At 27.2% G+C, this 72,089-nt stretch overlaps 3 protein-coding genes across 3 annotated transcripts; 2 read left to right on the forward strand and 1 right to left on the reverse strand.

Annotated features, from left to right (window-relative positions):
• Window positions 1-5,224: 5,224 nt before the first annotated feature.
• LOC114126222 (uncharacterized) lies at window positions 5,225-43,017 on the reverse strand. Its single transcript, XM_027990117.2, has 17 exons — window positions 42,602-43,017; window positions 14,565-16,607; window positions 13,604-13,709; window positions 13,205-13,293; window positions 9,421-9,714; window positions 9,229-9,346; window positions 9,004-9,131; window positions 8,131-8,232; window positions 7,875-7,954; window positions 7,587-7,764; window positions 7,335-7,517; window positions 7,092-7,263; window positions 6,808-7,015; window positions 6,465-6,730; window positions 6,215-6,359; window positions 5,936-6,140; window positions 5,225-5,853 (listed from the first exon to the last, which is right to left on the reverse strand). The coding sequence occupies exons 2-17, from the start codon at window positions 16,552-16,554 to the stop codon at window positions 5,660-5,662; spliced, it is 4,458 nt and encodes a 1,485-aa protein (XP_027845918.2). The 5' UTR covers window positions 16,555-16,607; window positions 42,602-43,017; the 3' UTR covers window positions 5,225-5,659.
• Window positions 43,018-58,058: 15,041 nt separating this feature from the next.
• LOC114126225 (acyl-CoA-binding protein homolog) lies at window positions 58,059-62,573 on the forward strand. Its single transcript, XM_027990121.2, has 3 exons — window positions 58,059-58,255; window positions 60,793-60,907; window positions 62,318-62,573. Exons 1-3 carry the CDS (start codon window positions 58,238-58,240, stop codon window positions 62,452-62,454), a joined length of 270 nt encoding a protein of 89 aa, XP_027845922.1. The 5' UTR covers window positions 58,059-58,237; the 3' UTR covers window positions 62,455-62,573.
• Window positions 62,574-70,261: 7,688 nt separating this feature from the next.
• On the forward strand, window positions 70,262-71,768 carry LOC114126226 (enoyl-CoA delta isomerase 2; the record flags this gene model as incomplete). Its single annotated transcript, XM_027990122.2, has 3 exons — window positions 70,262-70,543; window positions 70,961-71,075; window positions 71,160-71,768. Coding segments are annotated over 3 exons (540 nt in total), but the record flags the coding sequence as incomplete, so codon positions are not given.
• Window positions 71,769-72,089: the final 321 nt, after the last annotated feature.

Below are 72,089 nucleotides of genomic sequence, written 5' to 3' on the forward strand. Positions count from 1 at the left end.
ACATACCTTTAACACCGAAATAAAGTTTCATATGACGTATAATGTAATAAAGAGAAACCATAATATAAGAATCATATAATATGTTGTCGAGTTAGTAAATACTAATATAAGATAAAAGTACCTACTTACTTTCTTACTTTGATATTTATTAAAATAATTTTACATCGTATACTTAAATATTATTTAATTTTAATAAAATTATGTTTTTTTTAGATATTCCTATTTAAATATTGTATTATTGTCAAATTTCCAATGGCCTATAATGCTGAGTAAATTTTATTAAAAATAATAAAAAAAGATACTGTTGTTAAAATAATTTAATTTAAACAAAAATAAAAAAATCTTAAAAGAGTAGTTAGAAAAAGCTATAGAAAGTATGGATTTTTAGTTGTTAAGGTTATACAGAGCAGAAAAGGGTGTATTAATTTGGGACGATAAAGAAGGGCAATCAATGAGGAGATAGAGAATTACATGTTTACATATTGATTCAGTGCTTTAAAGCGTACTTAGTCAATAGTCATTTATGTGTATTTTGAAGAAGTAAAGAGAAGCATAACTGATTCAAAGACTTGAAGAATAAATTGCTGTTTTCACACAAAGTTTTAAGTTTCTAAACAAAATTTAAGTTGGTTTGACTAATGTTTAATCGGTCAATAAGTGGCTTAGATAGGAACTTTAGGATAGTTGTGAATTTTTTTAATAAAAATATTGGATTATTTTTTTTTTTTAAATATTTTACTCTTAATATAAGTGGCCATTGAGAGTGATTTCCAGACTATTTTATTATTTTAGCTTACAGAAAAATATAGAAATTGGAACACCCTAATGGCTTAATGTAATCTATAAGTAAACAATCAGATCAACAACATTTTAATGACTTATTTACTTTATACTATTGTGGGTAAATAATTGATTTAATTATGGTATATACCAATTTTATGCTTATTATATTTATACATCATAATATTATAAAAGAAATAGGTTCAACTGTTTCAAGTCATAATAAATTATAAGAATATAATTAGTTATTTCTTACTAACAAATTTGATAATTAAATTAATGTATAAATATTCATAAAAAAAATAATGTCATACAATTATAATATTAAAACGATTTAAAAATTTAAATTTTAGTAAGTACCTAATTTATTCACAAAATATAATAAGTAAATTAAATGTTTAATTATATTATAAATGTTAATAAGTTTCACACAAAAACACCATATATTTATTATTTATGACTAGCTATTTAAAATTTAAATAATATTAGATAATAATTATATACTTATACTCTTGAATCATGCGACAAAACTTAGTTTTGATATGTAAATTCGATATTTATTTAAAAAAAAAATAGACTACCTACACAAATTAAAAAAGTTACCTATATAAAGAGTTTACAAGGTATTAATTTTTAATTAGAAAGTGATGTGTTTATTGAAATATAATATCATAATAATATTTTATGGGGTATCTATTGGCTATGAATAATAAATGTCGTCAAATGAAAAAATCTTAGTATTGTTGGGATAACTATAAGTAAAAATTAAAATATTTATATAAATTAAAAGGTTTATTTTATTATACATAGTTATATGAAGGTATAAATTTACGATTTATTTTTTCTGAATTCAAAGGTGAAGTTTTAATATAATTAATTATGCTTAGCGTTAAGGGGTTAACTAATTATCGAGATGATACCTAATTACTGATTAAGATTAAATTTAAATTAATCATGAACCTGCATTATTCCATTTTTAATTTAACGTTTTTTTTTTTTTTTTTAAATAAGGGTGACTTTAATAAGTTTGAATTAACTTTTTATTTACGACGAATAAATGTGAATTTTAACAATAAAATATTGAGTAGCTTTCCAATTATTTTACCAATTTGATATTTTGATGGTGTAAAACTAAATAACTTATAAATAACTGTATTTTAAGTAAGTAATTCGCATGTTTATAGAATTACACCTTGCGCTCCTTCGGTATTGTCGTCACGATAATCGAAAATATCAAGCACTCGAATATCTTATGAGCTCGAAATACAATTTCCATTATAGATTAATAATGCTAACTTAGTATCTTCAAATATATTATATCTTGAAAAAAAATGAAAAATAATTGAAAACAGATCATTTTAAACATTTAAATTTCATTAACAACAACAAAAATTATATACGAGTATAAACTTCAACTATTGATTTTATTTTAGTCTGTTGACTGTTTGAGTTATAAAAGCAAAAAGTGTATATAAAAATAGCAGAAAACTTGGATTGTTTATGATTATGACGTACAATTTTTATGTTGATATGTACAATAATTCTAATTTTCTAGTATTTATATTTTAAGCAGCCATGCAAGTAGGTGGTACCTATAGTGGATACTTTCGCATTTTATGAATAAAAACTATTAGAAAGTATATTATTTTATATTAGATATAAATTTATTTTACAAAAAATAATGATATAATATGTATTATACATCATTTGTTTTTTTTATATTCTTAGCGGGTCGATGAATCTATTGATTTTACAATGATGGGTGTTTTTATTCAGACAAATCACCCTTTAGAAATATTTTTTTTACTTTGATAGTTTGCAAGAAAACGGAGAATTAGCTTTAAAATATTTCACTGAATTTGTGTAAAAAAGAGAAATAATTTATGTACAATGTACATATCAGTGGTTGCATAATTATTATGATCGAAATACACTTAATAGTATTTGAATAAATACTACACGATGACAAGTGACAACTTTGATTGTATTACATAACGGCAGTCTATGCGTAATTGAATTTATTTTGTATTTATAATTTAAGTACCTACCTAACAAACTGAAAGTAAAGTTGCACATGTGTGTACAGTAGGTATATAACCACCATTAGAAAAACATATTGGTAATACAAATTCTTGACAAAACTACAGAGGGTATAGGTATTATTAACGCTTTACTTATTTGTATTTTGTTACCTATATGGCAATATCAATATTTTAGTTAACCCGACAAACGTCTTTAGTGTAATAGGGGAATAATATACATACATATATTAGGTAAGTAGGTATAATATGAATCGAGCACGTTTCCGACGAATATCTTTACCATGATTAGGTAACTAAAGGAATTTATTACAGTAAAATAATATTATATGTCACGTGGAATATTCTTGTACCACAATAAACTAACGATAATATTATATTCTATAGCTTTTGACGAGAGAGTCCACAGATATGGATTCAAGGAAGCGCAATAATTTAAATAGCTGAATAAAACTGAGATTTCAATGCACTTTGTATTATTTCAACGATTCAACTATAAGACGCTCATTTCAGAAACTACACATTTGTTTCATGGCTTGAACAGTTAAAGAGGACGTCGTCTCGCATGTGTTGTCTCCGTCTTACACACTATGACATAGCAAATTTTCGTTCACTAGTTTCAAAAGTAAGCTGTTAGTTTTGATATTACAGTTAATATTGACCTATTATATAATTTAAAGGTAAGATTATTACATCTAGGACCCCAAGTAGCCTTTTATTGATATTATTATTTTTAAGTAAGTTATGATCATTTTGAAATATAGAATTTCAAAAAGGCCATAACTTAAGTCAAGTTCAACGATTATGATTTGCACAATTTTGATTGAATATTTTATAATAATATAGGTACTGACATCATAAACATATTAAATGTACCTACGAGGCACGCGGGTGCATTTTGAATAGGTAGGTTAAATTAATATTTTAATCGATAGTAATATTACTATCGAAATTCGTACAATTGCGAAGAAGGTATAACAATATCTATAAATTAAAAGTACATAAGTTATAATTTAGTTTTTAAGTTGATTATACGCGTATAAGTAAAATATTTGTTTACCACACTAATTAAAACCAGTAATTAGTAATTATGTTTGACATGGAGTCACTGAATATTGAGTTATTAATTAATAATCTACAACGATTCACGTTGTAACTACCTACCTGACTTATAAATGTTATCATCATTCGTGTTACTACATAATATCAATTATTTAAGTTTTTAAGAATTTACAATGTAGTTTACCTACCAATCGTATTGATGTCCATATATATATAAAAATAATAATAAAATAAATTAAAATGATATACGAATTAGTTGTAATTATTATTCTTAAGAAATATGTAGGGAATTTATTGACAATAAAAAATCATTATGCTGAACCTATCATTTATATATTAATTGTAATATTGTTGACTTTCTGTCATCTAGAAATCCTTTCAAAGATACAATCATAATTATTAATTATTCCCATGAAAAAAAAACAACCACTTAGGCGATCGTCATCTTTAACATTTACAATTACAATTTACTCTTTCATTAGGTACATACAAAACCATTTGCATGTATGAAACTATTAATCAAGAATGCGTACTCCGGTACTTGTGATATACGCTATAATAAACTTCACATTCGAACTATTCCGCAGAAATATTATTTAATTTTAATTTATCAAAACTATAAAACATTCAGTTTATTTGAATGAAAAATTAAACTTACAACGAGTGCCAGTAAGTTGTAATACTATTACTATTACTTAAGTTATTATCAATAATAAATAACTTACCTAATAATATTAAACTACATAAGCTACATAAACTACATAAACTACATAGAAAAAATATGGTTAATATGTGGGCGAAGCTAATAGGTTTTGGTAGACCAATGCTTTTATTTTGGAGCCGCTAAATCATTTTATTCTAATTGTACCCTTAAATAATATAAATAAATTATGAAACAATGTGAGAGATAGATCCATTGTCTCCACATTGAAGTCTGAACTCCTCAAAATCGTTGATATTTTAATTGATATGATGATTAGGTATTAGTGTATTACACATGATACCTACCTATTTTTTTTTTTTTATATATAATGTTTTCATAGGTAATATTGTTAATTTTGAATCTCTGTAGTCATGGCTTTGTGAGCATCAAACTATATTTCATTGATTACCTATTGAACAAATTTCCTGAAATAATAGTTTAATGGAGTGTTATAGCGGAATGTTTTATGATAATTACTTATAGGAATATTATCTTAAAATCAAAAATTTTAAATAAACATTTCAAAATTTAATATTTTAAGCAAAATATTTTCTATACTTTATTTTTTTGAGTAAAAACCATAAAAAGTATAATAATTATTAATTGTAAATAACAGTAACAATAATACATTATAAAATCATAAACAATAATTATTTACATTTATTTAATTAAAATTAAATGAGCGAGGTTAAGTATTTAACCTTGTCTAGGTAAGTACAAAAAGGATAAATAGTTTTACATAAAATAAAATAAATTAATCGGTAAATAAACATTACATAGTATAATAACTCAAGTCTAAGGTGCCTTCCTATATTTTTGTTTTCAACAAGCATTGATCAACATTTTGTCTTAATAGGTTTTAATACATTTTTCTAATTCTTTTTAAATATATATCTATATAATATGTTGGAATAAATTTTGATGTTTATTAAATACTAATAGTACATTATTACTAGTTAAAGTCAAAAGCAGAACAAATTATTAACAACAAACAACTGTTTTATAATAATGTATTTACTTTTTAAGGGAGGGGGTTATTTTTAAAATGTAGAATTTTTTTTAATAATAATTCAATTTAAATAATTTGACTATTTTTTTTTTTTTTAATTTTTTCTTGACGAGACTGCAGGTAACTTCCAGACATGGCTAATAAACGATAGCGTTGTTTAAGATTTTTAGCTCTAGCATGTTGTGATGCTATTTCTGTTGTGTAATTACCAGGAAACCATCCCTTCTCACCATCACGAATTCGCTCACCATGGTACCATCCTATAATAAATTAATAGTTTTAAAAATATATTATTAATGTCCACATTTAAAAATTGTTTTAAGTTTGCAATAAAAATATTACCATCGTTCATTTTAGTCAAAACTTTTACAATGTCTCCACTTTGTAATGACAATTCATCAGGTTGTATAGCAGTGTATGGATGTTCCGAAAACACTTGAGGACAGTCCCATTCATTGTATAGTGTTTCGTCAGGATTGGAACTGATGGGAGGTGACATTGCTTCAATCCAGCGTTTTTTTGAAGATTCAGAATCACAACTCAATAACTATAAAATTATTTAAATATTTAAAATAAATATGTCTTAAATCTAGATTTAAAAAAAAACAGAATCTTAAATACCATTTCAACAGTCTTTCCTTCGTGATTTTCTAAAATAGTTAGCTTCAAAAGGTTCTTATATGATGAAGGAATAATTAATTCAGTTGCATGTCCCATTTCTACAAAATTTCTTGCACAGTAATCTATCACTGTATAGTTTCCATCACTGTAAAAATAAAGAAGTAAAAATGTTTATGATCATAATTTATAATATTAATATTAACATTTTTATTACTATGATTATATAATAATTATATATATATTGAAGTACCTTTTACGTTTTGCTATGAAAAACATGTCATTGAATAGGAAGAAGTAAAGTTTAGTTGGTCGTATCAATTTTCTGCTAAAGGTTAACTTTGCATCAGGACCAGTCAAATGTAACATAGAACCAGAACGAACTAACCAGCGTGAACTAGAAGCTACTGACATAGCTTTCATTTCTTTTTTACTAGAAAATTCTAATTGTTGACTAAGTAACAACATTTCTTCATAACGTTCTAATTTTCTAGTACTTTCATTGCAGTTTTGAACAATCTAATACAAAATAAAAATATAAAAAGTAAAATTGATGTAAATTAATGATTTTTAAAACAAAACTATACTATACATACTGCGTTTAAAGAAGCTAAAGTTAATTCACACATTTGATACTCCAAAGAATTTTCTTTTGAATCCATTTGTGACAAAATAGCATCAACAAGTAGAGGTAATCTAGTTATTCTTTGCATAGGTAACATTAGGAACGAATGAAGAGAGAGCGATTGGCACTTTGGATCTGATTCCAGTCTTTGTAAAGCTTCATTGAATTTTTGATTTTCTCTAAAATTAAATTAAACATTTTTAAAGTTTATGTTAATGCTTAATTAATATTATATTATGATATAAAATATTTTACCTCAATGACTTTAAAGTACGGTCTATATAAATTTGATTTGAGCAATATTTTACAAAAATATCAAAGTTTTCTTTAGAATGTTTGTATAAAATTTCACTAAGTCCACTAAGTAGTATGTTGTCTTGCCAACATTTTTCTAATGCCGCCAGTAATTTTTCAGAACATTTACGTACTAAACCAAAAAAAATTTATTACAACCTGCAATCATTTTCATATTTAATAAGTTTACTATGATGTACTCACCTGGATTAACATTTCCAAACAAAATCTTTTGATCTTTTTTACTTAAAATAGTATCATCATTCATTGAATGACTATTTATGAAATGTTTCTCAAGTACAGTTAAAGATTTAAAATAAGATGCTTCAGAAGTTATTAATTCAAATTTTGCTTCTTGTAACTTTCGTTCTCTTGGTGTTAACGAATCTATTAAAATCAATAACATAAGTAAAATTATTAGGTGTGCCTAATTTTTAAAAACTATTAATACTTTACCTATAATGCCACTATGTTTTACTTCTGGAACTTCACACCATAAAGATCTGTGTTGCCCGTGACCAGATGTACAAGGTGTTATAAGCTCTAGAGCTGACGGTCTACTTGAGATTGAACTAATTTCTTCATAACCATCACAATCTTTCATAATGTCACCAGCAAAAACACTTTTTGTCCGCTGTGAAAAAAAAGAATAAAAACTCAAAATTAATATTATAAAATTTGATTTATTTATAAAATAAATATCTACAATAAATATATTCATAATAATTTTAAAATAAAACATACTTCAGATATATCAGCTGCATAAAACTGATACAACGGTTCATCAGCAAATCGTATACACAAATCTGAACCATGATTTGAACCTGTAAAATAAAATGTGTTATTAATCTAGTAATTCAACGAATTGTTCTGGAATTAAATCTGAAAGTTTTAAAACTTTGCAGAAAATTTGGTTTTGGGTTCCTTATAAATCAAAAAAAAATCGCATATTAATGCTATCTTAAATATAAAATTACTGTTATAAATTGATTAAAAATACCATTTTCAGACGCTGACTCAGTGCTACTTTTATCCAATGAAATAACTGGCCTTCCTTTAGAATTGTAAATTGAACGAGGTAATGAACTATAAGTGGTATTTCCTAAAATAGTACACACAAGTTACTTACACATAATATTAAAAAGTGATATAATGCATAGAAATGAAATTTTTTAGGAAAGATGAAAAAACTTTTATTAAAGATGATTTACAATTTTTTTTAAGGAATATTAAATTGTTGGTTCAAATGTTCAACTAAAATTTGAGGATGTTGTACCCGCATGTGATGTCTACGGCTTACACACGTGCGACATACCAAATTTTCGTTCATCAGTTTCAAAAGTATGCTAAATAATTATGACCTTTTTGAAATGATCATAACTTACTTAAAAATAATAATATCAATAACATACTACGCGGAGCCCTAGGTAATGATTTTACCTTTAAATGTTATAATAGGTCAATTCACTTTAATATTAAAATTATTAGCATACTTAATATTTTTGAAACTAGTGAACGAAAATTTACTGTCGTACACGTATAAGACGGGACAACACGTGCGGGTACAACGTCCTCTTAAGGATTACATAACTGAAGAAAAGTACGTATTTATTTTTTGATTATGGAAAAGCCATTGATATGATCAGGAAAAATTAAAATTTTCTACAGGAGCGACTAAATTATTTATAGTTTTAAAAAAACGATTTAAGAATTACATTATTTAGGCAAACTCGCAAACTACCTATATATTTAGTATTTCTTTATTATTATCGATTAAAATCACTGGTTTGTAGATGATACGAGTTATATCACTTGTTCTTTTCACTATCAAACTATAATATTAATGTTCAATATATTCATAATAAAGTTTTACCAGTTGAATGTCGTTTTACTGGTGGAGGGGGTGGTGGTGAACTAGGTCTTGCTACACTTAGACGTCTCGAATCAATAGACGATGGTGGTTTGTTTCTGTTTCGTACAGGTCGAATTTCACCATTTCCACTATAAACAAATATTTTATTTCAATTGTTTTACAATGGATATAAAAATATAATAGGTGAATCATACATAATATCTGATTTAAAATTTAAATACTTACATAATATGTTTATATATAGGAATATAGAAAACAGATGAAGACGGACTATTACTATTCGCCAATGAATTAAAACTTTTGTCAACACTTTTATCTGATGTGCTTTCATAAGTTCTATTGTCTAAAAGTCATCAAATTATCCATTTATTTACTTAATAACATATTATTTATTTGAGTTTTAAAATGTTCACTCACCAAAGTCGGTTGTTAGATTTCCTTGACTTAATTTTCCTACTCGTTTTATGCCAAGTGATGAAAGTGATCCAAATGACCATCCCTTTTTAAATCGTTTCCTAGCTTTATTGACTAATGGTCCAATTCCATAGTTTCGTTCATAGCTTGGTGGAGGTGGCAAAACTCGATCTTTGCATGGATATTCGGGTATCTGTTTGACATTTTCCCCGTCATCATCAGAGGAATTATCAGAGCTAAATGAATCGAAAACATAGATGTTCTCCGGTATTTCTTGGTTAATAGTGTTCCCGGTATCTACAAAAACAATATTTATTCTTATAAAATAAGTACATGTTATTAATAAAATGGTAGGTTCATACCAGGTTTTAACTAAGAAAATCATTACAATATCATATTGTAAAATTATTAAAATGCATCTTACGAATTATACAAATTTAAAAACATAATATAGTAAGTACCTATACAACTTACCATTATCAAAAAATAAAGATAGCTCTTGCGACTCAAATTTCCCTTCGAGGAAAACTGTCTTCAAGACTACACTTAACAATTGTTCGTTTAGAAAATCACATGGATTTTTTTTGTAATTAAGCTGTTCAGGGACATCCTTAATGAAACTTATTACGGATTGTGACGATATAGAAACTAAAGAAAGCATTGGTATATTGAATGTGTTAAAAAGGCGTATCTTCAGAAATACAAAATTGTACGGTTAGTTAAAGCACACGCTCGATTATTTACAGTTGGCTAATTGTTTCGGTAAGATTACGGCACTTGATTAAATTTTCATCTAGATAAATATATATTTATGTAGCTAATGATTATGTTCTTTCCTTTCACAAAAAAAAAAAAAAAATAAAGATCCCATTTTATTTGTGTTTTAATTCAGTATACCTATAAATGGTTTAAACACAAACTATTAGTAATTAATTTAATTCAGTTATAACTATTTAAAGTATTATTTATAACAGTAAATAATATTATTGTAGTCAAACAATCAAAAAATGTTAATAGGTTATTATAATTTGTAATTCTTCCCACGAAATGACCTTCAAGTGTGTATATAATCATATGTCATCAGGTCATCCTCAAAAATATTTAAAAATTATGATTAATCATTCGTGATCCTCAAAGTATAACTCACTAAGCAATGATAATTTTAAACAATAATTAATAATTTACAGTTCCCTTAGCTTTAATTTAGTACTTGTATTCCTAATTAAAGCATTATGATGCATTATCGTTTATTTTGAGTCATTAATAAAAATAAAAAATAAAATTTTAATAATTTATTTATCTCCTGTAAGCTTGTGATTGTGATGGAGATATAAAGTTATACAATGATAATTTTTTAAATAAATTATTACCAATATATTATTGTCTAATAATTTAAAATAAAACAGTGATATGTCGTTTAGTTGAAATGATTACATATTTGTGATGTCAGAATAAATAAACAAAACCAAAAACATTAACAAATGAAAACGATATGTTATCACGAAACGATGAAAGGTCGACTTAAAAATTCAATAGTACCTATTGAAATACTGAAATAATAATGATTTGTTATTCTACAATAATTTTTTGTGAGTGGCTTTTATTTAGTTTAAGATTTCATTAACGTATTCGATCCGTGTGCTTTTATAACCATAGGGTGTGAATGTGTGATCAAACCTTTATCAACAAATAGTGACTTCCTGCGCCTTAGAGTTCTGGCTGGCGGTAAAGGCGGTGGCGTTTGAGAGTTACAATAATAGGAAGATGGCATGACAGATGGTTGCTCTGCAAATCGTTACCCTATCGTATAAATCACTCATTTTTGTCACTGATTAAAATTAAATTGTTATTTCTATAACAAACGCGACGGTGGTTTCGTATACTTTGGTAACGACGTTACATCAAACACTGCTGTCGTTGGTGATTACACACGTCTAGTACACCGCACTTTCACTTTTCGATTACCCGTGTCTTACGACGGGGCCGACGAAGAGACGGATAAGACGGTACAGGCCTTGGACTGTTATGGAAGTGGGAGTGTTGTCCGAGTAGGAGAAATACACGGTGTTATTCTCGTGCAGAAAAAGGGAATACTTTACATGGTTGGGAGGGTAAACAGGTTTTTTATTTCACCTTTTAATTTGTTCGTTTTTTTTCATCTTATTTTTATCTCGTCACAACCCACGCACACGCGGGCACACAACAATCAACATAATCTTCCGGGCAACGAATTACATAAACATTTGTCCAAACCCGTGCGCTGTTTAACGAATTACTAACGTGGGCATGTTTCCTAGGCAGTGGCAACGGAGTAGCTAGACTATTACAGAGCAACATCGTTATAACACACGTGCTAGTTCAATTATTATAGCGAACAATAAAAAAAAAATCCGAATGAACCATTTATGCCATGTGAATCGAATTACAACATTCTATCATACTCGCTCCTAACGAAAAGAAATTAGTTGGTCGCAAGGCTGAAGCTTAAAAGTAGGTACCTACCTATTTAATAATTATAATGGTCTTCTCTTTAACCTCGCATAGTCGCATTGTTTTGTCAACTATGTATTTGATTATAGATCGATTCTACCGCCTTTTCCCATTATTGCAATACTACGTTTATGTATTGCATAATATTATTCTGATGTACAATCGAAATTTTATAAAATTTTGTTTATTACAAGTTATTCTAAATTAATTCGGTTTTAACGATCAGTGAATTTAAAAGTTGTTAAAAAAAATACTATTACGTTACAACAGAAACAAGTTCATTTGGATTATACCACCTGATCACCTGATCTTGGCCTTGGAAATAAAACTATGCAATAATATAAAACCGGTTTTTTTTTTGTTTGAAAAAATTGTGTTCAAATTTACCAACCTAGTTTGGTCAAAATATTTCAATGAGAATTAGGTATATTATCTTTAATTTATAATAATACAATTTTTATTTTTATGTTTGTTATTATGTTTTTTAAAAGAAAACAAGCTTTAATTTCAATTTTAAGAATAGTTTCTGATAGAAAATTGGATAAATTTAGTACTTAAGATATAATGAGTAAGTATTATTTTAAGTAATCTCGAAAAAATTACGATAAAACGGAAATATTTATGCAACACTAGTTTTCAACAAAATCGATTTTTTTTTTGAAATTCAAAACCGAATAACGTAGATACTAAAAATGTGTGCCAAATATTTATATCAGTTTTTTCTAGGGTTGATATAATATCAAAAATACCTTAAGCCTTTTTTTAGATTAGATATTTGAAATATTAGATATTTTAGTTTTATATTAACTGGAGTTTTTTCACTAGAATTTAAAAAAAAAGTTAAGCGTAGGGTTTATCATTTTTTTTATATACGTTTACAGATCAAATTTCAACAAATAGTATACTCATTTATTATAAAGGTTTTTATTATTTTATTGTAATACCAAATATTTTAATTATAGAAATTTAAAACATTTTATATTTAGATAAATTATAACTTTTTACACGCAATAAAAATGTTCAAAATGTTCAAACAAATTTTAAATGTTACAATTTTATTGTGATATTTTTGGTAAAAAAATATAAATACTTTTTTTGTAGGTAAATTATTTACTATAAATACTAGAATTTATAATCAATGATACTACGTAAGTAGGACTATAAAATTATTACTATAAACTTATTAATAATATACACTTAAAAGTATAATATATTGCCAGTATTAAAATTTTAAGGAGTTTAAAGATATATTTTTTTTACGAGTACTTTCAATAGTATAATAATATGATTGACTTACTGTGATCTTTATTTAAAAGTCCATGTATTAGTTTTGAAAATGGTTTCTTTGGCTTCTTAACCTTTGGCTTTTGACGAAATCTATTGGAACTGATAAATCATACGATTAATAAATTTAATTATACAAATATTTTATTTTTATTATAATAATAGCTAGTTTTTAAGGTAGCTATTACTTATATGAAATTAATTTTGTGATGTACTAAAAATAATATTTAGTTGAAATTTAATTTCATAGACTTTTATTGTAATTTAAAATAAAATATATGATATTTAACATTAAAGTGTAATCGAATCTATTGGTTAAAAAAATATTTGATATTTCGTACACACAATTAAATATACCGACCAAAATATAGTCATATAATTTAAATAATTGTAACGTATTTAGTATACTCACGGATACGGTATTAAAATAATTTCTTCAGACGAGGGAACATCCACCCAACCATCATCTTCGTCAAATTTACTATTTCTGTCAACACTAACACTATCCGATGTGACACCTTTGAAAAAAAATTATTTCATATTAAAAAAAAGTGGGCAAGTAGGTAATAACTCAACTGGACAATAGGTTCAGCCTATATTACTATAAATACCTGTATTTTATTAAATTACTATTATTGGGATTTTATTTTACTATTAATGTATAACTAGATAAATTGAATTATTTTTTCCCAAAAACATAATAATTATTATAATAATATATACATTTTTTATCATATATTTTTAAAAATTTCATTGTGTATAGTAAAATTAATACTTTAAATTACGAAAAAATGAGAGTAACTAAAATCATTAATACTTCGCTTAAATGTCTAACTTCATTTATTTTAAACTTCAAAGAGAACTACAAAAGAAATTGTGCTTATACATTTTTAGAATTTTTTAAGTTCAGTAAAAATTTCTTATAATGGATCTTGTATTCAAGTTTAATTTTTTTTTTTTAATCCTAATTCAAAAATCGTATAATAAACAATTGAAAAAAAATAATGCAAATATTAAAAATTTCAATTATCTATATTCTATAGCACAAAAAGAGACGAAATATTTTGAAAATTATTTCATGTTTACTGTTTAGTAAACATCAGTATAAATATTTTATAAAAATAAAACTAATTTTTTCGAAAACTTCACCCAAACCCTTTTTTCACATTTCAAATTACGAGTGGGTAGTTTAATCATTATTGTTAATTAGGTATGTTAATACAACAATTGGCATTGGATTCGCGTAGATAATCCAAATATTCATATAATAAGCGAGTAAGTTGGATAATTGGATTCGATAAAATATATTTAAGTTACGGTACATATTTTGAAGTTGTGTAGATATGAAGAATAATTATTATTGTTCTAATTACCAGACGAAGTGGATTCTGATGGTGGATTTATTCCATAAATACTGTTATCGATTTCCACCGAATTATCGGACATCTCTCTTTTCTCTTGCATGCCGTTTTCGTCACTATCGCCGTTTACAGGAAGTTGCTGCGATGATAAGTCAGTGACTGTAACGGAGACGACTGGTGGTGGTGGTGGGGGCAACGGGGGCAACGGCGGTTGAACCGTCTCGTAGCTGTTATCTTCGTAGGCATTGGTAGCGGTCGTAACGACATCGTATATGTTTTGTTCGCCACAATCGATTGTGGTATAGTGATCATAGTTAGAGCAATCTACAGTGTATGGATTTTCCGCCATGGCGTTGGACACTGGCACTTCCGTGGTCCCGGTGACGACATCGGTAGGTGTTGGTCGTATGTAGCGCAGCTCCTCGTAGATGGATTCATCACCAACGATGTAGTTGTAGTCGTGTGCACCGATTTCAGCTGTGTTGTCGGCAGTAGTATCGACAGTGATGGCAGTGTTGTTGGCACCAACGGTAGTAGTGTCAATGGAAAAAGAATTCGTGGTGAGGGTATCTTCGGCTAACGAAGTAAGCACGCAGGTAGTAGGAGTCGCGACGATGAGGGACGATAAGAGTTGCGTTGAACATTCCTTGTCGACACTATGTCGTCTACCTTTATGGTTAGTAATGGTGGTTGCGACTGAGGTAACAATAGTTGACGTGGTGTTTATAACGGGGGTTGTGGTGATGGAGATGTTGACAACAGGGGTAGTGGTAACGGGTGTGGTGGAGACTGGGGTAGTTATATCGAGAGTAGTTGTAGCAAGTGTAGTTGTTACGGCGATAGCACTTGCGGTAGTGGTTAAAGTCGTAGTCAATGGCCGTTTCCAACCATGCAGAAAGGAACAGTTTGGTTTTAACGGCAGCGGTGGTGGAGACCTAGTCGTAGTTGTTTCAGTTGGCTGCTGTAAGACCGCTCGTGTAGGCGATCGATCTGTTTCTATTGATTGTTGCTGATTTAGGTCTTTCTGTAGTGTCGATCGATCAGTTTCTATTGACCACTGCTGCTCCAAGTCTTCTTGTGGTGGCGATTGCTCCCTTTCTATCGGTTGTAGTACGTTTTTTGGCGAAGGTGTTACGTTTAAAACGCTCTCCAACTGAGCGTCTGGATCTCTGGCGATCGATAACCGTTTGTCTTTATTTAACAGATGTCTGTCCACTGCGCTAATTGTGTCTTTTTGCAGCAGTGGCCTCCGTTCATTTCGTCTAACGCTGGGAGTTGCGATGTTCGGTTTCGGTCCCAGGACACTAGGTTTTGTCGGTTTTTTACCGTTTTCGAACTGCACCATCAACTTCTTCACTATGGACGACGGCGTGCGCTGATCGATAGTATTTCGCTGTTCGATGGTGCGATTTTTAGTGGCAATGGGATGTATCATGGTGGTTTGTTGTTCCACGGCGGTTAGATTATCTGTGATCTTCCGCTGTTCAGCGTCTGACGATAATTCTACAGCAATGGGATGTTCCACGGTAGTCCGATGATCTTCGGCCACCCTCTGTTTCACAACAGACGGCCTTTCCTCAACCGCCCTCTGATTTGAGTTGGTTCTCACTACTACCATCTGGTTGACGCAACGCTTCTTATGCGAGGTCGACTCGAACTTTTCCACCGTGGCCCGTACCACGACGCCCTTTTCCCGGACAGTAGTCACCTTAGTCCGGACCGTAGTGCCTTTAGCCAGTGTTTTGCTCAGCTTTTTCATGATGTCCTGCATCGAGTCCCCCTGATTGGCGTCCACCACTACCGCGTTGAACTTTGACGCTATCTCAGCAACCATCGAGGACGGCACCGACACCCGGATTGTCTGGTAGCCTCTGAAGCTTCCCGTCCGGTTAACGTGTGACCCGGCACTGCCCCTGGATTTAAAACTTGGGCGTTTTATTTTGACACCCCCGGTAGCCAGTACGGGGCCAGTCGTAGTTTCTGTGATCATCGTGATGGACATACAAAATCACGCGTAGATTCTGTTTCTGCAGTTTACGTGATCAGGAATCATTCCTGCGCAACAAAATAATATCAAATATATTACAATTCATAAACTATAGCTTTTATATTATAATTTACAATATCTCAACTTAACCTTTCTAAGAGAGGGTGGGAATTACGAACTCTTAAATAATTGTTTTTATTTTAAAAAACAAATAATATAATTTATGATATTTGATTTTAAAACGCGTATTAAGCATACATTTTATTTCTCATAATATTTGTATTGTTTTATAATGATGCAATACTTTTTAAACTTAAACAAGTTTATTGTATAAGTTTAACTGAAGTAAACAACCTAATTAAATTAATTACATTCGAAGATATTGTGGTTTCCAAAATTATAAATAACTAATATACTTAAATCGAAATGTGCTAACATAATTTAGTCTCGTGTACAATAAAAAAAAAAAATAACATAGAAGATGGTTTAGCCTAAATTATTTCAAGGACAAATCCAAACAGTTACTCGTTATACATATAATATACTATATACATGTAGAATATATTAATATGTTCTATGTAATATACCTATATTATAATGTCGCATTATATTTTGTGTGAGAACCGCTGAACAGTGTATTTATAAAATATTATACATTATATATTCAGTATTCTGGAAAAATGCAGTTATTCACTCGTATATTACACAACACATTATAATTATTACACATGTATTAAGGTCGATGAAAGGCTTCTTAGTTTTCGAAATAGTGGTTTAAGACATGTTTATGTAGACATCCAACATAATATCTTACCATCGATGAACTTAAATAAACTATTTTAAATTTCTAAATGCGTTAATGTATGGCATTTTGAATTGAAACATTGTATTAATATACCAGAATGTTTTGATATAAATAAATCAAATTGTAGGTATACATTAAATTAACCTAGTTATTTGTAAAAATTCATGATTCAGAGTATTACATTAAAACAAAATATTAAAAAATATTCGTAGAAATATCTTAATGATCCGAGAAAATTAAAAAAAAAGTTTTTTTTTGATCATGTAGAATAGTTTAAGAAGTACCGTTTAAGCTTTAATATTTATAAACTCGTACGCGTATCACGAGGTCGTCTATTTTCGAACCGGACCTTAAAAATTGTGTTACTGCACGTTGTAGTACACAAGTCATGTAGTATGTCCGTGCACAATGATAAGGCAATATTTATATTGTCGACACACCTTGGTGAGAGAACCAACTCTCAATGTTGTCGTCGTCGTCGTCATCGTTAACGGTTTGGTGATAAAAGCATATAATACCTACCTATAGTGATTAAACACTGTATTCGAATACCACTTATACGATAATACACTAAGTAATGGAGTAAACCTAATATTATGTAAAGGAATTCAACTTTACTAATCCGTAATATCACGTTATAGATGATTTATTAGTCTACGACGGTTAATAACACTTATAACTAATAACATTTTTTAAAAATCAAATATTTATAATTATTTGGTGATTTGTTATCGTTACCGATTTTTATAATTAAATATCGTACATATTTATATACATATATATGTGTGTGTGTCTATGAATTTATGTTGAGCATTTAATTTCAGTGCCAGAAATTCTCATAAGCAAATAATATGTTAGTGATACTATACAGAGTACGCACTTGTTTTTAACACTATCTTGGGAATCAATTTTCAACATAATTTCGTACACTTTAAAATAGGCAAATAAAATCAATGGAATCTATCGAATTAATAACGGATTTCAAACGTAGGTAATTTAAGAGAAATACATTTTTTTATACAATTCCCAAATTTTATCTATTATTATTATATCGTAAGAGACGCCTGCATGTGATTCAATTATTTACGTATTTAACGCTAGTTTAAATTAATTTTACATATATATATATAACGCCACTGGCAGCGGCGACACCACGAATCGGGTTGTGTGTATATATTGCCCACATGAATAATAATTAATATGTAAACACACCAGTGACGTAACCAAGAGTTGTGTGTACATTACAGTCGAAGGGGTGTGGTAATCAAGAAGTATAATATTTCCATAATATTGGTTTATACAATTTACTTGTATTTAATATCATAATATAACAAACTATAATAACAAATATCGATTATTGTTTAAACGTTATAAATTATAGGTTAGTAAAATAAAAAAAAAAAAGATTAATTAGAATTATTTAATTAACAAAGTAAGTATACCTACTATGCTGCAACATAAAGAAATGGGGATTGCATCTTAAGTACAACACCCCTTCGGTGTGTGCCACTGACACACACATGTACAAGGTTTACATTATTTATATGGTGATCATTGAACCATACTATCGTCTACATAACATTTACACACGTGTTCGTCAGGCGTAGGAGTGATGAGGGCGGTGCCGGTGAGATAACCTTTCGAAGGCCTCGCGCCGTGCGGCAAAGACCTCAGAGCTAATATTTTCGTATAATATTATGATGAAGGAGGCGACCGAGTCATCGAACTCTACGTGCGCGAATATCAACTCCTTATTACATTCGGTCTCCCTCCGAAAAAATAATAACATACAACTCCGTTTCAGAACGCGCAGATGCAGCATCCGAACCAGTAGACGCGAAATATTATATATTTTCTAGGTTGTTTTTTTCGTATGTTTATGTCGTATTACGGCGTGATAATAGTCTTAAACTTAAAATTGGCCTACGACAATGACAACGAACTACGACGAGAAATCATATCAATCATAATAACACCTAAATCGTACTAAACATACATTTCCGATCTTTTTCGTGAGATGCGTCGGTTTTACCTTTACTTAATATATCTACCACAAGTATGTATGGTTTATTTTTGTCTACTATATTTTTTAGAACTCGAGTTTTATTAATTTGAGCCATATAACACGTTTTTTTCAAATTAAAAAACAATCGGTTTCTTTCATCCTACGCCTTTATATAGAAACAAGAACTACTATGATACAGTATGTACAAATGTATTGTGCAGTTAAAAATTAAATGAATATTCTACAAATCAGAGAGTAACTGTGCGTGTTAGTTAACTATTATAAATTATAATTAATCTCTAAATAACCCCTACTTACTAAAGTTTAATTATTTAATGCGTCTATTGTATTAATTTCTATAAGTAAAAAGATTAATAATCATAAATCATAATATTATACAAAATATCTAAAGGTACACAGATTTTCGAGTAATTCACATTGTTTTATTTTTGTAAGCTGAATAGCTTCATCCGCAAATGTTTTAATGCCTATACTAAATTCGGGTTCAAATGATTTTGATTTTTAATTATTGTAAATATATATGTAGAATAAATGAATAATTGAATAAAATGTAATACTAATATTTTAAAATATTATGGTACTTATTTTATGATAACATATTATTGATTTAATTTAAAATTATTATTCATCTTGTATATTCAACATTGGTATTCATTGTAATTGGTTGCGTGTTTTGTATACTTATTGACACATGTTTCGACGCATCCAATATGCATTGTATAAAATATAAATAATTGTCTAGACTTAACATTTTATAATACTTAAAAGTTATAATTATTACAGCTTCCTAATTTTTGTGTGTATACACACAAACATATGTATTTATTACCCATACGTAATTTTTAACCCAAATATGTAGTAAAATATAACATGACCAAAAACTACATACGTATTAAGGCGTTTTATAATAAATTTATAACATTATTGTTTAATCGAACGTCAGAAAACGTGGATATCTTAAAACATTTTTTCATCTAAAATTGATGGTATTATATTAATTAAACTATTTAAAAAACAACTTTCAGTCTATTGCAAGTCAATTACACTAGATACTATAAATTCATTCAATCGTATACACTTTGAATACAATTATTTTAGTTAAATTTTTAATTTAAAAACTGCATTATAAAATAATAATAATCTTGTGTACAGTACTTACACAGAATTTATATATTAAGTGTTGCAGTCAATAAGAATGTTTCAAATTATTCAATAAGAAAAAACTGTTTACAATTTAAGGAGAGGCTAATTATTTGCAGTAGATGAATAATAAACGAGTTTTTAAAGTATAAAAAGAAGTGATTTTAACTACATTAAATTATATAGTGATCAAAACTTAATATTGAGTATAAATTCGTGCAGATTTTATAACGTTTTAATCTTTTTCATATTTTTTACACTTTTGTCTGGTAATTCTGTAAAGTAATGTTTATAATGAAAAAATTAAATACATTTTTGAGAAGAATTATAAAAATACCGTTGTACCAAATATACATTTTGAATTATAAAATATTTTTTTATTTTTTATTAAAATAAACTATTTAGTAATGAAGTTCTTAAGAAAAACTTAAAACAAAGTTATCAGATAAAAAATATAGTCATACTACATTTAGACTCGACCATAATAAAATATTAAACTTTTTAACAATAATTTTATTATTTGTCACTTATTTTAAATCATTAATAATATAGCATCAATCAATCAAATTCGGAAAAGAAGTTTACAAATTTGATAGGTATTATTATTTTATTATACTTAACATTGAATAGGATCTATATAACGTACCTATCATATTGTTGTGAAATAAATTTTAACCTTGAACACTGAACAGTATTCTTTGTTTGTTCATTTTGTTAATAATATTATGTTCATTTTCTATAAAACATTTTTTTATAAAAGAATACCCGAAATAAAATATCAATGTAAAACAGATATTTATAATCTGCAGTCTCTCCTAATACAAAAACATCTTGGAAAAAAATCTGATTACAAAGTTAAAAAAGAATATCACTTAGATTCATAAGTAATAACTAATAATTTAATTTAAATATATATATATACATAAATGTATTATTTAATTTTTTTAAGAATTAAAATCAAATTTAATAATTAACTAAATAGGTAACTTAGATAAAATCATTGTAACAGTCAAATAGCCAGGACTTTTTTTGGGGGGGGGGGAGAGATCTAAATAACTTTGAATACCTATAATTTTTATTTTTTAAATAATTCGAAAGAGGACCATATGGACCCCATGTTCACGTATCTGCGTACTAACATACAAGTGTATATATTAATCTAAAATGAAAGAGACTATGATTTTATTCATCGTCATATATTAATATTAATTATATGATTGATTTAGAACTATGATTTTTATGCATTTTAAAATACATTTATAATCCTTATAATGTACTTTAAATTCTAATTATACTAGATTCATATATAACTAGATATATAATTTAAAATATATATAAAATATGAAAATATCTAATTTATTTCCAATTATACCTACATCATTACTAAAGGTTATTATCAGAGTTATTGCGCGTCAGTACTTATAAGTAATTATAATATTATTATCATATATGCCTACTAGCCTATAATATTAGTCTTTTCCTATTATACGTTACCGTTATAATTACTACGCATAGGTACTCGTGTACATTTTTCGTGTGCATGTTTGTAAGTATTTTGCATTAACCTACTATTTTTACTTTTTAATTAATATATTTTAATTTTTAACTTATTGACTAGTAAATTAAAAATCCACTTAATCGTATTTTCTGATTAAACGTAAAGAAAATTCGAATAAAAACATATGCGCAAACTTTATATAAAGTTCAATAAAAAATGGTATTTAATATTAATTATACGGTATTTAAACATACAAAAAGAAATTTGTCCAACATTATTGCAACATACGGTCACTTACATCGATCGTAAGTTTATATTGAATATTTAATATTACTTTTAATACTGATAATTAATAATATTATGTTATTCTATTCCCATATTCAAAATTCTTTTGTATTTGTTTTCTTGTTGTTATATTGTGCGATAAAATAATAACATCTTTGGACGGTACTACGTAAACTCTGTAGTTATAACTGCAATTTTAATTTTTTATTAATAAGAAAAGTCTCAACATTATGGTCATTGGCTGACAATTGTTTACTTATATAGATATATATTTTTATAGTTTTCTGTTACATATAATAAAAATATTAATATTACAAATATAGTAATGTTTGTTGTATTGGTTTTAAATTTAACGTGTTAAACTTACATTATAAATTATATTACAATAAGTTGTCTATTCTAATTTCTTTTTTATGATTTTTCAACTATTTTCAAATATTTATGTATGATTTTTGTTTCGTTCACAGTGACCACGTTTCTATGTATAAGTTGTACAACCATTGTATTTTATCCTCGTCGGTTATATATCAATAATTGTATTATGCAAGCAATTCAATATAATGCCATAGAACGAGGCAGAAAGTAAGCAGGAAATTTTGGACGAACAAATCAATAATCATTTAAAATATTCCATTCAAGCAATTTGTTAGAAATAAACATTAGTTAAGCAACATGCGGTGATGAGTATGTGTTATTATCAAATGTTTTTTTTTCTTTCTTTTATTCTGTTTAGACAACGAATTTTGTATATTATGTGTCCATAATATTCTCGCGATACCTACCTACCATTAATTCTTACGTCGTGAGTATTGTTATATTCATTCATCGTTACCAGACTAATCTTAAGTAGAGAAAGCTTTCTGATATTATAGACAAGTACCTACAATATTTTGTTTAATACCATCCTGCGGTTATTTCAATAATATTAACATTATCATCACCGTCACTTTTATCTCGACGGAACCTTTCTCTGGACTGTTGTCATTCGGATATTATAGGTACCTAATTCGATCATACTACGTTATAACATAATAATATTATCATTCCAAGCGCGTGCCACGTCACGTCCGATTATAAAACAATATTTTCACATATCATTACCCATCCTTGATGGTTTTGTGTCAGTATGATAGCATATGCCTTGAGATCTTTCCGTACGCGTAAACACCGGAAAAACCGCCGAAGCCTTCTTCGTGTGGGTTAAATTTCATTGCTAAACAGCCTGTGTCGTTTAAGGTATGCACCAGTAGTTCTTTAGTTATCGTGTTACAGGTGTATATCCTTAAAAAAAAAAAAAATACTACTGCTACAATTTTTATGGTTTCTACGCGACACTGCTCTTTATCGGTTCTATTTTCTTTTCCGTTTTGAGTGATCACGGTGATTCAATAACATTACTTCAAATGTTATCTTCTGCTTATGGTGGTAAATTAATTTAATACTATCAATCGTATTTTAAATTTATTTCTATAATAAATAACAGTACCTATACCTACTTATTACCGAAACAAATTAAATGTTTTCAACAATGAACAATTCATACTTTATCGTATTTACCTTTGAACTTATTTTAAATACGTATATATATATATCTAAACATGAAACAATCAATATTGTAAAAAAATATGATAAATTAATTTTATAATAATATGGTACATGCAAATTGGTTTGATAAATATTTTAAACTAAATTAATTAACGTCCAAAACTTGACTTAAAAATCTAACCTACCCAACCTCTCTTACAGTTAGCTTGAGAATGTGTGTATTTTGAAATTATTTTACACGCATAAAATATTACATTATTTCTAATATAGTTCAGAACATTATTAAAACTTCATTTTTCGTAAACAGTGCCATACTCCAGAGAGTAATTGCTTATTCAGTTTAAAATAATAACTTTTAAAAATATGATTTAGGTAAAACGTTTATAATAAAATAACCACTATTTGACATTTATTTAGAGTACCTTCAACCTACTAACACACAGACAGAGATTAAACTCTTAACATACTTTATGCAGCACAGAATGATAAGTGTGCAGTACAAAATTAAAAATTAGGTAGGCAGGTACATATTTTTATTGTTTTAATTGATTAGAAAGTTTTTATTATGCTGTAAATTAGTTACCCATTTCTAACAATGTAATGTAATTTAAATAATAATATTATGATATTGTTTTTATATTGAATAACATTTTATGCTTTAATCATAATTATTAATAATAGTTATCAAATATACTAATATTTCTGCAGTTTTGAAAGAGAGCAGTATATTATTGTACGTTTAACATAGAAAAACAGATTAATTATAATGTGATAAACCATTCCGTGATTTTATAATGACACCCCTAGATCATATACATTCGTAAATGATCTAAGATGTTAAATGATACCGTTGCACGATAATAATAATAGAGATTTAAATATTTGAAACCCATAAACAAAAATAGTAGGATCTCGTCGATTATAACTATAATCATCAGAACCGGGACTGTGAATGCTAATCGAAAAAACAGAAGTAGAACTATCAAGATGTTAATACGTGGGTACAGTTTTTATGCATTATATCTCACGATAAAAATACAGTAGAATTTTTATTTCACCGAGGAATAAGCAATTTATTTAAAATTATAAAATTATTATTAGAGAAATGACATTTTATAATATTTATTGAATTGGCTAAAAAAATATGCAATAAAAATATAGTACAACAATCTTAAATTATTTATATAATTTTACATTTAGAAACTTTGATAGGCTATAAAAAATAACATAATTAATCTATCAAAACGACAGTGTAATAATTTTAATTCTGTAGAAAAAACTTAAATCAAATTATTAATTTGCGTTGACAATAATTTAAAAATACGTTTATAATAAAATATGATAATTTTAATTAAAAAACAAAAAAAATCATCAAAATATATCAAAAAGTACAGGAATCTAAAAAAACTTCTACTTTTATATGTATCAGTATCACGAAACAAACTTTATAAGCTTACTCTGATAACTTAATTTTTAACAATATAAAAACAAATAATCTAATTCTATTAAATTAATTTCCTCTTTATTATCGTAACTCATGACTTGGTGGTGATCAGTGGTGTAGCAACAATAATTTGGGGGTGTATTTGATCCACTATTTGAATTTTCTAAAATACTTCGTTCACAGTTGAACGAACCTCTCAAATGACTTCAAGACAAATGTTTTATTAATAGGAAGTGAGATATGATCCTAATGGTAGCTCAACGTCATATTTAATATCGAATAGTTCCAACTTAGGTCTAAGGTATAGTACATTATAGTATTGTTATTTTCTTGTCTACTGAATTCATTATTAATACATTAAGCGATAATAGAATATAGAATTACATAAATGGAAATAGCAAAATAGTCCAAAAGTGTGCATACATAGATTATATTATATAGGTATTATATTATACATACAGCAAGTGTTATTGTATTATTTATTACTTTGCTAATGTGAGTTATTATTTAGTAGTACAAACATTGAAATTGGAAACAATGGCTATTTTATTTCAACGTTTTTAAAACGATACAATAATAAAAAATAATTTATCATGTCACGTTAAAACTATGTTATTCTTAAAATATTATGTATATAACAGTAAGTAAAAAATATAACTAAATAAGTATCACAGAAAAAAACATGTTTTCTCACAAGAAATCTTTAGTACGATAAATATATATTTTTATATGAGTTTTTATAACTACTGCAATACTAAAAAATTAGTTACCACTTTAAAATATCATAAGCATCAGAGATTAAAATCTATCTTGTTACTATAAATATTGTACCTGAGCATGTTAAAATTCAATATAAGTAGGTAATATCACTGGGTACCCATATATTATAGTGTAATGTAGACTTTTTATGAATATTAACGAATGCAATGTCCACTTTACATCATACTTAATATCTTATTGCTGTAGTAATGGTATAGGTACCAGTCAAGACTCATTATTTTATAAGTGTAATTCTGAATTCAATGCGTTTTAGAAACTCAATTTAAAATTAATAAACTAGACATTAGTGTTAGTAGTGCATGAATATATTATAATATGAATGCTATGTTTGGTTCTTGGCCCTCGTATTAGAATTTTTATATATATTACGCTTTTTATACATAAATGAATTATTAATTACCTATATGATTCTGTTAGATAATATAATACGCACAAAAATATTTTTAATCCGCAGTTAAAACAACATACTAAAAAAAATTATTTAATTTAGATACTCTCGTAATCTTTCCAAGTTTGTTGTTCGTCTAAAATATATATTATACTATACTATACGTTTAATTAAATAAAACCTATTAAAGTAAAAGAAATATATCTTTATACGCTTGATTTATATATAAAAAAAATAATAATAAAATCCATTGTTAAAACTGTTTTCTAACAGCAATAAGAATTTAATTATATAAATTAATTGAAATAAATATTCTCATGTTACCACTTACCTATTATTTTAATAACATTTATCTAAACAGTAAACGGATGTGTTTCCTCTTACTATTTATTTTCGTACATCTCTTTTTACTTCCTTATTTCTAAGTCTACCGTAATACTATACATATATATCCACTTAATATGTTATATAATTGAATTCTATTAATTTTTTATTATTATTATTATATCTATTTTAACATAGAAATTAATATAAAAAACTATTGATCTCATATCTCTGAAAAATATCACAATTGGTGCAAATTAGGTGCATACAGATATTATAGTAGATACTTAAAATACTTGAAAATTTCACCAGTTACTAAGATTCACATTTTTTTTTAAAATAATTTAATTTTCAAAATATTTCGCTTATTTTAAGGCTATTTATAGGTATTTGAAATATTCATTTTTGTTTAGTTGTTTTTTTTTATAAATATCGATAAAAAATTTTGGCGAAGTCTCGTTCAAAATCGTTTTTCGTATACAATGATACTTATCATTAGATTCAAATTTAACACTCTTATAATGATAAAATATAGTGATCCACACAGCATCTAATGTACAGTAGAGCGGTTAATCACTTGTTTTCTATCAATTTTCTTTTGTCTGTAGTCTTCATAATTTTTTTTTTAGATTAGATTAATCTAAATTTTTTATATGTCGGTATTATCGTATAGCTGATACGATATTAGTAAATTTATCAGATGATAAATTCCAATAAGTTAACAGTTTGTTGCAAATTACATATTCCATTTCATTTTCTGCAGTGCCGTAAATTACCAAAATTAATATTAAGATATGGCGAAAATGCATGTTATATTTGTACAACTAGGCGCAAATTATTTACGTACTAAAATGTATTTATTGGTGGCGCAAATTACAAGTAATAAAATTAGAGCGCAAAATACCATCTTCCATTACAGTTTACACTTAATAATTTATACAATAATAGGTTTTCAATTATTGACCTCTACTTCTAACATTGGTCAATTATCATACTTTATTTTAAAATTATAATAAAGATACATAAATGCCATAATTAAGTAATTCTTTTGCAGCCATAATAATAATGATGATGAATACTTAACAATTTAAAAAAAATCTATTAAACTATGAGAATGAATTATTGTTTATACTATACATTATTAGTATCATCGTCATATTTTATTTTCCAAGAAATTGTTATACATTTTTTATTTGACGGTTCTGGAAACAAACTATTTATATTATAATTTAATTTCAACGAATCAATGTTTGATAATTGAACTGAACTACAAACTATATTTTTTTTTCGTTATTCTTTTTTTCTCTCCAACAATAGGTCCCCAGACTTTTAGGCTATAGGTCACATACATTATTAGTATTAGAATTAGGCATTGTAATAGATATTTCGTTACATATTATTGTGATTCTATATTGTGTATTCAGGTATGTCAAAGTTTCACTAATTCGAGAAGAAATTTCGTTATACAGGTACGTAGGCACATTTATATAGCACTAATCTTGCAATAATGACAGTTGCAGTTTTCAATGAACACTGATTATATATTATATATTTAGGATAATCATAAATCATAAACCACTAGGTGCATGTATATTACGTATATATATATTATATCGGACACTGATTCTGCCGTGGAAGCAATTTTTGAAGCATGTATAGTAGGAGGAAATTCGAAAGAGGAGAAACAAACATAATATACCTATATGCAGTCTCGTTGTCCTAGACCTTTCTCTTCAGGGTCTAATGTATTTTTACTTCACTTTACTTCACTGTATGCGGCGAAAAACGATAAGGCGTGCCTTACATTTCTCACGAAGTGGTTTATTTTTCACTCTTTTATTATTATACTTATTTGATTATCGAGATAATAGGTTCGATGAGATATTTCAGATTGTAAAAGTGAAAATTAAATTGCACCGTAGTAAAATTATTGTAGCCTCAGGTATTGTGTGATACAATAGACTAGTATACTATATTGTTATTTTCAAAATAAATGTAAGAGAATAATATAATAGGAAGTATGTATGTTGCGAAGAACTTGCTAAAATGTATTGAAAAAAAAACAATAAGAAGAAGTAGAAGAAGTTAGGTGTATAGTATAGGTAGTAAGGACTGGCTTATGGAAAAAAAATAGTTTGACTAGGTATAAAACATTGTGATCTTTCATTAGTCTTAACCAACCAGTGATGCAGAGCAAAATGTTATGGTTAACTTATTTCAATAAACACTGCCAAGTTAACTCGTGCCAAACGTATTGTTAAAAGAAGCAATGGGTATCGGTATTAATAACTAGTTTTACATTCTTCTACGAAACCATTATACATATATAGGTACGTCATATAATGTTAATTTAGTATCGCTAATAAAAAAACTTTTTCCAATACAAATAAAAATATTACCATTGATTAAATATATTTACAATATACAATGTATATTTAATAAATGGTAATAAGTATTAATTATGAACTATTATTTTAAATGTAAGTTAATTCTATGATTTCCTTGTATTCAAATAAATATGACATAATATTGTGGTCACGAATGTGAATATCGAATATCCAAACAAAATTATACACCAAATTCAATAACCTTAAAAAAGTTAGTGATGGGATAAAAAAAAAAATACTATGAAAATAAGATATACATTGTTATAATATATTCCAGTGCACTATAAATTGATCTAACAATAATTTATTGAGTTCATTAAAATGTTTGATTAATTTAAAATTTCAATAGTTTTTTAGTTTATAAAGATACATTTCAATAATAATCTTCATGTACTAAATGTTAATAGGTACAGTATGTTTCACGAAATATATTATGCTCACTCATTTTTTTATCAATAAATCAGTTATTCAAAACCTTATTTAGTAAATCATATTTTAGAAGGGATAACAATGTTTGATGAATCAGCCTGTACAGTGTTAAGTTACATAATGTTCAAATGTATGTAAACATTTAACTGAAATAGCAATTAATATAGTACGTAATAATAATTATTACTGTTTTTAATTATTGAAATAATCTGTTTAACAGACCTATAGTTAAAATTTTTGTACATATTATTTCTATTATTTTTCAAACGACAAATATAAGCTAAATAAATTTTTGTTGTGTCTAAAATGACATCACTTAAACTGTTATAATTCGTAATCAACTATAAATTATAATACAGTCGTTTGTATATAGTTTTATTTTTCCGTTTGAATTTGATACCGACGAAAACATTCTTTATAATATTTTTTAACCTCAATGATTAAATATCTGGATATTTCTAAATCATTCAAATACTACCTAATTCAAATCTAAAATGTTTGCGATTTCCAAGAAAAACAAAAATCTTCCATCGATATATTATTTTTAGGAATTCATGTATAGTGATGACAACCAACTGACCTTGTACTTTCTCTCCTCCCGTCTCATAGCATTCGATAATACCACGTGATCCCGTTATACATACTACATAGGTACAACAGGTATTTAGGACCACTGCAGTGATCCTAGTTTAAGACCCGACAGGACGACTCACATATAGGCCTCGTAGGTATGCATTATAATAATATAACCGCATAATAAGATTCTACGCACGATTCGCACCCGGCATTTCCCCGCCCTAGGCCAGAGGCGATTAATGCCAAACGAGAGTTAAACTCGATACCGTATCATCGTGATTATGTATCTACCGAGCGGTTTAATGATTCAATTTTTTTTCAAAAAAAATTTAAACGTTCATTACGCCAATACCCGTCGTCGTCGATGATTCGGAAACAATTATTGCTCGTAATGGTAATAATCGTACACGCGGTTAAGTAGGAGGTATTATGAGAGACAGCAGCAAAACTAGAGACGGAAAAATAACCGGAACGTGAGTCACGACTGATGAGCGCGAGGAGAACGTCCCGAGGCGGTGACGTTGAACTTGAATCGCGGGGACCGATAATGAAAACTTTTGTTTGAGCTATTATATACACATAATAATATTATGTGTACCGAAAAAAAAATCCAACCGGTCGAGCAAGAAGACATTTGTCCGATGTCTAATATGACTGAATAACATTCGTTTTACTCATTGAACTAGTTTTATAATATAATAACTACACACATATTATGGCATAGTGTGTGTACTTCTTTTTGCCCGCGACATGACTCATTTACCGATAAGGATTTTGCAATGAACTTATAGTTACGTTTCGCCACTAGGAAATCCGGTTGTCCGATCGGACGAACGACGGTGTAAATCGCGTAATTTTGAATTTACTTAACTTTAAGAAAGTTCCCTATGGCATTTTAAACATTTTTCTTACTTGTAACAACATATACTTATAAGTTTAAGTTACAATAACGTTTGTTACGTGTGCTTTATAATTCGTACCTGCGAATATATAGCTCGGATTCAAAAGAAAAGAAACTCTATTATTCGCATACTTTTAAATTTATACATACCTAATAATATGTTCATGAATATTACACAATAATCAATAACAATAATAATAATAGTATTTTTTTTTTTTTATATTTTCACTTGTAACGGTACGTATACACAGTACACGTGTTTCGACTGTATTAAATGTGAATTGTGAATGTGCGATACACTAATTGAATTTATTTTATACACAACGATGTGGAGAATAAAAATATTTTTAATAAAGCTGATCAGTAAACAAATAATATGTACTCGCATAACATCCAGTTTGAATATTATTAAACACTATGAGTTATTGTAATAGATAAAATGCACCAGAAAAAAAATTATTAAAAACAATTACAACTGTAATATAAACTCAATGACTTTATTTTAACTGTTAAAAATTTACTAACCTTATAATATTATATCAATATTTGTACATATTTGTGAAAAAAAAAATATTTTATAATACTGCTGTGTAATCTATATTATAAACGTAATTAAAACTTCTATATTATTAATATAAAATAAAAATATCAGTTAATTATAATATTTACACCAAAAACTATAAAAAGTACTGTTAAAATAATAAAAAATAATAATAATTAACCAACGTAAATAAATTAAGTAAAAATATAACTTAAAACAAATTCAATAACTAAACAATTCTATGTAAGTATAAAAACTGGCTAAATCTTTCTACGTGCAAAATAATATGCTACATTTTATAAAAAGTATTTGATTTTTGATTCTTTTCCCATCACTTATTTTTAAGCTATAATATTAATTTGAAATGTCACTTGTTATTATTATACCTATTACTTGTGAATGAGCTGATATCTACTTAAAAAAATTGGAGGGAAAAATATCCACTCTACCAAAAATAGGCGGGAACTAGTGTGCAGGGAAACTCATCGTTGTGCAACAGCCAAAATATAATTTATTACCGTTTACCAATTAGAAGATACCAGTTATGCACTTATGCGTCGTTGTTATTATACGAGAGAGTCTTCAAAAGTACCGTAACTATACTTTACTTGTGGTATATCGTATATTATATTATGTGAGAACCCACCGCTGAATGTCATTGAAAATCCAATCTCATATTAATTTAATATTCTGCTGGCCAATGTATTGCACCGTCGAAACATAAATTAAAATCCAATGATCGAATTTTCTCTTTCACTTGGCGTATACTATAACATTATGTAGCTTTACATTTTATAGTGGTCAAATAGTATTTGTATTGGCCGATGTTCGAATAAAAGATAATATGATTTAGGAGAACGGTCGCGGGTCAATTGATAAGCAGGCATTAACTAGACTTATTCAATTCAATGGTTTTAGAAACACAGGGGAAAACAAGTTTTTTCTTTCATTTTAATACTCGTAGGCATATAATATTGGATTGTCGATTTTTATAAAACACATATCGATATTGAATGGAACATAATATTATGGTATACAACGCAAATAGTGCATGTAAAATATGTATGTAAATATATTATATCGGTTATTCATATATGAAAGAATGCAACATACTTGGAGTAAATGTCAATTTAAGTATATATTTGTACTTTTACTTATCGGTTTTACGAATGAAAAAACTGTACGATGAGTCCTAAGTATTTCAACCCTTATTATTTATTTTGAATCAAAAAACAATTGTTATACTATTTTAGTATGGGTACATAATATATTATTCATACGATACATGTATCAACCATCTATATTTTTCATAACTTTGTCTAGTAATGTTTGATTTATAAAATCATCTCGAAAATAAAAATGGACTAAAAAATTTAAAGTATGTCACTAACGTCAGGTACAACATCTAGTAGATACATTATAAAGGGTGCCTCCTATTACATAACACAATTATTTCAAATTTAATATACAAAATGTTATAATTTATAATTGCATTATATTTAACTGAATTGGCGTATTCGTTTTGCCTTTCAAAACAAATTTTTAACAGCACTTATTTTTTTTTAATTTAATCCTGAGTGTTTATTAGTGGAATACATTTAGTATCCGTTTACATTAACAAATTATCAAAGTTTTTGAAAGCACATTTTATCAATTCTACCGTGTTATTTTAAAATATTTTCAAATTTATAACATTTAGTATACTTCATTAAAATTATACATTGAAGAATTTTATGTCAACGCATACAAGCGATACAATTTGTTAACGAAGCAAAATATTTTAGGTCAGGGATTTATTTTTATTTATTCGGAAACAGGCGATACAGCATTTTATCATAATTTGTATATATTATGGTAATACAAAATATGATAATTATTTTACAAATTATAATGATTTTACTATCTAAGTAATACATTGATATACGTAAAGTATCTACAATATGTTTAAATTTATATATCGTTTATAATTTTTATAAAAACATTTTATTAGCACCTAATAATATTATTAATATTATCGATTTTGTTTTTAACACATTTAGCATGTTCATAATATTATATTTTTAACTTTAAAGTATTTTTTTTTTAATTTATTAATATTATCAACGTGATTTAAATTCATCATACATTATTATATTAAAAGACAAAAACTCAAAAATGAGAAATTCTTTCATTTTTAAAAATTATTTTTAATTTCTATTGTCTATCAAACTAATTTATATTTTTTAAATCTAATTGTTTAAAATCCAAGATTCACTTTATTGGAACTTTGTCAGCAGCTATTATTTGTACACATATAAAGTGTTATGCATATATAGTGTTAAATAATATAACTTGTGTGTAGTATATTTAAAAAGAACATATTATCGCACTCATAGACATATTAACTTTTATATTTTTAATATGTCTATGATCACACTGATTTTCCAACCAGTCTCTCACTGGATGGCCAGTCACGACCTAATTTGGTTCATGTTAACTTCGGAAATGGATCACGATATAGTTTTAATAACTAAAAAAAATAAATACCAAGGTACTAAATAAAAATATATTTCATTTAAATTTTACGAAAAAAAATAAAATGAACAATAATATACTATATATATTATATATTTTAACAAAAATAAATTTCCGTTTTTACACATACAAACTAGTTTTTAAATTCTTTATCAATTTTCTTTTTACTTTTTTTTTTTTATAAAAAATAATAAAACTAAAATGGATCGTTTTACAGAAAATTTGTTTAAGCTTAGATTCGATTAACGAGTATAAATATACTGACAAAAGTGGCGTATTACAGTGAAACTGTTATGAAAGTTATGTATTATGTTTATAAAAAAAATTTTGAACTTTCACGATAACGACAAAACCGGACTACCTATGAATACAATCTGCACAGGAAACATTGTCAATAATATTTTATATTATAGTTGTTATTATTATTATTATTATTATTACAGTCATGCGCCGTCACAAATCGGCGTGTTCTGCGACTATATGTATTATAATAATAATAATATGAAGTCTACTAAAATTTGCAGGGGCAACCGTTATAAAGACTAAGCGAACACGAACCTCTGATATTTTGAGCTACTTGGCGTGTGTGAACAACGGTTTTTTTCTTTCGCTGTAAATAGCTTCCTTAACACATTTGCATTTCATTATTATAATATTTATCATGTATCAACAGTGATTGTTGTGTACGCGTGCTAAGAGAAAACATAACATGCCGCGACGCTTATTAGTTTTAACACAAGTTGCCGCTACATGTTAGTTTCGGGACTTACTAGACATGAGCAGTATTACTTCACCACCGGGAAAAGATCATCAATAATTTTTGGTCATGATGACGGTCCGTCGGTTTTCACATCCGGAACTCAACGACGGTTTCAACCTTTCATTCGTTTAAGTTGAATTCTTAATATTTTTTGAATAATTGGTATACGTGATAACATAAACATTACACTTATGCAACACTCAATATGTACATAATTCTACGTCGATGCAATATTCGGATAATATCGAGTTTTCACTTGGTCACACGATGTTTGGCCTAAGTCTACGATCACAATTATCAGGAAAGTTTATATCAACCACTTCCGCGATTAACTGCACCTACGATGTAGGTATAGTTACTATTCTATAATATAGCCTTTCCTTTAAACAATAACCCAAACTTCGAGACTAAATTAAATATTAAGATTAATTTTAGCCACTTAGATCACTTATCAATTCACAAAATTCTAGAATTCTCTAGAATATTAGCCTGTAATTGAATCACAACAATTTTATTGCAATTTTAATACTATTTAGATAATATACATGCGATATTTTTGTTAAAAATTAGTTCTACATACATCGTATTACTATTAGGAAAAAATTACAATTTTAGTAGTTTAAATAAATTATAGGACATTCTAAGAAATAGAGGCTGATACACAGTGTTCAATCAGTATCATTTTTCGTAATATTATGCAATAGTTAAAATTTAACGCATCCATATCAGAACTCGATGGCGATCTATGGTAATATATGCACAAAAAAGAGCGGGAGAACTTATCCAGTTTTCAAATTAATCTAAATAAAATATTAAAATTACACTTATTCATTTAGAGATGCATCTACTAATAATATCACTATAATTTGATGGAAATTATTGAGCATATAATATTGCTTATATTATTATGTTTTATGTTAGGTATATTTGTGTTAAATACCAATACTCATTAAATATTTTTATATAAATATAGATTAATTTTGAGTCATATTTTCATTCAAATTTTAACATGATAATCCTCCTCCGCTCACCACACAAAAATAATGTACACGTCTGAACACGATAATCAGTTCTATAGGTAATGTAAAAATAAAAAAAGAGATATTAGAATTATTACAACGGCCTTAATACAAGTATGGTGACAGACACAGTAATAACAAGGTAATGAGTATTGAATTATATTGACTATATTGAATGTTAATACCAGTCATAGATATACGTAATCAATTATTTAAGTTTTTATTTCTTTTTATGAAGAATATAAGTACTTTTAATTTTATAGCTTATTATTTATAAATATTGCAGCCCAAACTATTAAATAAAAAATTTACATAAGGAACTACTATATATTTTATGTGTATTTGGAAAAACTATTTATATAATACTTTTGTAGATATTATATTTGAAGGATAAGGAAAGATTTATTTGTCTTTTCAAAATTAGGTAATTTTTGGTTCACTCGACAATTTTACCTTATTATTTTAATAATTTTAATTGAATCGACTATTTTACTAATTCGTCTTATTTACTAAACGATTGTTTAATATTTCTGTGTATTTTCTCAAACCTTAATTAAGTCGTCAACGACTCTTAAACGGCACGTACGGCTATCACAATATAATCGGGTGGGAAACATGCCATTTGAACAGAGGTTGTGATTTTGCGTGAACGTGATGGTTTAACGTAATGATAAGTGATAACTTATAGAGCTATTTTATTTAATATTTAGTATTAAAAAAAATAAGCGAAAACAAACACAGGCCCGGTGCATATATACGTGACTTACATACAGATATTCGTACGCCGTTTGGCACAATTACGAATGTATTCCTAGTGCCAAACCAGAAGATTCGAGATCTAAATACACTTTCATACTATTATATAATTATAATGATGGTGACGATGATGCGATAGGTATAATAAATAAATGAATCACGTTAATTTACGAATTATTGTAGTTTTAAAAATATCGCAGACTATGAAAACAAAACGTGAACTAAATACTCGACTAAATAGTTATACATTCAATAGGCGTATAAAAACATTGAGTTTATAATATTATATACTTAACTGGTAGGTATCTAATAAAATAAACTCAATACTCAATAATGAAATGTCCAATGTGGGAATTCCCGCGGAATAAACATCCCGCTTAACAAGTAATGACTCATTCGTTATTGACCAAGCAATGTGACTCATCTTATAGCCCTAAGGCCGAAAGTGATTTCGATCCGACAACCCCAGATTCTGGGATAACACGAAGTAGCAGTATCGACCAAATACGGTTTCAGCTTTAATTGCTATAATAAAAAAGTGCATTCTACTTCTATTTATTTTTTCAACAAACGTTATACCATTGGTATTTATTTTATTTTTCTGTTTAGATTAGGTCAATTACTTTATAGATTATATTTATTCATGATCGATGAATATTTAAACATACAGTCATCGACTAATTTTTCGACGGACAGAGTTAAGCACTACTCTTTACTGAACACCCTGACTATTTTATCAAAATGTTTATCACCATAACAATATTGGTAAAAAAAAAAAAAAACATTATTGTTGTATACATGATATTTTGGCTTTTGTTTATTAAGTTTATGAAAACAAGATTATACCGATAAGAAAAATGTATAAATATTTTTTTAAGATTAATTGTTTAACATTTTTACTCATTGGATTGTCTCAACTGTATCAATATGATCCATTGTCGCCAAAGACTCTAATCAGATTTCAAGTAAGAGACCATAGTGAAACCACAGTTATATAATGTTTCAAAAACAAACAAAAAATGCAATTAATAAAAACAATAGAAACATTTAGTTATGAATTATGACCTATGGGGTTTCTCAACTCTCAGACCTCACTTACTACTGGAATCAGATTAGTTTCGACTTCGAAGGTTTTTAAAAATAATCTATTTATATTAAAAGTATAATAGATTCAATAGGTGCGTAGTATGTTGGAAGTCCAAAATATTTAAGAAAGAACTAAACAAATATTATAGTTTCTAATGTATTAACTATTTTTCTTTTTATGTGGAAAATATTTTTGAAAACAAAAAAATATCATCACTATAAATAGAAAATTATATATAGTATATTTTATAATATTCTGTGTATATAACAGCATTCAGGTATTCCACAATGTCTATAATCTATTCTCTGATTATTCATCTCGTCAACTTATCGGTTCTACAGTATTTAAAGTAACCCGTTAGTCAATGATGGCGTAAAAAGTATCTCATGAGTGAGAGGAGTGGGCTATAATATTTAAATGACAAAAAACTCCAGAAATAAAAATGGATGTGTATAGGTACTACTTGGATAAGTAATACGTACGCATAATATTACTCGCAAAATATTTCGACGACCGGATAACCAATAAATTATAATAAAAATATTACCAAAGTATTAATTATTTTATGTTTATCATATATATATAAGTACCTGCTATACTATATAATTAGTATATATATTATAAAATATATAACATCAATATTTTTTTTTTTAGGATTAACAATGTCGTTGATCACTTTTGATTCATAAACTGCAGTTTAATTTAAAAAATATTTAATCTAACACCCAAAAAACTTCAATGACTGAAGATAGGTACGTGATACATAATAATAACATAGTATATCAAAACCACGTAAATCACTCTACTGTATCGAGACATTCATTGGGTCAAAAGTGTGGTGATTGAATTACTTTTTAGTCGCAAAACACATGGTTGAAATATTTTGTGGTCGAATGGGTTTTTTGGTCAAAGTAAAATTGACAAACATACCTTAAGTTATAACAAATAATAATAGTTGAGATAGTAAACAAGATAATAGTACAATTCCACAATATACTAATAAAAGCTCATAGATGATCCCGGTTATGGTTTATTGGATTACTTAAGAAAAATAGCTCAATATTTAAAATTAGATTTTTTTTTTAATTGCATGATAACAATTTGATTAATTTTTTTCTTAAATATTAAACTTAATATTTTTTTGATACCTATATAATATATTTTATACTTTTATATATTTTTTGACTATAATAGTATAATATATAATTATTTCGATTATATAACATTTTGATCACTTGAATTTTCAATATTATGTTTTTTGATCAAAAATATGTTGATGCAGATGACATTTTTTATCACTAGACTCTCGTGCACTAAATTCTCGAAATAACCAAACGATTTTGTCAAACTTCGTAATACGTACTATTTCTTTTTAACCGAAATTCTTATTTAATCTTAACCGATTATTACCAACTGTGCATGTCCAATTTGCTACCAAAAGTCACGAGCTTTTGACAAACAGTTCCTCGAACGGATAATCCGCCGCACGTGTAATAAAAAATACACACATCAACTCGGAGAGAAACTACGCATTCGACGATACTGATCGTACCGATAAATCGGATCTCGACCTTATATAAAATATTTCTGTTCCATTATTTTATAATATATTATTATGCACTTACGGCATATTGAACGACTATTTTCGTAGCAAACGGGCTGGTATCAATTAATGGGGACAAAATAACAGTATACAATAGTAGTAATATGGGCTCCGAAACTTCCAGATCGTATCGCGGTACACCAAATGTCGGCAATTCCTCTTTAGATCGTGTAACCACGTGACGCTCTTCAAGAGCACCATATTAGAATAAGTGCCCATAACCGTAGAATAAGACGTATTATACATAATATATTATAGCCATCCCGGAAACTATACACCGAACTTAACATTGTTCGCGGGTCAACACACCCGTGTGATCGAACTCGTACAAGTCGTAAACAAGTTGGACTTAAAAAAAAATGACCGCTTTAACTCATGACATTTATGGTTTCGTCTGTTCATATATTATAAATTATAATAATAAAGAATTACATACCCACCGACCACCCGTCGCATTTCTGTATGCATACAACACTATTGTTATTATTTTCTAAACGAAACGAATATAATATAAGCTTCTAAATTCTAATGATAATAATAATAATAATAATAATACCATAAATGCAATGGTTGTGATCGAGGTCTGAATTCACTCCGCACATACTTTAAATGTAAATATATCGGTTATAAATTACAATAGATAGGTAGTTAAGTTATTTTCAAAACGGTTTGTAGATGTGTGTAGAAATTAGAAGCCATAATCTTACCGTGCGTATACCAATAAATAGTAAGTAAGTATCTGTATCGTAATATTTGATTATAGTTAAATATTTGAAAATTAGCAATACACGTATAATTTAACGGTACAAAAAAATTATCAGATAATTTTTGTCACATTCCTAGCAACAAAAACAATCGTTAATAGATAAATACTTTTCAAAAAAAAATCATATATTAAGGGGTTAGTCATCAAATAAAATAAGTTAATAATATTTTATTATGATTTATCAATTTGTCATAATACGCCATAATATACTAAAAACAGGTATAAGTGGATAAATTAAACGCTCTATTGACTATTCATAATGTGATTAGTTTTAACACTTATAATTTTGTGTTCATAATAAATGATAATACACGTACTTCCGGTACTTCTCTACTATATTCATTATTCACTATGTTTTAGTAAAGAGATTGTGTATACAAGTTACAAATTATCATCAGAATAACTCAGATTAATCATCACTTGTCACTTGTCGCATACTACTCACCTATCACTACTGATATTCGACTATTCAAACAATAAATATAATATAGAACTTAAATATCTACTTTACCTTATAAATAGTAACAAACTGAGTAAATAAATAAACTAATACAACCTATCAGCTGAATAATACGAAAATGTCCCCTGGCGAATTTATAACGTACAATGTACAAAATAACGCATCCCTAACGTAAAATAATTTATATTTTTACCACATTCTATCGATGTTTGAATAATTATTAAATAATGACTTATAAGTTATAACATAGAATCTATAAATAATTTATTTAAAAAAAAATATTGTATTGTATACTTTTCATATTTTGACAAGTCGTATAATAATCAAGGTTTTATTTTGTCTACACTTGATTGTCCATTAAAACATAACTAACTATTTTGTAATGAGATGAAGGTCAAAATCCTTTAATTATTATTATAGTCACGAAAATGAAATATATATAATATATATATCAATATTTCTTTCATAATAATATGCAATTCTGTTGCAACGGGATGATCTACTATGGGTTCTTAAACACCACGTACCAATATTATTATACATAAAAATGTACGTGTATTCAAAAATTAAATTTATTATAGAAATCATAATTGTTCATAATACATACTGCATCCAATATACTCTGACTATTTAATTTTATTACTCTCTAATTCTTTGAAATAATATCGACTAATGAAAGATGTAGAGGAATAGATAACTTAATTACCTAGTTAGTGTATACAATATTTAAATAGTTATACAGCATATTTTAGCTGATTAATTGAATAGGCCCATACAGACGATATTATGATGCAGGCATATAAAATGTTTATAATTCAATGAGTAACATACCTTTTGAAATATAGGTTAAAAAATTAACAATCATAGTCCATAGACATGTTACATATTTGTATGATAACACTGATTATGAAGATTCAATAAGAATAAGTAATTATACTTGTTTGAAAAAAATGAGTGCAGCCTGAAAAACAGGTACAAGTCCCATATTTATAATTTTGTAATTTGAAGTATGTAAGTACTTTGTTATTCTATCTAGCTTATTTTCAATGAGCAACGAATGGTAACTGACGGATCTAAAAGTGCTTTTCAAATTTGAATGTTTTCTATAAACAAGTGTTAGTCTACGTTGATGAATTATTTTCATAAAGTAGATGCCAGACAACACACTTGTGAATATAATCCGTCTCTACGATATTACGGTCTGTTCACGAACATAATGCATAATGCACATGGTGCAATATGGGTGGGGGCTGTTAGATAGGAGGAAAAATCATCCAAAAATCAATAATTCATATGGGAGACTCCATGTTATCCAACATCCATAAAGCAATCCATAATATTACAAATGGTATGACCTATGTAAGAATATTATGTTGAAAATGAAGTATAGGTAATATTATGTAACAAAAATAAAACGTTCAGGTAAATATCAGTAATTTCTTGGTAAAAAAAAAAACTGGTTTTTTCCTTATCTGTAGAAAAATTCGTGTCGAGTGATTTTACGACTCGAAGTAAACAATACTACCGCAGTTAGTATATTAGTATATATCCGCAGAGCATTTGGCAGGCTTTATAATACTAGGTACACTATAATATGGTATTGTTCGTATCGTGCGCAAGTGCGACGACGTTGATATTACGCTTACTTCTCACGAGAAAACTCGATATATCTACCTACCTACTGTTTTACATAATAGTTTTTCAAACACTAAAAAAAAATAATTACGACCACTTAACATTCAGGCTGATAGATCCGCGATTATTTGGCGAAAAAATTCCCGGACCTTGGAATCCCGACCTCATAGGGATACATTCAGGTAAGCCATGCGCGCATTACACTTAGATAGGAGCATAAAATTATTATTTAGTGTATTGTTGTTAGTCGTTCGACATAACGTGTAGCAGTTATTACTGCCCAACCCGTCGTCCCGGTCACTACGACACGACACTTATATTTACAATACCGACCGTGGCGTGGGCACTATATTGACCACTATTAATTAACTAATATATTATTCCTTAGCATACCTTCGACGTATCCCGTCGTCGCGATGTTACTAATCGTGTCCCCGGGTCACGGCGACGACGACGATGATGGTATCGCAGCCCACGGCCGGTCGTTCATCTTTCACGGTCACAAGCGTCGGCACTCGGATTTTAATTTCACTCAATATCAATAAAATAATATATTATTTCCGATCGGTGGAACCGAACGACCGTAAACCGAAATCGGATGTTGGCGCGATAAGACACCGTGTCTCGATCGAACGCGGAAACCGGATAAGAACAAACGCACAGAACCCGAAGACTACGACACCGAACACGTTGCGCTGAAGCAGAAGCACTGCAGTCAGCAGCGTCGACGTAGCGCGGGCACATGCGAATCCCGCGCGTTCGCCACAAACAACGGTTTTCCCCCACCCCCCGTAAACTGTTATCGGTGGGAACGCGGTCCGGGCCGAAGGCAATCGTAAAGTCGTCCGTCGATAGGTATGTCGTACTATTATACGTAATACGATTGATGATATTAATAACTATATATTATTAGTTACGGTCAGAACACCCGGATTAGGAGGGAGAAGACCCCTTAGGAGGGGGGGCCGCATTTGTGAGTGGCCCGTATGGTGTCGTGTCGGCTTAACAGCGTTTTTATCGAGTGGTGGTCATTATAATATTGTACTTTTTATAGTAAAAAATAATTTAAATCGTTCTGAGATAAGTCAAATGGGAAAAAAATGTAATGCTATTGGCCGGTATGAAAATACCAGTATGTATGTCGTATGTATAACCGCAATCTTCCGCGTTTTTTACCCGAGACCGTGTTTTTGACTGTTGAGTGTACTTGGAATTTACATACTATTTTTTCCCCGGAAGTGGGCCGCGGCGAGTGTCGACGATGACAACACCAATAACGTAATGTATACCGATAAATAAAAAATATATAACCTAAATATATACCTGACCTATGATAATGTTTATAAAACATAAAATCACCTCGGCGGAACAGAGAAGAAAAAAGGGAAACCATGAACAACAAAATCCGTAAATGACTGGATTTTTAAATTTTAAACAAATTGTACATATTAAATTATAATTTTTTTTTTATTGAAAATAGTAATTTTATATAAAAATAATATTTTATTAGAACCTTACTATAAATTTGATGAAAGTATTGAGTATAATAAATACTAATGTCATGAATTATTTTAAGTATTAAATTAAAATGTAATACCCATGTATAATTTATCGATGGAGATATTATTGTCTATTGATATATTGTTATTATTTTAGTGAGTAATATTATAAAGTTTTGTGTACGCAAAATCGCCAAATATTAGGTATATATATAAAGTTCAAACAGAATAAAAGCAGAACTATTTTCCATTGATGTTGGCCCACATAACCAAGAACCTGCCCCTGAACTCCTAAAGGTCTTGATCCCGACTTGGTTACAGTCAATATCAATAATTATTATCTAAAGTAACTTATTATAGTTATTAATTATTACATACATCATATGGGTACTACAGACACAAATACATAATATAATAAATAATAATTATGAGTGAATACCTATTAAAACATCTACCGAGTCAAAATAATAATATAGCAATCTACGGTCGGCCGAGATGACTTTTTGGCGGCGACTGCGTGTCCAAATATATATGAAGGTAAAATAATACACGATTCCGCTCCATGGAGTAAAATATAACTGCAAAAATACCAACTGCGCAGTATACCTACAGCTCTCTCCTACTTATTCAAGCCACTGCCGTGTGTGACTGTCGCGGGCCTGCGACATTGGCATAAAATTGTCTGTGAATATATTGTACAAGTCATAATTTTCGATGCTGTTGCGACAGTGTACTGTGTTTACATATATCCATATAAATATATTACATTAAAGAACCTATGGAGAGGGAGAGATGTTTATTATTTCGTTAACACGGCAGTCATCGAACCTATATAATATTATGGTTCGCGTATCGGTATGGTCGGTCGGTTTACTTTATAATAGTTTATGAATTCATGATTGTAAAGTAATATTATAGTATACCTAGTATAGGTATACCTAACTTGTTTTATGGCGAGTCACACTACATAGTTCGTATGTCGAGTAAAAAAATCAACAAAAATTATATCTTAATAACTTATTAATTATTATTCATCAAACATAAGCTTATTATTACCTATTTATTTCTATAATTTGTTATTATCGCTGCTCTGTATGATAGGTAATATGTGATATATCGGAATAACATGTATTTAAAAATAGGTATGTTATTTTATCTACGTATCGTGAAAATACAATGATTCAATACAATTTTTAAATTTAAATGTTGTGTTAGATACAACGATACATATTTAAGAACTTAAGAATTTTTAAGTAAGAATGTAGAAAAACAAACACATAAAGTCATGGTGGAATGCTGTCGAATTATCAAATCGTATTTTACTAAATTTTATATTACGCGATACAAATATTGAAATATACAATACATACATAATAATATTATTTAGGTATTATAATATTTTAATCATTAAATTGAATAATATATTGTATATAGTATGATAAAATCATTTCTGAATATTTTATGGTTATAACTTTTTGCAGGTTAAATAATTACATATAAATAGTAGTATATAGTACATACAAACATAAAGATAAGATTTTAACTTTAATTTGTTTACTTATGTACATAAAACCCATTTTCACATTAGTCAATTGATATTATATAATACAATATTTGGTACAAAATTTACTTAGACATTTTGATAGTTTGATTGGAACATTTGAAACTAAACATAGGTAAATGCGACACGATGCAAATACGAAGGTATTATAAGTGGAGTAAGGGGTATGTCAAACGTATAATTTAAGTAAAATAAAAGAATTTACTTAAATTTTAAAGCATATTATACCTATTGGTTTTAGATAAATCTTATTGTTTTTATAGATTTGTGCACACAAAATCATAGATCAATGGGCATTGGAATTTCAAAAGCTATTATTATGATGTATTAATGTAGATAGAATAATGTATTATTTGCCACACTACCTGCTGCTATTGTGTATTGTGCAGCCATGTCTAATGTATATATTTGTATGTATTATAATTATCTTCCTAAAAAAAAAAATCATAAAAATATTAATCATGAGTACAAAGAATATTTTAATTGTTATTGATTTGTTATTTCTGAATGTGCTTTTTCAAAACATCCATCTATTTATTATTGAATTATTCTACATTACTACATACAGTAGGTACCTACAGAAAAATTACCGATATGTTATTCTGTGTACCTATAAACAATTACGGTTTCAATTAAACGTTTTAATTAAACATAAAAACAATTACATTTTAATTTATCGATAGGTTAGGGTTATGTTTCAATGATTGATTATAATTACTCCCCATACATTTTTAGAATTTTAAACTAATTTAAAAATTAAAATGTAATAATTTATTTCGCACAATATAATATTATTATATATTTATAATATAATATAATTACTTAATATGTTACTTTTAGGCTGCGTTGTTAATTAAATAATCGCATCGGATTGCGAATTCTCGATATTATGATATTTTATTTGTATTAAAACACGAGTGCACTATTCAGACTCTGATACCATATCATGTGGTACTTAATATTATGTCGGTGTCAGCGTTTGGAGTATTCTCACGAGTAACGAGCCTACGTGAGCAGCTCACCCGGTTGTTTTCACTTGCTTGACATATTGTAATATCGAATATTCTGAAGGTGCAGCGAACGGGAGCGGGTAAATGATAAACACTGTAGATGCCGACTTGTGTTCAGAACCTCTTAAATGACTATTGACTTAAATTAGTTTTTAGTTAAACGTGTGGGTAAAAACATAATAGAATCGTTTTTAATAAGGTAAAATCTGTTTTGGATTTGAGTAAAATCATCAATTCCTAAATACCCGAATAGTTTATTCCAAAATAATATAAAGTCATGCTACTCACACTTTAGTGTAGACGGTGTAACAGTGTAACACATGTCACATACAGTTCAATTTAACTTTTATCATAAATATTTTATAATCATTGTCGATTACTATATCATTAAACGTTTTAAAAGATATAAAAAAATAAAATAACGTTCAGCTTTGGACTTCAATAGAAAACTTTTACACTCCTGCAAAAAAAAAATATGTTATACGATACATGTACATAAAATATACAATAATTATTTTTAGTAGTAATGTTAATGCGATCTATAAACAGACATTAAAATGTACAGTGAATTATATATATATAGACGAATGAGCAATAAAATAAATAATGGAGATATAGTATACTTTTTAAAATTGTCTTGTAAGGAAGGACAGAGAGAACTAAGAAATAAATATGATTGATTTAAAAAAAGAAAAAATGATAAAACAAACAACTCGGTCTGCAGAGATAACATTAATCATTAGATAGTAGGCTAGTTTAATATTACGCCGTAGCAGGTTGCGCCCATATAATATATCATTTAAACTTTACACACACTCCTATAATATAAATTACAAATAAAAGAACACCACGTTGTGTAATATTTCTTTATATATAAGCGAAGAATCACAGTACACACAAAAATCATAATATTATATAATATGAATGTATTTTTTACTAAACGAATTAGGGATGTTCTTACAATGTTAGTGTCTGATAATGCTAACCAGTAGAATTTCAGATAGAATTCTACCGGTTAGTCTTAACTGACATTTAACCGGACAATTTAAGAACGGCATTTGATAATTTAAATATTATCAAATCTACTACTAATATACATAGTTGTATATTTTATACTATATTAAACATTGAGACGAAATATATACCAATATTAGAAAACTAAAACTGAAATATTGTTGAAGGACACCCACCACTGGATTCGTAAGTCATTAGTTCATTACTCATAATAATATACGAGGTGAGATCCGAAATTGTCGAAAAAAGGATTATCCTAGAAATACATATTATAAACGGCCCATTAAAATATTAAGCTTTATTTTTGATAGTCCACATAATTTATTACTTTTTAAATTATTTAACTTCTGAAACACGGTATTGGATTTATGAATGATTTAGAATGAATTATAACAGATCTGAACATACCCAGAGACTTTCATAGAAAACTATTAAGGTCTTTGTATTTATTCATTATTGAATCATAATACCTAAAAGTTTTTTACTAAATATTTTTATATGGTTGTAACTCAAAAACGAATCTCTATAAATACTTGAAATTTTAACCAAATGTTTATATTAGTTATATCTATATACAGTTAAATTTTCAAAATAGTTTGGCTTTTTTTAAGTTATTTATAGAAAACTGAAATTTTCGGTTTAAAAAAAATCAAAAATGGTGAGTTACAATTTTTTTTATAAGCGTTACTTACATTTTTTTATATTAACTTAACTTAACGAGATAAAATAATTAGTTAACTTGCCTAGCCTTTTATATAGTTTATAGTATGTAAATATAAAATATATAATAATAATGTATACATTATTAAAAGTTAATTTTTATAGATTAGAGATGTTCAGTAAAAATATGTTTTTCAACGAATTCGATCTTTGTTATTCCATTATTTTCATATAGGTATAAACATATTTCTTATGAAATTGTCTCTATCTATTGTTTATAAAATGTTTAATTTTTTTTAAAGCAATTTATTTGTACCATATAATTTCAATAATATAAGTGAAATAAATGATATAAAAACAACGATATTGTTATTATTATACTTAATGCAAATTGGACAAATAAAAACAATCTCATGTGTATTTCGGTTTTTATGATTTTTAATCTGTATCTGCAGTACGTTATTTAGATATGCCGACAAATAATTTAATAATTATCAATTTATTAACAATCCTATAGGATTGTTTTGACTATAGTCAAACTATAAGATTATTACATTTTTCAATTTTTTTATACTCATATATATTTCAATATCGATATGCAAACGAACAATAAAAAAAGGTTTTTCATAACAATAACGATGTACAAGTGTCCGTACATGTTTAATTTTTTTTCTCATAATCAAATTTAACGATTTATTTGTTATGTTTAACCTCATTTAACTATCATGTATTAGTAAATGCACGAGAATATGAGATAGTGTAATATTGCGATGTATCTTTATTTAAATATGTTATAACTTATAACTGCCATCGTATTTTATGTCAAACACGCGAATATTTCAACAGCGAGGTGCAAATTTAACATCCTAACACAAAATAGTGCAACGGTTGGGATTATTGTGCACAATAAAACTATTAAGACTTAACGAATTCAGAATTGAATATTGTATTTTGTTAGCACACTCTAAATTAATAATTAACCACTAATATTTCAACAACTATATTGCGTTAATTCATTCCTCGGACATAGTATAAGAAAAAAACGACTTAAAAAAATCACGTCATCCAAACCACGAAGATTTACCTCGATAACGCTGGGATAGGCTAATGATTGATCATTAGCAAATAGCCTGTCCACAATTAAGTACTGACTAGAGTAATAGACTCTAGTCACTAGAGCCTGAAATGTTCGTCGTCGTCAACTACACAGGCAGATACGTACATGCGTGTAACTGGCCGTGGCGCCTGTTTGGAACAAATATTATAAATTAATAATATTGAAAATTAGTAATATTAAAAATAATTTATTTTTGTATTGGTGTTCAATTTCTTGTATCTTATCAAACTTGATATGGATATGAACTTATTGTCAAACAATGCTGAGGGATTTGTACAAATTATTCTTAGTTTAATTGCATTATTTTTACTATATTATACAGTTCAAATTTTTATTTTATACATTATCTACTGCAAAAATATGGGTTTTAATTATTGGACATTTGATCAAAATATCTAGTAGGTATTACTAAACAATTGAACGTTAGATTTATATATATATTACGTATAGCTTTTTGTAAAATAAAAAACAGAGTTTTGAACTGAGGAAAACAAACTTAAAAAAAATGTAATCCAAATTGATTACTTTTCAGGAAAATAAATTGCTGCTTACATTTACACACGAAACATTTAATATTATATTAAAGAGAGTGATATTACATAATATAGTAATATTCTATAGAAAAATAATTGTTTTTTTTTTTAAATAAAATTTGTATAGAGTACAAGTTATAATCATAGGTCTAAGTAAAATTCATAGAATAATATCAATAGATGTTCAAACAAATAATACAATATAATAGCCATACTTATACGTACTAAATATGAGAAGGGAAGTACTTGATAATTAATATTGCATTCATTAAGTTAAAGAGATGGTATTTAAACTTTAATATCTGACAAAATCGTAAGACGACTTCCGACTTTAGATAAACGTATTTTAAGTATAAAGACGAGTTTTAATATATTAGCAAATTTACCATATTCTAACCAATGCGATTTTTAATATTTATTATTAAAACCTAAATTCTTTACATTTTTTCCGGTAATATCAAAATATTTTATATTATGTTTTGGGTTTTAAAAATACCAAATAGTGACCTTAATATTAATTAATCTTTGAAAAAATTATATGTGTACCTGTGTGTATTGAAGTAAATTGTTATTCTATACAATATGTACATTAGTTAGTTATACCAGCGGCTTTCAAACAATTTTTTTTCGCGTTACATTTATGTGTATTATTAATCAGTCACATACCACTCATTGACTAAAAATAGAACGATCAAAATTGTACAATTAAATACCTACTTTACTTTTTAGTTAAATGCATTTATTTTAAATAATAATAAGGCAGTAAAATACTACAATATAATTGTTTTTATTCGTACGTTTTTTTAAAATAAAATATAAAGTAAATAACAAATTTTCAATAACATCAGAATCGAATATTTGTTTACGTGTCTTTCACGTACCACAGTTTGAGAATCGCTAAGTTATACTATAATCGGTTAAAAATAAACTATATTTTATTCACATGATCAGGAATAATATTTCTATATTAAACCCATAAAAATATTATTCATATTAGTCAGTAATTCTATAATTTTTTCTTTATAACGAAACTGATTACAAACTCCTTATTATTCGAATAACGATTTAGATAATATTTATGACGGGAATAATGAATTTTTTTTTTTAAGTTACTCCAAATACACTCGTTTTTAATGTTTGTTGTGAAGATTTGGAATTATATAAGTTTTAAGATTTATAGGGATATTAGAACCAGCTATTTTTTAATGGAAAAAATTCAGACAAATTCTAGTTACGTTACATATCTGGGCATACGATAAATCTTACAAAAAAATAATATGATCAAAAACGACTTTACAGGAAAAACTATCATGACTCGTAAAATAGTCAGATTTTAGTTTTTTTCTTATAATTAAAAAAAATAACTATTTAAGTCACACATTTGATAACAATTTCTAATTAACTTAAAAAACACTAAACATTTTCATTTAAAAATACTAAACATATTAAATACATTTTGGTGATTATTTAAACTTTATTACAACTTCTAAGATTGGATTTTTTTAAAATCGGTGTGCAACAAGATCTGTATAAAATTATAGTCTTCATTTTTCAAATAAAAATTATTGAAATCTAATTATTTCATGAGGCTTGTAAGTATTTCCTGTTATGTAAGTTTTTGTAATAAAAATGCATCGTCTCTGATACCCTTATAATGTATGACTATGACCTTCTAAGAAATTTAATGTATTAAACGATATTTTCATTGTGTAGCAATGACTCACTACCAAACTTACTATACATAACAATAGTATAAAATCAATAACAATAAATTATATAAAACTCACGAATCAAAAGAATACAATTTATTGGAAAATTTATTTTCACTTATATCTTTTTTTATATAAATTGTATAACCGTAATTTTTAATGTAAAGCAATTATTAAAATAATTTAAATTATAAGTGTTCGAAAAATTAACTATTTTCTTCATCGTAGATATATAGCATAATAAGATGAATAAATGAATAATATTACCTTATATTTACACATTTGTATTCATTGTTTGTACATTTGAGTTAATGTTTTAAATTATAATTTTTATATGACCTATGAATTTTTTATATTTAATTAATTACTACGATATTTCGAGAAAATAAGTTTTTATGTAATCTATATTATAAACTACACGTTTTAAATACCATAAAATAAGATTTATTGTTTATAATAACTATAGATCTATTATATGTATGCAAATTGCAAATATATAGCATAAAATACAGGAATATGCATAGATTATGACGATTATGTTAAAGCAGTAGTTCTCAAACTGTGTTCCGCGGAACCCTAGGGCTCTGCGAGACTAATCTAGGGGCTCCGCAGGCACATCTGAATTAAGTAGGTACATACATTATTTTTCGTTAAATTGTTACAAGTTACATTTATAATGTATATAGTTTGTATACTAGCAATTTATTTATCCATACTTGTTTGAGTTGTAAAATTGGTATTTCAAGATTTTGGGGCTCCGTGAATTTTTTTTAGCATATCAAGGACTCATCGAAAAAAAGTTTGAGAATAGCTGTGTTAAAGTATGCATTATAAATGAAATTACAAAAAAACACGACAAATTTGTGATGATGAAATGTATTAAAAATAATTATATAATGTATATTATATTTTGAATATTTATTCAAAACTATAGTTCTCGTAGAAGTTTATTATACCTCAACTCTTCAATTGGTGAATTGTAAAACTATGGCGCTTGCCGCTTGTCATCCGAAATAAGTTTAAATGCAAAAAACGACCGTTTAACGTCACAGGACAATATATTAATGTAAAATCCACGTTACTCGTTATTGTATTAGGCAGTGCAGTACTTGTGTCATTAATGTGATCTTCAATTATATTTAAGCCTTAGGGAATTATATCCAAGATTTTTATTCAGTAATTAACTACCTATTAAATAGTCTTTGTTCTGATTATCTGAAAGTACGTCAAGCAATTCAAATGCTATTAACAATAATTCCTTCATAATTTGTAATGGATTGTTTAGTTGCATATTTTTTTATTTTAAACGTGTCATTAATTCTGGTATTTTAGAAAAATATGTAAAAATTAGATTTAAATCGTGTTGTATCGTCGGGTTTTCAAGTGCTTTCTTGGCATCACGGATAGATCAAAACTATTAAATTGGTTACTAATTCCTTTTGTTTCCATGAAATTTTCACAGTAAAGTGAAGCACTTTTGATCCAAGTGCTCCATCGTAAAATGACAGATTCTGGTAGAAATAGTGAAACTGCAAATTGTTCCCTGTACTCAGCGTACATAATATACTCAGCACCGAATAGGATAGGTATTGGCCCACCGAGTTCTAGGATTTTAACCGGTCCTAAAAATGTTAGCGGCCCATTTTTCAATAATATAAAGTCATTAATTCATATTTATATAAATTTTTGTGCTGTTAAGAGTAACAGAGTTTGGGGTGTTCAAGTATTTTCGACCATATATAACTAAGTTCTAACAAATTTAACGATGAAATGGTCCTAAAATTACTAATTAATGGTTACACAAAATAAAAATTATTCAAATAGTTCTTCAGTCGAATATTAATGCTTCATAATTTATCTAGATTATAGACTCTAGAGCAGTGGTTCTCTATGTTATTAAATATTGAAAACAGTGTTTTCGGCGAAGTTGTCGAAGTTGTTGTGGTTGTCAAGTGCGTGAGTGTGCCGTGAAAATTTGTGATGTATAAATGTATAATAGTGTGCCGTGAACCAAAAAAAGTTGAGAACCACTGCTCTAGAGGACACAAAATGTGACGCCTGATAAACTTATTCATATAAAATATAAAATTATAAATTCTTACGAAAACTCATTTGAACAACCTAACCTAACTATTTCAATAACTGTGGAAGTTCCAGTGTACAAAAACTAAGCTACCTATTTAAATAAATTAAATAATATTCAATATAAAAATAGAATTACTTAAAATTAATCAACTACTAGTTTGAATAAGGTCATTCATTCAAAAAAAAATTAATTACTTAAAAAATTAATTTTTCTCAAATATGCTATTTAACAATTTCGTAAAACGCTAATACTCTACAAGAAAATGTGTATTTACTTATAAAAGAATCTCATTATATACATTGGTAATAATTTATAAGTAATAAGCTTAAAGTAGCTTGAAATTAAAAAATATACTGTTGAATTCTATTTATTTTAAATGTACTTCGTGTATAAGTAAATATAATATAGTCATTGTTCTAATGATTATAAACTGCATAATAATATATTTTTTTAACCAACTACAAATGTGACTACCTAATTGTGTACAATTATAATCAACAATAGTCAATAAGTCATGTCTACTGTCAATCAAGTTAATCATCTTGATTAATGAAATATTATACTAATAATAAACAACCAAAAAATATCCGAAGTCTTGATTAGGTTTCATACAAGGTTGACAAGGTATATAACTACATAAGTAATAGTATTTTGTCCACCTTGGTTTCGAGAACATTTTATTCAATGGTTTAGTATATCAAGATAAATATTGTTGAATAGGTACCACTATGTGACTACACTACAGAAGAAGTGGGTCAAATTTAAATTAACCGCATATTTTATTGTTTAGAATATATAAGGACCGTGAGACAGGACGAGTTTTATTTATGAACTTTTTTTCGGCGATTTATTTGAATTCAGATAGCGATTTGTACCTAGTCACAAAGTATATTTATAAAAAAAATATGTTAAATTTTAATCGAACGGCGGTAAACACTTGTGCGTGTCCGATATAGGCAGAAAGGTCATGCTATACGTTTCGTCAAACATTTTATTAAATGACGAAAATGTAGAAAAATATAATTTAGTATATTCCATCATCAAAATCATATAAGCCATATACGGTCAAAAACAATTGTCTAACGCACTGATAAAAGATCAGAAGAAGTTTGCTCTAGCATTTAATAGAGTAAATTTCGAGAAATATGGACTTAAATTTTCCTAAATCTTTAGAAACTACTCATAAGTTTTTTCACATTTTCAATATTGTGATATTGTCTAGGACCAACTATATTACATATTGTATTTATAAAAGTGTAATTTATTGATTTATTTTCACAAACCTGAATAATAATGTTAATAACAATTATAATAACATTATAGAAATTTACAAATAATTGAGCTAAAAACTTTGTTACTGTTAACAAAATTTCATTCATTTTTCCATGGATATGTAAAACCGTAAAAGTTTATAGAAAAAATAACAAATATAAAATAAGTGATAAATATTTTAAATTTGGGGCTTGAGAACAGAGAATCAAATGAAATTTTTACAATCCAAAATGTTCTGTCTTATAGTATGTAAAGAATTGTCAAAACACTTACAATAAATTATGTTGAAAAATGAAAATTTTGTTTTTTTAAACTTTTACAAGTAATTTACAAATGTAACGCAAAATTACATTATTTGATTTCAATGAGGAGGTTGAGATGCATATTATATTATATATTTTTAAATTGGTAATTATGGGCAAAAAAATGGTATTGAGACATGCAAATCAATTTATTGTAGTATATAGGTTATATCCAGTACGCAAAGATATAAATGTAAATTTATATAAATTTATAAAAATAATTTAACAATATATACTGGTGATTGTAAGATACGGGCATTATATTTTCAAAAACTATTGACGTTTTTGAAAATATATATTTTACATAATCTTAAGTTGTTAAAAATAACATTTTTATAAAATAAAATTGTTTCCTGTTTTATATCATCGATTTTAAATATTTTTTTTTAACAATAACATGAGTTTTTATTTTTTTATTCCAACGCAAAATATTTTTTAAAGTACTCCAGTGCATAAAAATCAAATTCTTAACGAGTACTTTATGAGCTGTAAATATTTAAAATTTTAGATGTTTAAAAAGAGATACCTAGCAAAATGTTAGCCCACTATGCTCATCTATACTTGAAATTTAAATAATTTTATAAAATTGAATACACTACTTGTCTAAAATTCGATTTTTATTGTTAATATTTTATTAGATAATATTTTAATTCAGAGTATGAATTCAAAAGTAAATGTTGTCAAACAAAAATGTACAATCTTTGCAAATTATGGAAATAAAAAATTGTAAAAATATTGATTTGTTACGATTTAAAATTATGTAAGAGTTATACTATCAAAAATGTTAATGTTGTCTAAAATAATGAGTGTCTCAAGTTAAAAGAATCACTCCGTGTGTAAAGGATGTAATAATTGAAAGATTTATAAATTTTTACACGGAAATATTTTAATATAATATCATGTTTCCCTGAAACACTTACTGACTTACTCTGTAGTCTGTACATAAACAAATATATAAAATTGGCTTGTATTTTAACAAGTATTTATTACAATACTTGACAGCCTCGAATCTCAATAAGCTTACAGTTTAAAATGGCCTTTAACAGGTTGACAGTTGATTACCATGATCCGTCGTCAGTGTCGTTTGAATTTTGCCATCTTTTTTATTTATGATTCATTTATCATAATATTTATACAATATACAAAAAAATATAATTGAAGTGCCTGTCTTTTTCCAGGCTTATCTTCGACAGTTGATGCAATTTTAACGGGATTTTTCAGTCAGTTATATAGAAAGTTTTCAAAAGATTAATAATGAAGGCTACTAAAATTTAATAAATGTTAAAATTAGGGTTAGCATTAACTTTCATTAATTTTATAAATAGTTATTTTTGTCATAGGTTAAGTCTAAATTAATTCATTTTATATAGGTATTGAAGATTTTAATTTATAAGGCACTCTATTTATATTCGGTTTTAACTTTCAATTGTTAAAAGCATACCTATAGGTTTTATACCTACTTTTATAAAACCAACTTCTTTTTTTGAAAATTAAATGAAAAAATAGAAGTATACTTATGGCCACAACTTATTTATATACATATAAACATATATATGTTAAATCATATTTTTCTTTAATTATAAAAATATATAAACGGTCTAGCGAATTTAAAATTGAAACTATATTCATATATAGTTAATATGTATAGTTTTGATATTATAACCTATCAATATACGTACCCAACAAGACTATTTAGTGTTAACTAATAACAATAATATTATGCTGTTATAACAAAAACATAATTTATGCTACCTTATATTAATGCATTAAGATATTTAAACAAATAAATCATCTCTTATAAAATAAAATTGTGCATGAGTGATGGCGCGGAACTGACGAATGTCCTCCTCGCAATTACTTCTTCAAAGCTCAAGTGTGCCCTTGGTGTGGATTATGGTACAATGGTAGGTATATAATGTTTGATAGAGTACACAGTTGTTATTTTAATGGATTGATTCTGATTGTGGGTAAACAAAATTAATCAGTGGCCATAAACTTAAATGAGTAATGAGTGTTATGACTAGTAATTTTTACCATGTTACAATAATTTAAAAACTTTTTTTAGTTTACATTCAATAATTATTACAAAACAGTAAACATGCATAGCTCTTCCTTTAGCATGCTGCAGTAAACTCCTGCGGCCTACATAATAAGTAAATTATGCTTTATAAAGCACCCACCACATACCTAACTTCATACTCAACAAACTCCGTAAACATTAAATATAGAAATTGAAACTAACAGTAAAAATGTTGACAAAAGTAAAATATTATAATCAATTCATTTGCTTTTGATTTACAAATAATGCCTTAAAATAAACTTGCATGGCTGCACATACCAAAACAACGCTAAAAATTCTAAATTAAATTGTTAGGTTCTGCTAAGTTCCTTACTCAAGATTTTTTCTCGTGACTATTTTTTTGGATGAATAAGATTGTAACTAGAAGTGTTGGAGACAGATTAGCACTGTCAGTTTCAAAATTATTAGCAATCACAGATATTCTATGACATGTTTCTATAATATCCAAAAACGTAAAGATTCTAGGGCCCTAGGCTTTAGCATTGATATTATACAATTTATCTTTTTATTTTAGTCATGTCCAATGTCCATAATTGTGCGATATTACTTTTTTCGTCGAGCGTCTTTATAATGTTTACAATTTATATTGTTTTCTTTTTTAAGATAGGTTTCTTAAAGTTATTGACATAGATTATTTACTTTGAAAATTATTTTCATTTCCACCAACGGAATCCACGTAGGTAAACTGTCGTGTCTTCAATTTAAATTATACATTCGGAGTGTTCAAGTACGATTTGAACCGAAACAAAAAACATGTTTTGATTATCCAGTATTCTAGGTCTTAGGCCATTATTGAAGATTTTAACTTTTATGAACATAATAGCACATAATAAAATAATACGTGTAAATGAGTCTGTAAGCAGTTTTTATTGTTTTCATTCAACATTTTGTTGTTATTTTAACGTAACGCTTAAATCGCTATGACGTACCTACTCAAACGCTGCCAACGGTTGTCGGTGAATGCGCATTGCGTATATATAGGTGCGTATCATGTATAAGTGTAGACACTAGACAATAGTAAACGAGTAGTACGGGTAAAAAACAATTTCATTTCCAAACCAGTTTTCATTTCACTCTGTGACGACCGACCGACCAGCAGATTTTAGAAGCTTGACGCAGTGCATTTTTGTCCGTACCTCTGTGCAAATATAGAGTATCACTACAACCAACATACTACTTCATTAACATGGCTACATTACAAGAGGTAAGTGTAAATAGTGCAATGATAAATAATATAATATAATATAACAACACTGCAGAGCTTAAAAATAATAGAAATTTTATTAGTTTTGTTATCATAATTTAATTTTTAAATAAATTAATATTTAATACGTTTTATAATTTTAACAATCATTAAAGGACTTTTTTTAATGTACACACACATATTATAATATATAAATATATAACAATCGTTTTTCTATCGTATGGACTATAACAATTAAATTATTACAAACCTAATCAATGACTTACAATAAATATGCACAATAAACTACAAATGCTTAAACCTTCTTCATGATTTTAATTATTTTGTAGTGTAAGACATCAAGCAAATAATCATTAATTATAGGACTCTTTCTAAAAAATCTAAGTTATTCACTATACGTTGATGATAATAGTCTTAAAAATATTTATGTAGCTAGTTTTTTTTTTTTTTTGAGTACACTGCCACCGCCACTATAAATAATACCAGTGTTAATACTTACCTATAAATTTTATTATTACAAAATAATAACAATAATTAAAATTTCTTCTTCGGTGATACGCAAAAAAATAATTTGATTGTAGGTACATTTTCAGTTTTAAAATTCGTCATTAAAAAAAAAAAGAAACCTTTTCTCTTTTTAATGATGGTTTAATAATAATTGTAATGACGATTTCGAATAATAATTACCTACCTTTACAACACGTTTGAACAATACGTTATAATAATTTCTTTATACGATTTATTTAAAGTATGCAATTCTTATTAATAGGTCTTATATAATACGATATTAATGTGACACAATTTAATTGTCTGTGATAGTAATCATGTGCACATTTAAATATTAAATTGTATGTATGATACTCCGAGCACCGACTGATCAATTTATATTTTCTATGATATATTGACATTTTATCATTTGATCTATAATTATCACTATTACCAGTATCACCTACTTAATACGTTTAGTTTTATTTTTTATCTAAGGAGAACTTAATAATACACCGTGTATTTTATTTTTGTAGCGTACAATCTTCATTGTTTTATAACCACTAAAACTTTTAATTTAAAACAAAGGTCTAAAACCTGTTGCCATTTTACATAAATGATTTTTAATTATAGGTATGTCTTGCATAAAACATTTTTTTTTTTTTTTTTGCTACAATCAATGTCAGTTACAGTTTTACCTGACCGAATAATACATCATATATATTATAATACAATATTGATTATCGTAAGTTTATAATGGATATAATCTAACCTAAGTTTATGGGTAGTCTAAAGAGTTATTTAATTTTAATCTTTAATGACTTGTTCTGCGAAAGTCCTAGCACCTTATATTAATTTAACCAACATAATATTATAATAACATTTTTAAGTAGTATTTTGACACGTTTGTCAATAACCTTACGTTTTACAGCAGTTTTATTACCAACATTATTAATATTTTCTCTTAGCTAGAATCGAGGAAACACGCGTTCATAATTATATACGAACTGCAGACCATAGTATTACAGAATATAATAATATAACTGGAATAATTGTAGAAAGCCAGAAAAATGACGATAGGTACGTTTTTTAAATCCAGCAGACCGTTGACGTGTACGTAATAGATTTGCGGAATAAGACCACGCGGAACGCTGTATAAAATAATTTGAATGTTATAATAAGCGAATCGACGTGCAAAACGTATCACAATGATTTCAAAACACTATCTGTGACTGTTTTTGCAAACATGCGAAGTATATATTATATAATATTACTCAATATTACGTATTTGGGACCTTATAATACTACCTACAACAACTTTCTGCAATTCTACACTGTACATTATACAGGTACGCATATCGTTTGTTAGCTTGAAATGTCGTTAAAACTTTCGTATAAAGAAAAACGAATTAAGACGAATTTCTCAAAAAGTATCTTTTTTTCCTAGTCGGAGTATCTACGTGTATTTTTCCAACAACAGTCGTATTTCTTCGAGTGCATTTATTTTTATTTACCTATATTATGTATATTGTACATGGCTCCCCAGAGGTCAGCAACTCTGAGAAATAAAAACAATTATTTCCGTTGTATGTATGCGTATTATATAGATAACGAAAAAACAGCATGTCGGCAGTATATGTATAATATACATGTATAACCTTAAGCCTATACAGGAGAGAGATTTCTTCCGCTTCCGCGTGCACTTAATATATTATATTATTATATATAAAACGTACATGCTGTATGCTATACTGATCATCACGTAACATAACGTGAGTACGATATATACCTATATGTATATACGTCGAATAACAACAATAATATTTAGGGTTCGTGGGTTTGAGCCGTTTGAGGTAAGAAAAAAAAACCGCCTTCGGACAATAATAATATTATGGTTGTACGGACGATACCTGTAAATACATAGGTATAGGTGTATGATATTGTTATTATTATTATTATTATCAATTCGTTATTTTGGTGTTGCATATATTATTGTGTGTGATGATGTGTGTATCTCGTTATGATTGTTGTTGTTTTTTTTTTATCTACAGCGTTTCGAAGCTGCCGCCGAAGAAGTGAAAACACTAACGAAGAGACCGACCGACGTCGAGCTGTTGGAACTCTATGCCCTCTACAAGCAAGCCACGGTCGGAGACAACGACACCAGTTAGTGTATTGTAATATATTAAATACTATGTGTTCGATGTGACGTTGTGTTTGTATATTTTTTTAATTTTTTTATTCTATATGCGCGCCCAGACGTGAAAAAATTACTGCAAGGTAGAGTAGAACATATTTTATAATATATTACAATAGGTAGTATATACTGCGTAATGCATGTACATGGTAGGTAGGTATAAGCTAATGAAACATAAATTATTTTAATTTTAAATGCACGACAATTGTTATCGTACGGTGCAATATGGATTTTTTCTTATAATTTTATATTCGAAAAACGGAAAAAAAAAGTTTAAATAGCAATTATTACCGATTGAACTGATATTAAGCTTGAAAATAAAATAATAACGTCAAAATACCTGCCTTCTGCTAGCCTAACGGCTTGTAAATATAAAATATTCAATGTATTCTCAAGATGTTCAAAATCATAAATTATGTATTATGATTTCGACAACTTTGGGTTCAAGCGCGTACACAAAAAAATATCTTTGGTTTAGGTTATACATTTTTGTTTTTATATAATCTAACCTAACAAAATGTTAACACAATTTCGATTATGGGACTTTTTAAAACTTTAGTACTTTTAAACATTAATTTTTAGGTATAATATAAAATGTAAATTTCGTGAGAGGGTGGGGTGAACCCCTTTAAATCGCAATACTTGATCAAGATCACTACATATCACAATGTAGAATATTATAAATTATCGGTAATTCACACGAGACAAATGCATTAATTTGTTTTTCATACCTATACAATATCAAAAGTCACAAACGTATAGATACTTGTCATTTTCTTCACGATTTTATTATTTTCGTTATTTTTTTATACTTTTTGCTCTTACAACATAATGCCGAATTTAAAATTAATTTTATGCCGACCACTACCAGTAAACAACGTTATTTATTACTTATTACTATGCACTCTACTCGTAGAGTTAACGCTTTGTGCGGCTTTTGACATTTCCTACCAACAACTAATGAGCCGGTGTACAATTGTAATAAGAGTGCATATTTTGTACGATTTAAAAATCATCAAGGTTGAAATATTCTATAGCTACAGTTATTCGCGTTCAATTGTTATTCATATTTCATAATTTTAAAACTTAAAAATTATAAACTGAAAATAAAATCAATCGTGTATGCTAATATCTAAAGATAATAATTGCAACTCTAATATAATTTAGTTTTTTAAATGTGGCTCTTATTTTAAAACAAAAGTCAAAAATGAGCAAGTGTGTCACAAGTTACCTATGTACCTAACTTAATTATTTACATATACATCTTACATTCAATCTACCTATTTATATAAATTTACCACCCTTGCAGGTACAACAGTATATTAATATTATGTATAATTTCGATTAATAATACATTTTTATCAATATTAAAAATATAGGCAAACCCGGCATGTTTGATTTGAAAGCCAAAAAGAAGTGGGAGTTCTGGACCAATTTAAAAGGTACTTCCAAAGAAGACTGCCAAGAGAAATATATTGCAAAAATGGAAGAATTCGTTGTCAAATACAGGGATTGATTTCTAAAAATATACTAAGATATTTATAAATGTACAATGTATCTTTTAATGTACGTTTTTTTTTTTTGCTTTGTTTGTTCACTCGTATTTAAAAATCAATAAAATTTTAATGTATAATATGTATAAGTAATAACTCCAACAGTCAATATTAAAAACGATTGACAATTATAAACTTTAAGAGTATGTTCCGTTTTCTTCTTTAAAACTTTATAAAGGTGTGTTTCATAAAAAAAAGGTAAGGAATGATTTCGTTATATTTTTAAATTTTAAAGGATCATACTGATCATAGGATATGTATAGTGTTTTATTTTATACTATTAATCATTTTTGTTTAACTATTTATTTAGTGTTAATAAAATAATGATGACTGTAATAATATGGAATATTATTTTGTGGACATTTTCATTACTATATTGTAATTATTATTAGGAATAACAATGACCGTTTTCATTTTGATATTTGTTATATTATTCAGTCAACTTAAAATAAAAAATCAATGAACTCACTCTGCTGTACCTATAGTAGGTTTTAGGTATATATATTATTATTATATATATATGTATCTTTCTTTGAATTGGTCCACTGTAATAGTTGAGTTAAATTTTAATTAAATTATAAATCGAATAACGATTCTGAGTGGATGGTTTGTCAGCCTATATATTTCTAAAGAAAGTTTATTATATATTTATATTTTATAATGGTATAGCAAGGTACGTTTAGATATAATTTTAACAAAAACTTCGCTTAAGTATATTTCTTAATAATTATTACATTATATAATATCATATTTATATTATATACATATAAATGAATGCCAACGTGCTAAAAAACGGTGTGAATAGATTCGTGGTATATATAGCTACGAGACAAAATATTTTAAAAATATCATTGAATTGTTATTCAACAATCGGTTAATATATCAAGTGTCTACGGTTAATATTTTTTATATTACAACTTGAAACACGCTTTTTTTTTGTCCATTTATGTGCATATACATATTTATATTTGTAATTTGTATGTACCTTTAATTCATTTGACTTCTAAAACTATATGGAAAAATCAAATTTTTAGATAATTATTTTAGTCTTAATTACTATTGATTATAATTATGACACAAAATTGTTTTAAAGAAAAAATATTATGTTATAACACTTATACCTAACAGTTATAATCATGTATTTCTGAAAATGGTGTAAATTATATAACACTATTTTTGGTCAAGTGCATTATTGATATAATTCATAATACTACTGTCACATTTAATTTAGAAGGATTATAATTATAATTTATATTGAAAAACAATATAATATTTATGTTAGTCTATGAGAATTTTTCATAAAAATGTGATTAATAAACCTAACATTTTAGTTGGCCATTTGTCTAATATATTATATTGGATCGATGTTATGTATAACCATTATTATTTACATTTCCAAATCTTTAAACACAAATAAGCATGTCTTATTTTAAAGCTTTCGATATCAAGAATGTTTATGTTGTCACAATAAACTCAATAGTCTAGTGAAATATTTTGTTATTTTGCACACAATTCTGTATGAATAGTTGCATATAAATAAGCTATGCTGCAGATTCCAACATTATAATATGTTTTAATATTTTTACTAAACAATAAAAATAATATGAACTATGTGGCAAATAAATCAAGGTTTACGTAATAAGATGAAAGGTTAATTAAAGTTTCAGACTGGTTTAATTCTGATAACTAAAAACAATTAAAATTATACAAACAGACATTTATAGAAATTATCTCTACGTATGACATCAACAGAGTACCTAATAATAAAAATAATAATATATGATATTGTATTTGAATAATTTTACCAAGTCTAATTTTCAGTAAAATATTTATTTTTGAACCAAAAAATGGTGTAGATAAAGTTGAAAAACTCGTATGGAACACTTTTATTTTAATATTAGTAAGTATTAGTTTAATAATGAAAAAAAAATCTAAAGTATCTGCAGGTTGGATTTATTTATTCTAATATGACAACATTTAAAAAAATAGTTTTATCATGAAAAATACAACCCGTACACACATAATGGAATGGCATAACACACGTCACACGCCACATGTTAACCTAATTTAATGAGTTATAACTTTTTCGTTGAGTCGTATAACCTAACTTGCTAAGGAAAGTATAAATCCCTATAAAAATAATAATAGCAATAACTAGAAAGTTTAATAAAGTGCCCCTATTCAGCATATTTTGAATGTGTTCTTTTTTAAAGAATTTCAATCTAGGATTTTTGAAATTAATAAATCGATTAAGGATTTTACTCTGCTCTGTCAATATTATAAATTATAATCAATGATTATTAATCACACATTCATGCATTCATTTTCATTTACACGCAGCTTTGCGATTATTATCTGTAACTGACTGTATGCACTTACGTTTTACATAGGTACCTACTGCAGAGTTCCTGTTACACCAATTTATTGCAACTGTAATCACTCCTGTTTGTGGTATAATTAAAATGCAAAATGTCCAACCATTGTGGAATCCTTTCATGTTAATTTAATGGGTATACGTTTACAATTCATATACTGAATTAATAGTCAATTTTCATAAAAAAAATAATGGATAAAGCAATACCCATACGGCTGTATACAATAATATACCTAATGTTTATTGATAATTATATTTAAATACCTACACGCATAAATAACGAAGTACCACATCAAATGGAAGCTTGCACGTTAAATACAATACGAGTATGATAGTATTAATTTTAACTTCTATCTCTATTAACATGTATATTTAATATTTATAGTTAATACACTATGGGTGAGCTCAATCAATGTTTATTATCTACAACAGTCTGAATGTATAAAAAAAATGTATATTTTTTTTTCGCGAAAACAAGTATAGAACATATAGGTACAATGTACACGTTTTAATTATTACATATTAAAATGCTTGAGCTTATATAAAAAACGTGTTATAAATTTAATTCTATTCAAATTTCATTTTATAGGTATAGATAGTATATTAATGATATTATACATACTGAAATAAACTCGATAAGCGATTGATGATTATAATGTATATTTAATATTAGTCATTGTATTTACCTATTTATTTATTTGTTATATTTTGTTCCCAAATGAAAATATAATAATGTATAGCATTCAGCAATGTACACTGTAAATAGTACAGAAGTTTTATAGAAGTGTATCAATAATCAATGCTATATATATCATGCTTCTAAATTATTTATTATTGAAATCTCTTGTTACCTATATTTAAATACTTCGAATTTCATCTTTTTTCTGGTAATTAGAAATAGATTATTATTAATATTTTTCTTTATAATATTATTCATAATGAATCATTATTAATTATATATTATTATACTACCATCATCAAATAGAATAAAATAAATAAAAACAATAACAGTACAGATTATGACCGTTAAGGGTAGGTATTTATATAGGTTAAAATACCTAACAAACAAGTAACTACGTTACCTTATGAAATATTAATTACATTTTATGCGATGAGTTATACATATACACTTGTGAATAAATTAATACAATTGTTTCTGATTTTCATAATTTCTTTTAAGATAAATATATAACCCTATAGAAATATAGAGAATATATACTATATAGAGTATAGGAGATAATATAGGTAGTATACAGTATTACAAGTACTTACCTATTCTAAAACCATATATATATATTATATATTAATTAAACATGAAATGACTAAAAATTATAGTAATATAATATAATATTCAGGTATACATAATGTATTTGAATTAGTGTAGTGATGTATTAACACACTTAATACACATATGTATAATTACTATTAAAAATATAATTCAATGATCAATCAATCAAAAAAAAAAAAAAATTAAGCCAAGATTTTCATAAATTGTATATTATGGCGCATGAACGTATAAAATATAGACAATGGTTAGATATTTCCACTCAAGATCACACTATGGTTCGATTGGTTCGCATTGTTACAAAGTTTGCATACGGCGTGTTGTTCGGTTGCTGTTAATCAGTCACAACTTGAATATATTATTTAAACTTGTCTGCCGTCAATACAAAAGTGATGTCCAGAATTCTGCTACAAAATGGTAAATAGGGTGACGTGATGTAAGTCGATCAGGGGAAGAGAGGAAAAATTGTTGAGAACAGCTTTGTGAAATAAAAGAATATTTAATTACTTCTGGTTTTTGCTTTTATTTTTTTGACAAAAGACAAATGCTATTAATTTTTAGATAATAGAGGAAATTAATAGTCAATAGAACGATGTTTATTTTTATTTATTAAAAAGTTAGAAATATTAAATGGTTAGTATATTATATTGATATTTTCAGCCATACATTATAATATTATGTTTAGGTACCATCGAAATTTCAACTGTGCATTATTCTATTAATTTCAAAAAAATTCTATTATTTTATAAAAATTAATAATTTATTTATTAATTGATAAATTGCTACTCTTAACACTTTTTCTTCTATATCTCTATAGAAATTAAGAAAAATAAAACAATATGGTTTTGGTATAAGAGTATAACATCCAGAGTCAACAAATTAGAAAAATATTAATACCAACCTTTTTTATGTACTTAATATATCAAAACCGAATACCACTCATTTGCTTTCTCAGTAAATCATTTTCTCACTTACTTTTTTTACGTAAAAAAACAGCACCAGACTTATTTCGACGTCAGGAGGTAGGAAAATTCACAATAATAATAAAGGTATATTATTACATATTATTATTATGATGAATTGAATTGTCAAGCAACGATTCGCACCTGTTGATGACCGACTGCTAGACACTCAAACTCAACTTGCATAACTTTTACGCATCAAAATAAGACCGCCAAAGTATCAAACCACCAAATCAGTGTTGATACCAACCTTACATACTCACTTCATCACAAAATTAAACTTGTGACTTATTATTAAACTTTCTCTCAAGTTATATAGCGGAGATCACAGTGAGTTGCACACTTACACGGGCGTGCTAGTGTTAATAATTTATTAATCTGAAGTACTATTGAGTGTTGATACAAAAAATATTTTCAATAATTTCTAACGATATCTCCCTACAATCGTAAATATCCGATTATATCCTGTCAGAGGTAAATATTCGATAAATATTTATTTTTAACTTTAAAATAGTATTGTAAATTGGTATCTTATCAAAATAAACTTACATTTAATAAAAACTTGTTTGCTTTTCCTTTGCTATATTCTCTGACATATTAGCATATCACTATTCCAGAGTTCCAGACGTACATAGTTTATGTTTTACATTATTATTTCAATATTTAGTTTATTTGTCTGTGCACACGACTGAATGTACCCTATTCAGCTATATAAATAAGTACCTACCTATTGAAGTCTATTTAAATGTATCAAACAACTAAAGCTAATAAATCTTTAATAATATACTTACTATATATAATAATATAAATATATCTTTGGACTTTGATAAATTGTTTATCAATAACCATTACTTATTGGTGTATATTTTACTCAGTTTACTATGCACAATATTTTATACACATTTACCTAGAGTTTAAAATTTATAATGTTATAAGTTATCTCGGTAATATTTTTATTTCAATGATCTATAGACGTATATTATGTGACAAAAAAATATATAATTATTGTATAATGTATACAGTATTCTAGTAAGTATTTATTTTTTTACTTATTAAAATTAAAGAAATTTATTACACTTTATACACTTTTCATTTTTTTATATTTATAGCATTATAACTATATACAATTACAAATATATACACCAAAACGTCAAACAATAAACAAACAAAACATTATATGTTTAGAAGTCCACGGTGTAGGTATATACCTACACTAAGCTTAATCATTTTTTTTTTAAAGCTTAAAAAGTATGTTGCATACAATTATTCCTATTTATATAAAAAAAATGTTATTTTATTATTTATTATAGGCTATATGTAATACATTTATATTTCAAATAATAGTTACAAAGTTAGGATTTTTTTGAGAGGAAGATACGACTAAAATTTTCAATGCCAAATGTCCTAGCATTTTATTATTTAGTAGTTACTGATATAGTGAAAAATAGAAAAAACATAACTTTACCATAAAAATATAAGCAAAAAAGGAGAAAATATAATTCTCTAATATCGCCCGTAAATGGTGTAAATACACCTCTGTAACATATTATAATATATTTAACAAATAAACAGAGATGATATACTATTTAGTGCATATAGTATAGTACAACCATATAATATTATAATATACGCTTCTTCATAGTATAATATCCAATAAATAATAATTAATAATATAGATATACAGTGGCAATAGTCAATATGAAATACATAGTATACAGAAGTCAGACAAGTACCTACCTAGCTAAGTATAAAATCGCCGATCTCATTATTACTATCGAGTTTACACAATGATACTAAAATGCGATAGTTGCAATTTTATTATAATAACCTAACTTCATTTTTTAAAAAAAAAACTTTGCTCGTAAACAAAAACAATATTATTATTATAGGTATTACTGTTAGTTTACAATATAATGTCAATGTATATACATTTAAATACATTTTAAAGTAACGTATTATCAAAAATGTAGGTACCTATATAATTATACAGTTGATGTCGTAAATGTGAATTTGGGCAGCTTGATTGTTTGGGTCTTACCTAAATTATTTGTTCACATACTAATGAGTAAAGTATAAAATGTTAGACGTTCGTACAGGAGTACATAAAAATTAAGGTTTTTTTCCACTGATCGTTGATCATGGCGGGAGGAAAAGGGAATCCCCTTATAAAACGTATACATTAGCTCGTTTGAACCTTTCATTAAAATTCATACTATCATAATATTATCATATTATTTTTTTCATTAGTAAATATTGTTATATGACATATTTTATTTGGGTTTAACTCAAATAAGTAACAAGTTTTTTTAATATTTATTTTATAAATTTATAACCGTGATTTGAAAAAAATTAAAAACAATCCATTTATCTTTACACCGGATTTCCTATTTGGTCCTACTTATCATATTTGTAAATCGACACATAAGGTTATTTACATTATTGCAATATACATAACTCTATTGTGTATTTAATTAAGCCAATTATATAGACATTTTTTGATTTTACCATTTTGACCAGAACAAAACATAAAATATTTTTTGAAAATATGCCAAGTACAAAATGCGCTTAGTATGATATAATTTAAATGATATCAATTTATTATAAATTATGGGATGAGTCATGCGTAATATTTAGCACAATATGTACAAAACGTAAATCAATACAATATATCGATAAAAAATAATAAAAAAAAAAATATTGACGATTTCATCAAATCTCAATTCTCTAAAAATATACTTAACCTAGCACTATTATAATTTAGGTACCTACCTAGTCTGTACGATTATTAATAATACCCAATTAACACGTGATTTATTATATTTTTCGGATAAACACTGATGAAAACGAACGATGGGCTCGATAAATCGTATGCCTATAACGTCGGAATATTATTTTAAGTCTGAGAGCAGTGAGCACACGTAGTGGCGATAGGTACCTACCTACCTACGTATATATTATATCATATGATCGTTCGTCTAACCGGTTAACCAGTAACCACCTAAATATTATTATTTATTACCTATACGTGTGTGTTTTAACCGGCGTCCGAGTGTGACCTTTTCTCGTTCCAATGTCAAAACGCTCCGTCCTCGACCACCACCACCACACACACGTTTAATAACCGGCCGTATTCGTATACTCAATAATCGTATTCACGAACAGCTCTCTACGAACCGCCCCGCCGCCACCGCCGTCCGTCGCTCGTGAACCACGTAGCAGGTACCCGCCGTGACCGTTATCAACGGTTATCACCACTGCGTAGTCCACGTTCGTCCGACTTTCGAACTCCTCCATCCACCAGTTCACACTTGGCTCTCGAAAGACGGACGACAGTCTCTTCAGATTCGTGCCCGTTTCTAGACGTTTTGCTGACGTGCACTTCCGCCATCGTTCATACCGCCGACCCTTTCTCAAAAACGCTCATCATCATGGTAAGTGCCTTCTATAAAAAAAAATATCACGTTTAAACCCATATTATTATTACACCGAATAACCGTAATATTATAATAATCGGTTTATTGTTAATTATTATTATGTAATACTCGAGTGCTTGACTTGTCTGTGAAGTTTTATCTGCGTTTACGAGCGTCGTTTTCTGACCTGTTGATTTTCGATTGTTGCACGATCTCGATCATATAGATACATAATAATATACTCGTCGTTATTATTTACTACTTTTTGTTTTATTACGTCTGCGATATGAATAATCATCGTGTCCCTGTTGTGTGTGTTCACGACCTCTGTTAAATCACTCATAAGTGTCACACTAACTCTAAAATCCAAAATGTATCCTAATACCTTACCGGTATTGTGCACATTTTTAATACTTGATAACTCTGTGTTTACAGTCTTTTGAAGAAGCAGTTGATAAAGTGAAGAACTTGAATCAAACTCCCAGTGACAGCAATTTGTTGGAACTCTACGCATACTATAAACAAGTGACGGTTGGTGATGTAAACACAGGTAAAAAGACTTGATATAGGTGTATCAAAAAGTATCATGTATTATGTGTACCGTTTACCCAACCATTTTTTATGTTTTACATAGCCAAACCTGGATTTTTGGACTTCAAAGCAAAAGCCAAATGGGAAGCATGGAATTCAAAGAAAGGCATAAGCAGCGACGAGGCTAAAACAAAATATATCGAAATTGTCGATAAGCTTGTTGAAGATATTGGCCTCAAAGCTTAAACCTTATGGCTAAATTTAATGGTCATTAATCACACACAATGCAACACACAAAAATTTATTTATAAAGTTTACTTACTCTACTTAATTTAATAAGAATTGTAATTATGATTACATCTCACTATATTTATATAGTAAAATCGCCGAGCGTGTTTGGTTATTATTTTAAGGTGTGCTTCTAAGTCGCACAGAAAGACTATTATTGACTTTTATGATCAACTTTGTTAATTTACATCACAGTAATATTATTGTTAATTTATCAACTTAAATACTTAAATATTATCATTTATGAACAATGCTTATTTATTTACACATCATTATAGATAAATATCTATAAAATTAAAACTATTCTCAATAATATTATATTATTTTTGTTATTGGTTTATAATTTACACACACACAAATATATATATATTATGTATATTTAAAAAATTGTGCCTTAAATTAAAATATTTTTTTTTTTAATTAAGTACCTATGTGTTTTTTTTCTTTTTCCAAATAGTTATAATTATATATTTTATCTTATCTAATCTGAATCTAGATTTTGAAGTTTTTAAAATAGTATGCATGTAAGCTTAAATGAACTTCAAAATACACATACGAACAAATTTTAGTTTTTTTTTTTTTTAGACTTATTTATAAATCCAACATTTTCTTAAAATTGAATTTAAATTTTTTACTTTCATGTTAAAATAAATACTTTAAAAATAATTCTCTTATAGTTATTATAAAATAAATGTATTCATTATAGCTACTAGATATAAGAAGAAAAATAATTAGGTATATTAAC

Source organism: Aphis gossypii, chromosome 1, assembly GCF_020184175.1.
Source record: "Aphis gossypii isolate Hap1 chromosome 1, ASM2018417v2, whole genome shotgun sequence".
NCBI lineage: Eukaryota > Metazoa > Arthropoda > Insecta > Hemiptera > Aphididae > Aphis > Aphis gossypii.

Coding starts and splice junctions, on each gene's coding strand:
- LOC114126222 (XM_027990117.2), bottom strand. CDS start 16,554: ATGTCCATCACGATGATCACAGAAACTACGACTGGCCCCGTACTGGCT. Junction 13,710..14,564: donor ATCAGAATCCACTTCGTCTG/GTAATTAGAACA, acceptor TTTTTTTCAAAG/GTGTCACATCGGATAGTGTT. Junction 5,854..5,935: donor TTTGACTAAAATGAACGATG/GTAATATTTTTA, acceptor AATTTATTATAG/GATGGTACCATGGTGAGCGA.
- LOC114126225 (XM_027990121.2), top strand. Junction 60,908..62,317: donor GGTCGGAGACAACGACACCA/GTTAGTGTATTG, acceptor TTAAAAATATAG/GCAAACCCGGCATGTTTGAT.